Source organism: Sorghum bicolor, chromosome 10 (assembly GCF_000003195.3).
Source record: "Sorghum bicolor cultivar BTx623 chromosome 10, Sorghum_bicolor_NCBIv3, whole genome shotgun sequence".
NCBI lineage: Eukaryota > Viridiplantae > Streptophyta > Magnoliopsida > Poales > Poaceae > Sorghum > Sorghum bicolor.
In genome coordinates this window covers 51055577-51125907 of record NC_012879.2, presented here as the reverse complement: position 1 = coordinate 51125907, position 70331 = coordinate 51055577, and the positions used below count along the sequence as shown (strand labels likewise).

Here is a 70331-nt window from a genome sequence, read left to right as displayed (position 1 = left end):
AACCGACTAAACTAATCTTGGCTTATCTTGTGCAGTTTTTGTGTTCTTCACCTCTAATCACTTCCGTATCTTTCTAGACTAGTCTAGGATCCGTAGGTTGAAGCGCCCCTGGTAAACCAGGAACTCAAATGTGATACAATACTAGTCCCAGGAGGCTAGTAACACATTTATTACATCAGATAAGTTTCAGCGCAGTAGTCTCGGTAAGCGTGGAAAAGGAAGGCACGCTATAATAATAAGACACCAAAATACAACATAGGTCCAAAGGACCCAGAAACAAACGATATCACAATCGAACATCTGACGAGTCCCAATGCCACAGACTTAGTTGGGTGCAGATACGACCTTACTCGAACGCCACTTCGGGATCAAAGTCCGGATCTTCCTCTGTTTAATAAAGCAAGGGTGAGTACAAAGTACTCAGCAAATCCAACCTTACCCTACGGAAGGGGATAACAATATATATGCATATGGATAAATCAAGGATGAGGCTTAGTTTTATTTGCATAAAGCTATCTTTTTACACATGCAAGGTTTTACTTCACAAATACTGTTGTAAAAGAACTCTTTTTCCACATATGATAGTATTTCTGAAAATGGGGTTTTGATCACAATTTTAAGTGTTGTTGAACCCTTGTTCCCACAACACAATGGCAGTCAACCATTTATTTCCAAATCACACTCTCTCACATGCTTTCACTCATCCCAACCCATCTAGTTGTTGAAACCAAACCATAACCCGTCCGAGACCGCGGACACGGCTATCCAGATAGATTTACACTCTGCAGAGGTTGTACACTTTTCCCACAAGTAGGATACCATAACTTACACCGTCGTGCAAGCACAGATCCATCAAAGTCATTACCCTCCATAGCTAAGTAATGGCGCTCACCACGGGAACACTAAGGCCACATCTCATGATACCACAATAATTCACAAAGCTCTTTTCATACATTTCCACAATTTCACATACATCACTTAGTGTCCCGTTGCACACCTGCCTCCAGGTGATTGCCATACTAACTAGAGGGATTTAGACTAAGCCTTTCCCATGCAAGGCGAGTGGTTGTACGATAAATGAGTTAGGCAAGATGAATCATCAACTCAGTCCTTAATCGAGACAAGGCGGATATCTTCTCGCTTAACCCCGCAAGGTATAAGCCACAACACCAGGGCATCCCCAAAAGAGATCCCATCCGCCCCATCTCCATAGTAATCACATCTATAACTTGTTCATTAACCCTTTCACAATACCCACAATTTATTTTCACCACTCACACCTTTTACTTTTAAAATCATTATATTTGGGAAAATATAGCGATGAGTATCCAGGATGAGTAACAAGTCCGAAGCATACTAAATAATAATATTTCTATCATAGCATATTATTTGTTCCTAGGTTCGAACAAGACAAAATATCGGGTAATATCAATTCAAGGATGGCTATTCAACAGGTTTTAACTAAGCAGCAAAAATACTTCATACATATATCGTACATGCAATAGTTAAAACGGCTTCTACGGGTTGTGTTTAAAAATAGGATCAATATGCATCAAAGGGGATCGGTTGGACTTGCCTCCGTCGACGTCCTCAGCAAACTCTTGCTGACAGTCCGGGTCCTCGGCGTCAAACTCGCGGTACTCGTCTCCAACGTTCTCGTTTTCCGGCTCGTTCACTCCGTCAGCTAAAATACGCGACGAACGACACAGACAACAAGCACAGATAAATAATCATATAAATTCAAATGAGCTTCAAAAATCATGAAATTAATATGGAAGGTAGATCATGATTTTAGATAAATTTAGGAAAAAGAATTATTAAAATCAGAGTTAGCATTTGGCATTTGTGAAATGGCCGGACTTTAATCATACGAAAAAGGCTAACGATGATTAAGGAATGGATGCTTTACGAGATGATTTTTGGCTGGTAGTGCATGGTGCATGCATGTACTATTTGGAGTTAATGCTTATGGCCCACGCATGCATGGTTAGAGAGAAATTAGCAGGGGTCATTAGAGCTCTTCTGTATGTCATGGTTCTATTCGTGGAGTTCTTGGCAGTGAATCGGTACAGACAAATACAAGGAAAAATACAGGAAAATACTACAGAAAGACAGAGAAGAGCAAGGAGATGCTCATGAGCTGCTCACCTCGTCTTGCGACGACAGTTGAGCTCGGCTTGTGCGTATGGCCGTATACGGTATACGCGAAGTGAGAGTGAGTGAGCGAGTGAGTGAACGTGCTTCTCGGGTGGTGAGAGTGAGCACCCGAGGCTGGCTTTTTATAGGCCAAAGCGCTCAGCTGCGTGCCATTAAAAATGCCACTGTAGCGCATGGTCGGTGCCTAATTTGCATGCACGATGCATGCAAATAGACGGTGTCTAATCACCGTGTCCTTGCATGCAGGTGCATGCAAATGGACGGTGGCATGTCCTGCATGCATGCATGCATGAGATATATATTCGTGTAGGTGCACTGCTATGTTTTCTTGCATGTAAGCTTGCTGGTACTCGCTGTTATTTGTGCGCGAAAAATATGGATGGATTAGATGGAGATACTATAGAGGTCAAATTATTTTATAGTTTTTGAAATATATTTTGAAAATAATTTTTAATGCGAGTGATTTTTGAATGTGAATTTTTGGGATGTTACAAACCTACCCCACTTAAAAGGAATCTCGTCCTCGAGATTCGGCTGGGTTCTAAACAGGTGAGGAAACTCTTTTCTCAGGGCATCTTCTCTTTCCCATGTTGCTTCCGCTTCAGTGTGTCTACTCCACTGAACATGACAAATTCGGGTTGTGGTCGTTCGAGTTTGCTTGGTGACTGTGTCTAGGATTTTTTTATTGGCACTTCTTGATATCTTAGGTCGTCTTGTAAATCAACTGTGTCTGGAGATATTTGTTCCTCTGGTACTCTAAGACATTTGTTCAATTGGGAGACATGAAACACATTGTGTATATCTGACATTTCTTCAGGTAGCCGAATACGATAGGCTACAGCTCCAATCCTCTGTAATACTTGATATGGTCCAATATACCGAGGTGCTAGCTTGCCTCTAACTTGGAACCTACGAGTTCCTCGAATAGGAGAGACTTTGACATACACAAAATCTCCAAATACAAAACTTAACTCTTGCCTTCTTTTATCAGAATAGCTCTTTTGACGTGATTGTGCCTCTTTCAATTTTTCTCTGATTTCAGCTACACGATCTTCTACTTCTTTTATAAGGGCTGGTCCAAGCAAGGTTCGTTCTCCAACTTCTGACCACATCAATGGGGTTCTACATTTTCTTCCATACAGGGCCTCAAAAGGTGACATGCCCAAACTAGCTTGGTAACTGTTATTATAGGAGAACTCTGCATAAGTTAGGCTTTTCTCCCACTCTTTACCATACATGAGCACACATGCTCTTAGCATATCTTCTATAATCTGATTATTCTTTCAGTCTGACCATCTGTTTGAGGATGATAAGCTGAGCTAAAATCTAGCTTGGTTCCCATAGCTTCATGCAAACTTTTCCAGAACTTAGAGGCAAATTGGGTACCTCGGTCAGATACAATCCTACTTGGCACACCATGCAATTTGACTATGTTATCCACATATAACTGGGCTAACTTGTCTCCACTATATTTGGTGCGCACAGGTATGAAGTGAGCAACCTTGGTAAGGCGGTCCACTATTACCCATATTGAATCATTTCCTTTCACAGTTTTGGGTAATCCATTCACAAAATCCATGCCTATCTCATCCCATTTCCAAATAGGAATAGGCAATGGCTGGAGCAAGCCTGCTGGTTTTTGATGCTCCGCTTTAACCCTTTGGCAAACATCACATTGTGCAACAAATCGTGCCACATCAGCTTTCATGCCATTCCACCAATATCTTTCTTTTAAGTCCATGTACATCTTGGTGGCACCAGGGTGGATAGAATAAGCTGAGTTATGGGCTTCATCAAGGATTAATTTTTGAAACTTTCTCTCCTTGGGCACACAAATCCTGTTTTTATACCACAATACTCCTTTGTTATCCACTCTAAAGTATGGAGCTTTATTTTCTCCAGTTTGCTCACGAATCTTCATCAGATCCTTATCCTTATGTTGTGTCTGTTTGATTTCTTCCACAAGAGTTGGCTGCACCATCAGACTGCCACTTTGAGGTTGGCGTACTATATGCATGTTCAACTGTGCTATCTCTTCTTGTAGGTGAGTGTTCTTAGGCACCAACTGCTGACCATATGACCTTCTGCTTAGGGCATCTGCTACCACGTTAGCCTTTCCTGGGTGGTAATGAATCTCAAGGTTATAGTCCTTGATTAATTCTAACCATCTTCTTTGCCTTAGGTTCAAGTCTGACTGTGTGAAGATGTACTTCAAACTCTTGTGATCAGTGTAGATTTCACACTTGTTTCCAATGAGGTAGTGCCTCCAAATCTTGAGAGCATGTACTATCGCTGCTAACTCCAAATCATGGGTAGGGTAATTTTGCTCATGAGGTCTAAGCTGACGGGATGCATAAGCAACCACTTTTCCTCCTTGCATGAGAACAAATCCTAAACCTTGTCTTGAGGCATCACAGTATGTGATGAAATCTTGGTGAATGTCTGGCAATGTTAACACTGGTGCTGTTGTTAGTCTCTTCTTCAACTCTTGGAAACTCTTCTCACATGATTCTGTCCAAGTGAATTTCTTATCCTTCCTAAGAAGCTCTGTCATGGGTCTGGCTATCTTGGAAAATCCTTCTATAAACCTTCGATAATATCCAGCTAATCCAAGAAAACTTCTAACCTCACTCACATTGGTGGGTTGCTCCCTATGGGAGACAGCTTCGACTTTCTCAGGGTCAACTGCAACTCCTTCAGCTGTCAAGATGTGGCCTAGAAATGCAACCTTCTCAAGCCAAAATTCACACTTGCTGAATTTAGCATACAACTTGTGTCTTCTTAGCTTTTCCAACACTACTCTCAAGTGTTGCCCATGTTCTTCAGCACTCTTAGAGTAGATAAGTATGTCATCAATGAAGACTACAACAAACTTATCTAACTCTTCCATGAATACCTTATTCATGAGGTTCATGAAATAGGCAGGGGCATTGGTTAACCCAAAAGACATTACTGTAAACTCATATTGTCCATATCTGGTTACAAAGGCTGTCTTGGGGACATCACTATTCTTGATCTTGAGTTGGTGATAACCTGATCTCAAATCAATCTTAGAGAAATACTTGGCTCCTTTAAGCTGATCAAAAAGGTCATCTATCCTTGGCAGGGGATACTTATTCTTGATGGTGACTTCATTTAGGGACCTATAATCCACACACATCCTCATACTTCCATCTTTCTTCTTCACAAACAAGACTGGGGCTCCCCATGGTGAAGAACTAGGTCTAATATAACCTTTCTGCTGCAAGTCTCTTAGCTGCTCTTTCAGTTCAGCTAACTCTGCCGGAGCCATTCTGTAAGGTCTCTTGGCTATGGGGGCAGTCCCAGGGATAAGATCAATGATGAACTCTATATCCCTGTCTGGTGGCATTCCAGGTAGTTCCTCAGGGAATACATCAGGGTATTCTTGCACTATTGGTACTTCCTCTATGGTCCTTGCATCCAAGTTGAAGACCATTGGATTAAGTTTAGACCCTCGGGGTTGGCATTTCACTTTAATCCCTTCATGGTTAACTAATGATACTTTCTTAGTTGCACAACTAATAATTCCATTGTGTCTGGTTAACCAATCCATTCCAAGGATAACATCTATTCCTTTGGACTTGAGCACTACTAAGTCTGCTAAAAAAACTACCCCACTTAGAATGATCCTTACATTCGAACAACCTAGATGACATTTGATGTCAGACCCAGGTGTTCGGGTTATTAGGGGTAACTTTAGTAGTACTGTGGGTATTTGATGCTTCTCAATAAAACTTGATGATATGAATGAATGTGATGCTCCAGAATCAAATAATACTGTTGCAAGTACTGAATCGACTAAGAACTCACCAAGTACCACTCCTGAAGCAGTCTGAGCATCCTGAGCATGAATATGGTTGACACGGGCTCTACCATAGGATTGTTGAGGTTGCTTCATCATCTGGCTATTATTGTTGGTGTTGCTACTGTTGCGAGGGAAACCACGGTTGACTCCAGACACTGCAGGTCTTGGTCCATTAACAGTGTGGGACTGAGTGGATACTGCTGGTGGGTTGTTCTTGTAGGGACAGTTGGCGATGTAGTGTCCCATCTCATGGCAATTAAAGCAAGTCCTAACATTGTTTGTGACTTGACCAGTGCTGTTCTGTTGAGTCTTGCCATAAATTTGATTCTGATAGGTTGTCTTAGGCTGATATGATGACTGCATTTGGTTATTGGAGACACTAGCTGGAGAGCAAAACTGCATTGGGGCTTGAGTCCGCTGGCTTGGTTGGTTAAAGGTTTTCAGCCTTTGGGATCTAGCACCATCTTGAACCTTGCGCTCTAGAAACTTGCGCTTGTTCTCTTTCCTTTCTTTAGTCTTGGCCACATCAGTCAGAATGGTCCTGTTCATCAAAGTGTTGAAGTCTGGATAGATCTGTGGAGTCATGAGGGTTCTGAGCTCACAGGTCAATCCTTCTATGAACTTTGTCTGTTTCTTGGCATCAGTGTTGAACAATTCTGGGGCATAGCGAGACAACTCAGTGAATTGGAAGATGTATTCACTCAGAGTTTTATTTCCTTGCTTCAAGTTGCGAAATTCATCAGCCTTCAGCTTCATGATCCCATCTGGAATGTGGTACCGGCGGAATTCATCCACAAATTCTTCCCATGTGATAGTGTTTGCATTGTCCACAGCTCCACTATAGGCTTCCCACCAAGAAAGGGCAATTCCTGTCAGCTGGTAAGATGCTAGCAGAACTCTATCCCTTCCATCACAGTGGATTGTGTCCAACTTCCTTTCAATCACCTTAAGCCAATCATCTGCTTCCATGGGGTTGTCAGATCCAGTAAAGGTGGGTGGCTTAAGCCTCATAAACTCAGTCATCTTGTCTTGGACTCCGGCTCCACGGTTGTTCCTAGGGCGGTTCATGCCTTGAGCTAAGGTCTCTAGAAGACGAGTCTGAGTTGCCATGACTTGTGCTAAGTCAATTACTGGAGGAGGGGGCAAGTCATCTCCTTCATTATGGTTCCTAGTCTGACTCACTTCATCTTCATGAATACCATCAACATTTGCATTGGCTTGACTTCTATTTGGATTTTGGCTTTGTCTACTAGCTGCACGACCACTTGGTTGAGAGCGGGTAGCTGGTTTGGGAGGCATCTGTTGGTTAAGATGAGAAAGCATTAGATAAGGGTTAGATCTATTGAGTGATGTTGTTTTTTTTGTTAAGGCGTTATATTTTAAAAAGGTGCAAGTTTTAAGACTTGCTATCCCGTAAGGGAACAACATAGAGCACTCAATTATTTAGCACAACCAACAAGCATAAATATATATTTTGAATAAGAGGGTGGTTTACAACATAGTAATGGAGGAAATAAGCGTACTACAATACGGTTCATCTACTTTGGGGGGTTGAACAAAAGTGAAGCAAACTTCACTTCCCCAAGACATAAGGAGGAACTAGGTGCTACTATTCTTCAACTTCTTTCGGACAGAACGGCTTCATTCCCTTGGTGTTGAGGAGGATCACGCTTCCGGCATTTATGGTTCTTTTGGACTAAGAGGTGGGTCACTGTCTTCTTTTGGTGCCGGCTGGGTGAGGAGGGGAAATCCTTCTTCCTTACTGGGCTCCAACTCTAAAGCTTCATGAGAGTCTTCTATGGGTAGGGGAGCTGATGGCCCTTCTATGTCCATCTTTCTTTTGGTTTTTAGGGACATGATTGGAATACCTTTTAGGACTATGGGCTCTTGGTCTTCCTTTGCTAACATCCTTCTTTTGATCCTGGTGATAAGGTAGGCATCCTTCAACTCCTGAGCATGGCGGTCTTCAGCTGCCTTCAAGACTTCAGCAATGGCGGTTTCACGACTCTCGACTGCAGCTGCTTGGGCCTGAGCTTCCGCGAGCTGCACATGGAGCTTTCTAACTATGATCTCGGCTTCCTCCGCATGATGGATGCACTTCCTTAACTCTGAGGCCTGCTCATCATATTGCTTATCTAGAGCAAGTAGGTATGTGGTCATGAATACCACAGCTGGGTCATCTTCAAGTGAGTAACGTCCTTGCAAGAGCTCCATGCGGGTCCTCCAAACTGGTCGGTCTTTTTCGTCGGGTGGAAAGAACCTCATGGGTGTACGGGTGATGGGCTTCTCATAGATCTGGCATAGGTACCTCAAGGCTTTGCGGGCGACGGCTTGATATGTATCTGCAAACCGAAATCCGGTCGCAGTCATACTCCAAGCTTCAGCTATGTTAGGGAAGTCCTCACTTTTCCTAATATAGACAGTAACTTCGCACCGATCGGTCTCATGCTCTTCATATTCTCTACCTTCATATTCTAGACGATCCTTGATTCCAAGTTTCTGCATGGTAGCATACAAGAGCTTGGGAAAGCCTTCTACACTTAGACAGTAACTACTGGTCCAAACTCCTTCTGCCATCTGAGAGACATAGATGAGAGTAAATATTTTTTTTCAAATAGAGGGAAGAGGGTAAGAACTTTTGTAAAATACGTTTATTTAGTAAAATACTGGTCCAGAAAAGTCTAAGGTCGCGTCCTACAGCCAACTACGGCTGTGATACCACTTGAAGCGCCCCTGGTAAACCAGGAACTCAAATGTGATACAATACTAGTCCTAGGAGGCTAGTAACACATTTATTACATCAGATAATTTTCAGCGCAGTAGTCTCGGTAAGCGTGGAAAAGGAAGGCACGCTATAATAATAAGACACCAAAATACAACATAGGTCCAAAGGACCCAGAAACAAACGATATCACAATCGAACATCTGACGAGTCCCAATGCCACAGGCTTAGTTGGGTGCAGACACGACCTTACTCGAACGCCACTTCGGGATCGAAGTCCGGATCTTCCTCTGTTTAATAAAGCAAGGGTGAGTACAAAGTACTCAGCAAATCCAACCTTACCCTACGGAAGGGGATAACAATATATATGCATATGGATAAATCAAGGATGAGGCTTAGTTTTATTTGCATAAAGCTATCTTTTTACACATTCAAGGTTTTACTTCACAAATACTGTTGTAAAAGAACTCTTTTTCCACATATGATAGTATTTCTGAAAATGGGGTTTTGATCACAATTTTAAGTGTTGTTGAACCCTTGTTCCCACAACACAATGGCAGTCAACCATTTATTTCCAAAATCACACTCTCTCACATGCTTTCACTCATCCCAACCCATCTAGTTGTTGAAACCAAACCATAACCCGTCCGAGACCGCGGACACGGCTATCCAGATAGATTTACACTCTGCAGAGGTTGTACACTTTTCCCACAAGTAGGATACCATAACTTACACCGTCGTGCAAGCACAGATCCATCAAAGTCATTACCCTCCATAGCTAAGTAATGGCGCTCACCACGGGAACACTAAGGCCACATCTCATGATACCACAATAATTCACAAAGCTCTTTTCATACATTTCCACAATTTCACATACATCACTTAGTGTCCCGTTGCACACCTGCCTCCAGGTGATTGCCATACTAACTAGAGGGATTTAGACTAAGCCTTTCCCATGCAAGGCGAGTGGTTGTACGATAAATGAGTTAGGCAAGATGAATCATCAACTCAGTCCTTAATCGAGACAAGGCGGATATCTTCTCGCTTAACCCCGCAAGGTATAAGCCACAACACCAGGGCATCCCCAAAAGAGATCCCATCCGCCCCATCTCCATAGTAATCACATCTATAACTTGTTCATTAACCCTTTCACAATACCCACAATTTATTTTCACCACTCACACCTTTTACTTTTAAAATCATTATATTTGGGAAAATGTAGCGATGAGTATCCAGGATGAGTAACAAGTCCTAAGCATACTAAATAATAATATTTCTATCATAGCATATTATTTGTTCCTAGGTTCGAACAAGACAATTACCGGGTAATATCAATTCAAGGATGGCTATTCAACAAGTTTTAACTAAGCAGCAAAAATACTTTATACATATATCGTACATGCAATAGTTAAAACGGCTTCTACGGGTTGTGTTTAAAAATAGGATCAATATGCATCAAAGGGGATCGGTTGGACTTGCCTCCGTCGGCGTCCTCAGCAAACTCTTGCTGACAGTCCGGGTCCTCGGCGTCAAACTCGCGGTACTCGTCTCCAACGTTCTCGTTTTCCGGCTCGTTCACTCCGTCAGCTAAAATACGCGACGAACGACACAGACAACAAGCACAGATAAATAATCATATAAATTCAAATGAGCTTCAAAAATCATGAAATTAATATGGAAGGTAGATCATGATTTTAGATGAATTTAGGAAAAAGAATTATTAAAATCAGAGTTAGCATGTGGCATTTGTGAAATGGCCGGACTTTAATCATACGAAAAAGGCTAACGATAATTAAGGAATGGATGCTTTACGAGATGATTTTTGGCTGGTAGTGCATGGTGCATGCATGTACTATTTGGAGTTAATGCTTATGGCCCACGCATGCATGGTTAGAGAGAAATTAGCAGGGGTCATTAGAGCTCTTCTGTATGTCATGGTTCTATTCGTGGAGTTCTTGGCAGTGAATCGGTACAGACAAATACAAGGAAAAATACAGGAAAATACTACAGAAAGACAGAGAAGAGCAAGGAGATGCTCATGAGCTGCTCACCTCGTCTTGCGACGACAGTCGAGCTCGGCTTGTGCGTATGGCCGTATACGGTATATGCGAAGTGAGAGTGAGTGAGCGAGTGAGTGAACGTGCTTCTCGGGTGGTGAGAGTGAGCACCCGAGGCTGGCTTTTTATAGGCCAAAGCGCTCAGCTGCGTGCCATTAAAAATGCTACTGTAGCGCATGATCGGTGCCTAATTTGCATGCACGATGCATGCAAATGGACGGTGCCTAATCACCGTGTCCTTGCATGCAGGTGCATGCAAATGGACGGTGGCATGTCCTGCATGCATGCATGAGATATATATTCGTGTAGGTGCACTGCTATGTTTTCTTGCATGTAAGCTTGCTGGTACTCGCCATTATTTGTGCGCGAAAAATATAGATGGATTAGATGGAGATACTATAGAGCTCAAATTATTTTATAGTTTTTGAAATATATTTTGAAAATAATTTTTAATGCGAGTGATTTTTGAATGTGAATTTTTGGGATGTTACATAGGTCCATTATGGTCTCACTACAGGAAAGCCGAACTTTGCCGAGTGTTAAATGCTTTGCCGAGTGCTGATCTGTAGGTCTGTTATGACTATGTGATTTTGGCTTCATGGATTACTATTGAAAAATAGGCCAAATTTTTCTAAATAATTTTATTTGACTCCCATTCATCGCTCCTCTAGTCATCATTTCGGTCCTTCACCTTTCAGATGCATTCATAGGTTCTTAGACCATGCGGCGCTACTTGGGACCGCGATCGGAGATAGTGCTAGTGCCATAGTGGTGCTTCGCTTCACCCATTCGAGCTACTATCATGTGCGATTTGGGTGGTAAATATTGGATTGAAGTGGTTGAGTAAATTGCACATCTAACAATATTGCATTGAAGTGATTATTTGATGATTATAAGTGATTTTTAGGGCCCATTTGCATAGTTTCTCCACTGGCTCGTGAAGTCGTTTGGAGCTATTTATGTCAAATAAATGGGGTAAAACTAAAAGGCATCACCTATGGAGCCTCTTAAATCATGTTCTCATAAAAGGATATAATTGTGTTCTCACAAAGAATATGTGGAGGCTGTAGCAGAAAATAGTGGCTTCACCTAGCTTACCTTGTCCTGGTCGATCTAGCATGAGGTCTAGTGAGAGCATGTTTTAAAGAGCTCTACATGTAAAATTGTCGTGCTAAACGGTTTACCCAAACAGCTCTAGCTTCACCGATGTAGTTGTTCATGTAGCAAAAATAAAAATAATGACTTCACTGGTGAAGTGGAGCTCTACTGAATAGAGAACGTGAAATTGGTTGGGAGCTGAAATAATTCTAACTTCCTATAATTCACTTCTCAGAAAAAATTCCCATTTATTTTAAAGAACCATATAGAGAACAAATTTTAACCACATAAGTAGTGACTCTAAAACTCACTTCTCGCATACGAAAAACGGATATGCCACATGGTTGCAAACAGCGATGAGCGAGAACGAGCAGATGTTAAAAATATATGGTCCTATTTGGACTTTGGATGCCAGACACACCACGCCACATCTCTGCTGGGGCGTCGCCATAAACTGTGGCGTCAAAAAATAGCACCATAGTTGTGGAAATAAAACATATATAAGAACTGCTATTCTTGTTGCATACCAAACATCAATTACCAACCAAATAGCTTCTTGTGGCAGCCAAAGCTTAGAGGTGGCGAACAAAGGCGGGCAACCAAACATCCTCGTTATTGTTTTTGAAACAGAACCGGCACGAGAGTTGCCTATTGTATTAAAAAGAAAAAGTCTAGAAAAACATTGTACAACCACACACATGAAATGCATAAATCGAAACCACAACTCAAGAGCCTTTGTCTTACAAGCAGCTTACATCAAGCGTGCAAAAAAAAGTTAGAGATGTGTTTTGCTTTCTTCATTGCCTATATAAACTCGCCTCATCCTTGATTTCTAGAGAAGCGGTGTTGTCCAGATGAGGACTGAGGAGAGGGTGTTCTCAGATGTTTAGGACTGTGGGAGGAAGAACATGACGCCCAAACTGTCCACAGTGGAGATTTGGTTGATATATTTCTAGTGGACACTGGCATACTAAATAGTACTTTCGTCATTCAAAATTATAAGTTATTCCAAGAATTTTGGAGAGTTAAAGTGTTTCTAAGGTTGACTAAAATTATAGAAAGAAATACTAAAATTTGTAACATAAAAGTATACTATAAAAATATAATTTAAGGAAGAATTTAATATATGATACTTAGTTGGTATCATAATAATATTTATTTTATTATATAAATTTGGTCAAACTTAGAATAGTTTGACTCTCTAAGATTCTTAGAATAACTTACAATTTGAGATAGAAGGTAGTAGCAGTTTTTGAAAACGGGATTGGTAAAGCGTTATTACAGGCTGGTGAGTCGGTTACCAGAAACGGATCCTAATATTGTCATTTTTTGGAGCTACTTAAAAGTGCTTGTGCATGACCTGCCAAGAAGTTTCATCGCAAAAATCTCTAGATTCTCGAATTCAAAACCTCCCAGCTGATCAACTGAGCTCACACGCCAAACCTATCAATTACGCGCTTTCTCCGTAGGTGATTCCGCGTCTCTTGGACATGGTGGCTGCCCATGGCTGCCTGGCCGCGCCTAGAACAGGAGAGGCGAACAAAAAGATACCTATACATGCTTCGAGAGTAAGCAAGCTCAGTTTACTGGGGAGTGGAGGGATCATCGATGCTCCACCGGCCATCGTCTAGAAAGATTAGGGTCTGGCTTTGTCTGGTTTAATTTTAAAAAAATTTATAAAATTTTTTAGATTTTCCGTCGTATCAAATCTTGCGGCACATACATAGAGTATTAAATATAGATAAAAATAATTAATTATAAAGTTTACCTATAATTCGTAAGATGAATCTTTTGAGCCTATTTAGTCAATGATTGGACAATATTTGTTAAATAAAAAAAAACACTATGTTCATTTTGTATAAAAAAATTGGAACTAAACAAGGCCCAGTTATATAGCCTGTGCATACGCATCACTGGATTACTACGCATGCTATCAATCAACTCTAAGGCCTTGTTACTACGCATGAATAGTCCAAATACTAATCATGCATGGATTGCATGCTGTGTTCCTTGGGTGACGAAGAAGCAGGTGAGGGGGCGTCGCCGTCCGGCGGCAGAACAAATCGGCCAACGCGGTGACGGTGAGGCTGCCGGGCGTGGGTGGGGTTAATTCGTCAAAGCTGCGGATTCCTGAGCTGCTTCCGGGAAGCAGGCTCCAGCGTGCATCACAACGCGGTATACACGCGCTAGCGAATTCGAAACTGCGTTGCAATTAGTCGCTTTGTTTATGCTTGACTGTTGGCTGATATTGTGAAATAATAAAACTGTTGAATGACCGGCAGTTTTGGCTCCTCTAAACGAACAAGACGGTCCAGAGGTATTGGGGGAAATAAACCGCGGTGAGCAGGCACAGCTCGATTCCCGGAAACTGCGGTGGGAACTGGGCCTTCTTTAGTTTTACAAGAAAAGAAAAAAATTTCGCGACACCGTAGTATTTTCGTTTGTTTGTGTTAATTATTGTCTAACTATAAACTAACTAGGCTCAAAAAATTCGTCTCGTCAATTCTGACCAAACTGTGCAATTAGTTTTTATTTTCGTTTATATTTAATAATCCATGCAAGCGTCTAAAGATTCGATGTGACGGAGATTCTTGAAAAATTTTAAGTTTTTGGGTGGAAGTAAACAAGGAGGTGGAAACTCGGCTCCTTCGCTCCCACGTCTCTGCTCCCGTTTCCCTAGGCTCATCCCGGTCCCGCATCCGCCCGTGTCGGTCCAGCCACCGTGCGTGATGATAAACTATGGCTGACTATTCGCTAATTTAGGGTGCGTTTGTAGAGGTGGCCCAACAGCCCGGCTACGCCCCTCAGCTGCAACTCACATGTTTGCTACTTCTAGCCTGCTTGTGAGCCAGGCTCATCCGATGCAAAAAGCCTTCTCTCTCCTGGCTCTGGAGAAACGGCCATTCCTTTCGTTTTTCTACGGCCCGGCCACTTGCAGCACTTACACGGCTTGCGGCACTCCTCGGTGCGGATGGAATCACCTCCGCTGCTTCCCCTCACCCCGTGCGTGCCTTGGCTCCTCTGCCAAACCCGACGAGGAGCAGCAGCTCGCCGACCTCGCTGGCGCCGCCGAGCTCCGACCACGGGCGGTTCCCTGTGAGCAGCTCGAGCGCGGTGCATCCCAGGCCCAGATGTCTGACGCCGGCGTCGCCACACCGCCGCGCGGACCTCCAGAGCCATCCACGTGGGCGTCCCGCGCGGCCCGCAGGGCGTCGTCGGAGACCAGCCTCGCCGCAGCCTTGGTCATGGGCGTCGCAGCGGCCACCGAGGAGCACGTTGCGGCCCTTCACGTCCCCGTGCACGACGCCGGCCTCCTCGTGCAGGTACCGCAACGCGGCGGCCACACTAAGCAGGACGCCGTGCGTGCCGCGCTCCCCGAGGTCCCCGTGCGCTACCACCGTCGCCTCCGCGACGCTGCGGCCGAACACCAGCTCCATGTGCAGGTTCCTCGTCGTCCTCGTAATCGGATTGAATTCCTTATCTCGCTCTCCAGGCAAGCCATGGCCGCCGCCGGCGTGCTTTTCGCATCCGCTGGCGCTCTCCAGGTTGTCGGCGTCTAGACTCATGGTCTGGACACAAACGAGTATAAGTTTGCGTAACTACCCAAGCCTGGATGGTGATGCAAGTGAGACACAGAGGGTTTATACTGGTTTGGGCCTGGAATGCCCTACGTCCAGTGAGATCGGGGGTCTGTATAGCCTTGCACCCAAAAGTGCTTGTAGTGGGGGGTACAAGCAGGTTGCGAGAGAGGGCTAAGTCCCAAGTCTCGACTTTGTGGCGGATAGAGTACTGGTTGCTATTCTGCGAGCGAGTGTCGTGAACTCTCTGAACTTAGTCGTGAGCCCTGGCTCCCCTTTTATAGCCTTAAGGGGAGGCAGGGATTTACATGGTGATGAGAGATTTCCTTCTGCCGAGTGGAAGAGTAACAGTCCCGACCCTGTAGAAGCTTGCCCATCCCATCCTTGAGGCATGGCTGACAGCATGGCTGCTCCTGTGGAGGGTCACCGAGCCCTGTGGGAGTCGTGGGGGTCGGATCGGTGATGCTGCTGCTTGTCCTGTTAACAGTGGGAGAAGACAGCAAATAGTGATGCTGATTAACCTTCCCCATTCCTCTTTCACTGTGAGGCAGTACACCACAGTGAAAGAGGTAAGGTTGCATAGTGAAAGAGGTAAGGCCACAGTGGCCAGGGTGGTTGGAATAGTCGCCGCCATGCCCTGCTGTGACACAGAAGTTACTGCGTCTGTCATGTCGCGGGTACGGGCGCCGTGCGTCGGAAGCCTTGCCTTGATCTGTTTGGCGCCCGAGCCCTGGAGGGGATCGGGCGAGACGTTACTTACGCCCGAGGCCGAGGGAATCGGGCGAGGCGGTGTTCTGCGTCCGAGCCTCTATGGGATCAGGCGAGACGGAACTTACGCCCGAGCCCTGAGGGGGTCGGGCGAGACAGAACTTGCTCCCGAGGGCAGTGGGGGTCGGGCGAGACGGTGTCTGCGTCCGAGCCCTGGGGGGTCGGGCATGCCGTGTTTTGAGCTCGAGATCGAGGAAGTAGATGGCTGGGGCCCGCGTCCTGGTGATCCTGGGGGGCTTATTTTGCCTTTTGTGATTTTTTATCGCTCTGATCTGGGTATCCCTTTTCATGGTACCCAACAGTGCCCCCGAGCCTTTGAAGGGGTGAGGTCACCTCTTCAAAGGTTCTCTTCTAAGGGACAATTGTTGGCCGGGAACTTTTTTACTTTTCTCCGGAGGGTGCGCGCGAGCGCACCCGCCGGGTGTAGCCCCCGAGCCTTTTGGAGGAATGGTGTGTATTCCTTCAAAGGCTTTTACCCCTGAGTGATACGGTCGGGAGTATCTGTGGGATAGGTTGCGGCTCTTTACACGTAGAGCCTGTTCCCTTAATGCGAGGAAGCCCCCGAGCCCTTTCCCCATAAGGGTCGGTCAGGTTCTTTCTCGTCTTAGCAATTCCGTCCCTCATTCATCCTTTCATTCGGAGGAGGGGTGGGTCGCGCCGTACTACCCTCGATGGACGAGTATCGACGTTCCCCGGGAGCTGCAAGCGGGTAGATCCAAGTGGATGTCCGAGTCCCATTCGATAGGGGTCGGCTAGTGGCCTTATGGGCACATCTCAAAAATACCTGAGGGCAGTCACGGTGGATGTTGGAACCGTTCGTTAGGTTCCGAGGGCTTGGTGCCTCCCTCGATGGGATCCCACTCGCGTGACACCCGCATGGGTCTCGGATATGACTGGTAAAGATGCGCCGACCCCCTATGGGGCTCGGACCTTGGCCTCTATTGTGCTCATCTTCAATCATCCCTCGCTCAGTCATCCTGAGGCGACTGTTCGAACCTATTTTGCAGGTCAGTCTTGCAACCTCTAGAACGTAGGTGGCCGTGGCCTGGGGATTTTTAGCCCTAAAAGGCTTTTTTGGGTTTGTTTGCAGTGTCGGGGTCGGGCGAGATGGAATTCGCGCCTGACGAGAACCACCTTGCGATTTTTGCTCGGGGTTAGTAGGGGGTCGGGCGAGACGGAGTCTGTGCCCGACGGAGACCTCCCCGCGACTTTGGTCAGCGGGGGGTCGAGCGCCGCTTGCCCTGGAAGGAACCGCCCTGACATAACTTTTCAGGGCGCTCCTTTTGAGGCGCGGCGCGTGGGGACTCGAAACGGCTGTGCCGTTGTGCCCTGACCGGATGGGACGTTTTGCCTGCGAAATTAATGCGCGCGTGCGGCGGGCGTGAGGATCAGAGGGAGTTGGTGCTTCGAATTTTTCACCTGGTGGGAAGTGGGCGACGGTTGTTCTCCTTCCCGCTTGGTCTTCTGCGCAGGCGTTGTGGCCGTGGCGCGCCCCTTCTATAAAAGCGGCCGCAGGGGACTTGGTTCCTTTCCTACTGCTCCTGCGCAAGAAAGCTCCTGCCCCTGCCTCCTCTTCTGCCGCCATCTTCTCCATTTCCACCGCGCAGACGCTCTTCTCCATCTAAAGCCATGGCCGGCGTTGAGGCGTGGCCACCCTGCAACGTGACCGCCCTGGACGCCCGTGTAAAGGTCGGGATTCTCCGTCCTATCAAAGACGTCGAGTTCCCGGAGTGGATCGTCCCTTCGGCGAACGACAGGGAGCCAAACCCGCCCCCGGGCTATGTGGTTTGTTTCCTGTCGTTCTTAGACCAGGGGTTCGGAACCCCGGCCGGTCGACTGATCCGGGCTATCCTTCACTATTACGAGGTGGAGCTACACAACCTCAACCCCAACTCGGTGATGCAGGCCGCCGTCTTCGCCATGGTCTGTGAGGGGTTTCTGGGGGTTCCCCCTCATTGGAACCTCTGGCTTCACCTTTTCAAGGCAGAGATGTCAGCCCGCTATGTAGAAGGGGAGAAGTTCCCCCTACGAGTCGGTGGTTGCACGCTGCAACTCCGTTAGCAGCGGTCTTCCCAGTACATCTGGAGTGCGATGCCCTCGTCGAACTGGGGGTGGCAGAATGGGTGGTTCTACCTCCGGAACGATGGTGGGCTTCTCCCGGCGTACACTGGGAAGATGGTGACGGAAAGCCCCCAGAAGTGGGGTGTGGGGCGCTCCTACAGAGGAGCAGAAGAAGCTCGCCCTGCTTCTTGCGGGGCTTGAGAAGCTGCGGGATGCCCGAGTCACCGCGGCCACGGTGGCGACGGCGTTCCACAAGAGGAGTCTGCTCCCGCTAGCGCAGCGGCGAGCATTCATGTTCGAGATGACCCGGGACGTCCCTTGGGCCAGGACGAAGATGTTGGCCGAGCCGATATCGGCATCGGACATCGCGCCTGGGTGGAGAAGACGACGCACCCGGACATGAAGAATTCCCGGGTGGTGCCGATGCGCCCTGAAAAGGGTTATATCTCTCTGGTAAGATGTCAACTTCTGCGCTTGTTCTTTTTTCTTTCTGCCTTTTTCCTGACCGCCGTTTACTCGCAGAGGATGGGGATCGTCAGGGATTCCCTGCCCCCTGTCCTAGAGGACAAGGAGATTCGGGCCAAGAAACGGGCCCGGAATGAGGAACAGAAGAAGGCCAAGGAGGATAAGAAGGCTAAGGCGGCGCGAAAAGTGCAACGGCGGGAGATTTCCGCCAAGAACCACCGTGAAGCCGAGAAGGCGGGGGTCGCCCTGCCCCCCTCTCCCGAGACTTTAGTCTCGGAGATAGAGGGTGGGGGAGACAACGCCGACTCGCTTGACGAGCTGGCAGAGGAGGACGACATAATCCCCCCTGCTGGCGGGGGGGATTGAGATCCCAGAGGGGTCGAAGGCCCGAGGGGGTCGGAGGCCCCCGAGGGGTCCCAGGCGCCGGGGGGCGGGCAGACCGTCCCCCACATTATCGTAGATGACGAGGACAGCGCCCCTCGAGAGGGCTCACTTCCCGTGGGTCCCCAAGATGGGGAGAAGGCATCAGGGGGCAGATCCGAGGTGCCCCCTCAACCGGTAGCGCCGGAGAGCCTAGCCGAGCCCCGCCCAGAGTCCGGGACGGAGGTTAGCGCCTCGGTGGAGGCGACGCAGGCCGAGACCGCCGTTGAGGCCCCCGCGCCATCCGCTGGTGACACGGTGGTCCGGCCTTCGGCCCCTGGCGCTTCGGGAGGCCCTCAAGGAGCTCTAGGCTCCCAGAAGAAGGCTGCCCCCCGAGCGAGGTATGTACGGGATTTCTGATCCTTCTGTTGATTTTTTGTTTTTCTCTTTCTTCTGATTTGTGTTATCTTTTCAGCCGGAAGCAGAAGGCGGCACCGGTGGCGCTGGCCCCCCTGAAGGCCATGAAGAGGGGGGCGCAGTCGACTCCTGGGTCGGCTAGGCCCATGTCTCCACCCCCCTGAGCCGCGAGGACGGGGGGGCGTCAGGAAGGAGAGGGGCAGAAGACAGGGGCGCCGAGGCCCCAAAGGCCGGAGGAGACTGCCCTTGCCCTGGGGCTACGCCTCCTCCGGAGGATGCCAGTCTGGGAGGCGTGGTTTGGCCCGTGCAGATTGAGGAAGTCCGAGCCATCGTGGCGTCCAACCCGGCGCCCGAGGCTCCCACGGCGGGAGGGGAGGGCGATGCCCGATGGGGCAAGAGCCCTGTATTCTGGCCCAACCTCGATGACGCAGAGGGAGGGGCCAGATTCGTTCTGGACGACCAGTCGGAGGATTACCTCTGGCAGGGTCTGGACGCGTGCGGGCGTGCCAGCGTCGAGGCCATCAACCGAGCTTCTCAGCTCGTCAGCCGAGACATGTATAACCTGGCCTAGGTAAGGCCTCCTCCCATGTTGTGAAGTATTTTTGCTCTATTTTGCAATACTGACTCCCTGTGCGACTTCCGATTCTGTAGGCGCTTAAGGCTACATCCCTGGAGAAGTCAGTTTTTCTCCGCAGGGAAAGGGACGCCTGGTCGACCTGTGAGAACGAGAGGGCTGCTAGGGAGGCGGCTGAGGGGGAGCTCGCGAAGGAGTGCGAGATCTCTACCGAGCTTCAGCAGAAGTGCTCGGTCCTCGCAACCGAGGCTCAGGAGGCCCGGGAAAAGGTCACCCCCTAGAGAAGAGGGTCGGGGATCTTACCCAGGAATCCGAGGAGCAGAAGGCGGCGGCTGAGAGGTACAAGGGCGAGGTTGCTCGGCTTAAGGCTTTGCTCGCCGAAAAAGACCTTGCCCTGAACCAGACTCAAGCCGACCTTGCTGCTGCTCAGAGCCAGGTGGCCCGCTGGCACCGGAGCTCGGCGGAGCATGAGAAGCGAGCCGAGGGTAAGACTTGCGTCTTTTACCTTGGCCCTCTTTGTATTTTTGGGTTAGTTTTCCTGATTTCTCATTTTTTGTTCTGCTTTTCAACAGAGTTAGAGAGGAAGGTGGTCGAGGCGACTTCTGCTGCCGGGGCCCTGCAGAGGTCCCTTGATGCCGAGGTTTCGGACCGCTCGATTCTTGAAGTCGTGGTCACCTCGGCGTGCGAGGGACTCGAGGTGACGGCATCGGAGTCGTCGCTGCAGAGTCGGGTCGAAGCCCTTTACTCCCGAGCCGGGGAGAGGATGAGGGAGGCGCTCCACGCCGGGGTGAAGAAAGCCCTGGCGGTAGTGAGCTCTCACTACGCCGGCATTGACTTGCCGGTGGTTTGTGAGGGCTACGTCCTCCCCGACGATGAGACGGAGGCCCAGGAGGAGGTGCAGAGGCTTGAAGACACCGCGACTGCCCCCGGGGATGCCTTGGCCGCCTTCTTCGATGACAAGGTGGAGCTTCCCTCCCTCGGGGCGCAAGGGCCTCGGCAGCGTGAGGTCTGGTGAAGGGTCGTCGTCCTTGGGGGGCTCTTCAGTGCCCTCTTTGGAGATGAGGTCTGTGTAGTACTGATGCAGGACTGTGCACTCCTCAAGGGTGTGCTTGGTTGGTCCCTTGTGATAGGGGTACGACTTCTTCAACATCTCGTCGAAGAGACCAGGGCCAGCAGGAGCCCGCTTGGGGTTCTTGCGATCTGCCGCGGCGACTAGGTTGTCGTTCGACTGACCCTGCTTCCCTTTGCGACCCTTCTTCTTCTTCTTGGAGTCGTGTGAGCCCGAGGCCTCGGTGGCCTCGGCCTTCTGTTTCCCTTTGGCAGCGCCATCGGAGAAAATGGCACCAACTGCCTCCTCGCCCGAGGCAAAGTTGGTGGCAATGTCGAGCAGCTGGCTAGTGCTCATGGGGGTCTTGCGACCGAGCTCGTGTACCAGCTCCTTGCAGGTGGTACCGGAGATGAAGGCTCCGATGACGTCGGAGTCCGTGATGTTGGGGAGCTCGGTGCACTGCTTGGAGAATCGTCTGATAAAGTCTCGGAGGGATTCATCGGGCTTCTGCCTGCAACTCCTGAGGTCCAAGGAATTCCCAGGGCGAACATATGTGCCCTAGAAGTTCCCGGCGAAGATCTTGACCAGGTCGGCCTAGTCGTGGATCATGCGCTCAGGGAGATGCTCGAGCCATGCCCTGGCCGTATCGGCCAGATGCAATGGGAGGTTGCGGATAATGAGCAGGTCATCGTCCGCTCCACCTAGCTGACATGCTAGGCGGTAATCTGGCAGCCAGAGCTCGGGGTTGGTCTCCCCTGAGTACTTAGTGAGGTTGGCGGGCTGTCGGAATCGTGCCGGGAACTTGGCCCTGCGTATGGCCTCGCTGAAGACGCGGGGACCCAGAGGCTCTGGTGACGTGCTGCGGTCGTGGTCGGGATCGTACCTTCCGCCTCGGTGAGGTCGATAGCGTCGAGACTCAGCCTTGTCTCTATCACGCCGTCTGGCCTCGAGGGTGGCCCGAACGTCCGTGTCAGCCCCGACGCGCTCGTGGACAGATGGGGCCCTATTGCCCCCTTGCGGGTTAGGAGGCGGCGGACCCTGTACAGTCGGTGCCTTGTTAGGAGGGGGTCGGTCCTCTTGACGTCTCATGCTGTGGGACTGTGATGCAGAACTTTCCGCGTTCTGCACCACGGCCTGCTCCAGGAGACCACGTAGCCCCTGGCGCACTCTCCTTCCTTCGGGAGTCGATGGCTCGGGCATCACCCTGAGGAGGAGCACAGCGGCCATCACGTTCTGGCTGGTCGTGCTGAAGACTGGGGCATCACCCCCTTGGTCCTCGACGATACGGCGGTTGACGTCTCGAGCTCGGCGTCTAGCCTCGCCCCCGTCCCCGTGGCCGGATGGATCTCGGACCAGGGTCTCGCGGAGTTGGCGGAGGCGTGCGCGTTCTTCTTCGAGTCTGGCCTCCAGCTCATTGAGCTGCTCGAGGTCAGAGCGGTGTCCTCCTACGGGGGTTGATGCTACTCCACGGGCTCCAGGGTCGGTCCCGGGTGTAGGGTTGGGAGGTGGGGTTGCATTCTTCTGCCTAGAGGGTCCTGCACCCCCCTGAGCGTTGTGTGGCGTCCCTCCGACTTCGAGGTTAAAACACTCTCGTGATGGGTCGTAGCTGCCGTCGTCGGAGCCAGAGTAACCAAGGCAATAGTTGCTGGCCTCGAGGAAGCGCATGAAAGTCTCCGGGTCGCCACACCCAGAAAAGTCAGCGCCCGCCCACTCGTCATCGCCTGAGGTAGGGTCCACTGGGTCTGACGAGACGGGTGGTGAAGCAAGGAGATCTAGGGTGGACCTGAGATGGTGCCCTGGAAGATCCGCGTACGTACTTAATGAAGTGCTTGCGGAAGAGGCGTAAGTGGCGGCTGCGTTCCTGAGGCCAAAAGGGAGCTCAGGAGGTGTCGCTGTCTCTCCTCCATCGGTAGGTGGAGGGGGACGGGATGTTGAGATCCCTTTGTCCCCCTTGTGTGGGGGTATAAACCCCTATACCCTTACGGCTAGACTTAGGCCAGGAGGCTTGGCCCATTACGAGACAAGTTCGAGGCTTGATCCGACAGCTCGGAGTTTTGCGCAAGGAAACAAGACGTGGAGATCAAGCAGGATTCTAGTCGGTTAGAATAGGAATTGATATCGAACTATCTATGGCAATTGTAACCGACTAGGATTAGTTTCCAGATCTGTAACCCTACCCTCCGGACTATATAAGGAGGGGCAAGGGACCCCCCTAGGACACATTATTCTCAATCCAATACAATCAGACGCAGGACGTAGGTATTACGCCCACACGGCGGCCGAACCTGGATAAAAAGCTTGTCCATGTCTTGCGTCACCATTGAGTTCGTAGTTTGCGCACCGTCTACCGATAAACTACTACCGTGGGTATACCCCAAGGTAGACTGCCGACTAGCTTTCGTCGACAGTGGCGCGCCAGGTAGGGGGTGTGTGTACAACTTTTCCAGCGAACAAGATGGTCATCGTTCCAGCTTCCGCGGCCGTGCCTGAAGGCCTCACGTTCACCGTCGCCTAGATTACGTGGACAACTCGCGGCGGTGGCCCCACGGTCATGGTTTCAGAAGAAACCCAGATCCGATCTGGGATGACGGCGGCATCGGCTCCGACCATACGAACACCGCGCACCGGTCAACGTCTCCAATCTACAGCAAAAATAAAAGACAAATCAACAACTAGGAGAACTAGTACTCGGGAAGCAAAAACAGTTCGCAACATTACCTTGGGAGCTGGTCGCCCCAGCTTGAAGGCCTGCACCCGATCACTACTGCGAACGAATCTGCTGTCCGCAAAGTTGAACAGCTCGTTCAGCAGCTGTTGCACTTCCGCCTTCTCCAGGACCTCAGGGCTCATCCTAGTCGGGTCCTGGCTTCCAGCATACTCGTATGCCGAGTGCACCCTCTTCTGGCAGGGCATCACCCGACGACAGACGAAGTTGCCGACCTCCCCAAGTCCGTCTAAACGCGACCAGTCGATCAGCTTCATCAGGTCTTCTACCTGGCCGGCGAACTCTGGGCGGTCTGTCCAACTGATCCTCTTCTCAGGAATGTACCCCACGTCGCAGAACGTGGAGCTGCCCGGCTCCTCCCTGACGTAGAACCACTTCTTGTAGCATTCGGTGAGAGAAGTGTTCCACGGACAGCTGAGATACCGATTCTTCATCCCGTCGCGAAGATTGAGGTATACTCCACCTGCAATCTTGGAGCCTCCAACCGCTCCTTTCTTCCTCAAACAGAAAAGGTAACGAAAAAGATCAAAGTGCGGCTCTATTCCAACATAGGCCTCGCACAGATGGATAAAAGTGGAAATGAGAAGAATCGAGTTCGGGTGCAGATTGCAAATCCCGATCTCATAGTAAAGAAGAAGCCCCTGAAGAAAAGGATGGACGGGAATCCCAAAACCCCTCTTGAAAATATCTTTGAAAACCACTATCTCACCGGCACGGGGGTCGGGGTAGCTCTCCCCCTCTGGCGCCCTCCAGCCGCCGAGCTCTTGGCTGTGCAGTAGCCCCATGCCGACGAGGTCGTTGAGGGACCTCATGTTGCTCCGAGACTTCTTCCACTCCTTAGCCATCAGTTCGGCCCTCTTCTTGGAGTCGCTCTTCGCCATTGATGCTGCGGAAATGGATGCGAGCTGGGCGGACTGATGGAGGTTGCAGAAGGCAAGAGTGGAAAGCTTGAAGGCAATGGCAGGGTAAGCAATACGGGGGGCGAGGTCAAGCTTTTATAACCAACAACTCCACCCCTCCCACTTCCCGCATTCTTGGGAAATGGGCGGACCCAACGGCGGATGCGGCGTTTCGGTTTTCAATAATTATCGGCAGTTAATACGGCGGCCTTTTTTTTGCTTAATTAATGTTTTCCTTATCTTGAACCGCGCAAAGAGCGACTGTACAGTTACCGGGTGCACCTTTTCATGCAGCCATCTGATTGCGTCAGGAGGTCTCGTCACATCACCCATTTTCGTGATAAGATGCTTTTTCAAAATAACAGACACAAATTGGTAGATGACCAACGTCTCTGGGGACTGCACCGACCACCAAGTACCGTATGCTCGGGGACTGGTCGACCAGTCTGCTAGTTTGGAGATCTGGGGACTGCACCGACCACCGAGTACCGTATGCTCGGGGACTGGTCGACCAGTCTGCCAGTTTGGAGATCTGGGGACTGCACCGACCACCGAGTACCGTATGCTCGGGGACTGGTCGACCAGTCTGCCAGTTTGGAGATCTGGCGACGGCACCGACCACCTAGCACTGTATGCTCGGAGACTGGTCGACCAGTCTGCCAGTTTATAAATCTGGGTATGCATCAATTACCAAGCACTACATGCTCGGGGACTAGTTGATAAGTCTGGCAAACGAGCATGAGATGCTCGGGGACTGGATAATTTTAATTTTTTAGACCTTGCTACAAGGCTCATACTTCGCCTTCCAGCAAGCTCGGGGACTACATCGGTACGATGCATCTGGCGATGCATCTCAGTTTCACAATTTCTTTGAGGACTTTTCTTTTGACCCTGGCACTACGTGCCTACGTCACCTAATACCAGGCTCGGGGACTAAGTGGGCACACTTCACCTTGCGGTGAATATGCTTGCTTTTTAAAAGACTAAACTTTTCAGAAAAGTAAAGTGGGCACACTTCACCAGGAAAGAAATCTTTTTTAATTAAGAGCACCGTGCATTCTTCGAACAACCTGCTTCTTCTATGTCAATGTTGATCAACTGTCTTTTGAGTCGGTCAAAATACCGTTGCAACTGTTTGGGCGACTCTCCTGCCTATTGAAGATGTCAAAGTTTCACTGGTCGAAGAAGCTCAAGACGGCGTGTTACTTCACAATACATGGTGCTCGGGGACTAGCTGTGGGGGTATAAACCCCTATACCCTTACGGCTAGACTTGGGCCAGGAGGCTTGGCCCATTACGAGACAAGTTCGAGGCTTGATCCGACAGCTCAGAGTTTCGCGTAAGGAAATAAGACGTGGAGATCAAGCAGGATTCTAGTCGGTTAGAATAGGAATTGATATTGAATTATCTATGGCAATTGTAACCGACTAGGATTAGTTTCTAGATCTGTAACCCTGCCCTCCAGACTATATAAAGAGGGGCAAGGGACCCCCCTAGGACACATTATTCTCAATCCAATACAATCAGACGCAGGACGTAGGTATTACGCCCACACGGTGGCCGAACCTGGATAAAAAGCTTGTCCGTGTCTTGCGTCACCATTGAGTTCGTAGTTTGCGCACCGTCTACCGATAAACTACTACCGTGGTTATACCCCAAGGTAGACTGCCGACTAGCTTTCGTCGACACCTTGCAGGGAACGGGCGGGAGCCGCGCCTTCCCCTTTGGTCGGGGTGGAACAGGAGGTCGTGATGATCCCCTGTTGGTCCGTGAAGCGGAGCCTGACGCTCCGCGGGCCCTTCCTCTAGCGCGTGTCGAGCTAGAGGAACGGGCGATCTGGTGAGGAATATGCGGGGGGAGGGCCAGACGGACCCTGGCCTCAGTGGTAGGGTCAGAGATCCTGGATATCTGACGCCCCCGCCGGGCACCCCCCGCATGGTGTCCCGAGCGCCTCCCACGCACTGACTGTGGTGGGATCGGCTCGGGGCAAGACTCGACGTCACCACGTGGCGGGAGGACCATGTCATAGCCGGAGCCGAGGGACATGAACTCGAAACTCCCGAACATCATGATGGTGCCGCGGCGGAGTGGGTGAAATTCGTCTGCCATCCAGGCCTTCCCAGTAGGGACAGGTGAATGTCACGCAAAAGGCCCCTACCTGGCGCGCCAACTGTCGGCGTCTAGACTCGTGGTCTGGACACAAACGAGTATAAGTTTGCGTAACTACCCAAGCCTGGATGGTGATGCAAGTGAGACACAGAGGGTTTATACTGGTTCGGGCCTGGAATGCCCTACGTCCAGTGAGATCGGGGGTCTGTATAGCCTTGCACCCAAAAGTGCTTGTAGTGGGGGGTACAAGCAGGTTGCGAGAGAGGGCTAAGTCCCAAGTCTCGACTTTGTGGCGGATAGAGTACTGGTTGCTATTCTGCGAGCGAGGGTCGTGAACTCTCTGAACTTAGTCGTGAGCCCTGGCTCCCCTTTTATAGCCTTAAGGGGAGGCAGGGATTTACATGGTGATGAGAGATTTCCTTCTGTCGAGTGGAAGAGTAACAGTCCCGACCCTGTAGAAGCTTGCCCATCCCGTCCTTGAGGCATGTTTGACAGCATGGCTGCTCCTGTGGAGGGTCACCGAGCCCTGTGGGAGTCGTGGGGGTCGGATCGGTGATGCTGCTGCTTGTCCTGTTAACAGTGGGAGAAGACAACAAATAGTGATGCTGATTAACCTTCCCCATTCCTCTTTCACTGTGAGGCAGTACACCACAGTGAAAGAGGTAAGGTTGCATAGTGAAAGAGGTAAGGCCACAGTGGCCAGGGTGGTTGGAATAGTCGCCGCCATGCCCTGCTGTGACACAGAAGTTACTGTGTCTGTCACGTCGCGGGTACGGGCGCCGTGCGTCGAAAGCCTTGCCTTGATCTGTTTGGTGCCCGAGCCCTGGAGGGGATCGGGCGAGACGTAACTTACGCCCGAGGCCGAGGGAATCGGGCGAGGCGGTGTTCTGCGTCCGAGCCTCTATGGGGTCGGGCGAGACGGAACTTACGCCCGAGCCCTGAGGGGGTCGGGCGAGACGGAACTTGCTCCCGAGGGCAGTGGGGGTCGAGCGAGACGGTGTTTGCGTCCGAGCCCTGGGGGGTCGGGCGTGCCGTGTTTTGAGCTCGAGATCGAGGAAGTAGATGGTTGTGGCCCGCGTCCTGGTGATCCTGGGGACTTATTTTGCCTTTTGCGATTTTTTATCGCTCTGATCTGGGTATCCCTTTTTATGGTACCCAACACAGGTGCTCAATGAAATGTGAACAAGGAGGGAGGTAAATTTGTGGTGGTAAGTCTACCAAATTTCTAGTCTGAAGTAACCATAGCCACTTGAGCCATGAATCAAACACGATCTCAGTTAAGCCAGGCTTATCTGAACCAGTGACACAAACACGCGTTGTTGCACCATATTAGCCATGCTCGGATTGACCAGGGCCATGCCAGCCAGCCGTGCTAGGTGGAGCCACCTTCGCAAACACGCCCTTAGGCTTTGTTTAGTTTTTAATTTAAAAAAATTTTATACATCTCATTAAATCTTTGGATACATACATGGAGTAGTAAATATAAATATAAATAAACTAGTTTGGTTGGAAATCACGAGAGAAATCTTTTAAGTCTAGTTAGTCTATGATTAGCCTTAAGTGCTACAGTAACCTACATGTGCTAATGATGGATTAATTAAGCTTAATAAATTCATCTAGCAGTTTTCAAGCGAGCTATATAATTAGTTTTTTTATTAATATCTGAATATCCCTTCCGGCATCCTAAGAAACATCCGATGTGATAAAAAAAAATTTCGCGCAACAACTAAACAAGGCCTTATTGTGAGAAAAAATACTGCTATAGATTCATCAGAGAAGCCCAAGCAAAACTTTTCTCAAAATGTCATGGTTCTCCTGCTTTGTACTCCCTCTATTCCAAATTATAAGTCATTCCAAGAATCTTAGAGTGTCAAAATATTTTTTGAAGTTTGATCACAATTATAAAGAGAGAAATAATAAGATTTATAACATAAAATGAATATACTGTGAAAATATAATTAAGGAAGAATATAATGATATTTAGTTGGTATCATAATAATAATTATTTTATCATATAAATTTTATCAAACTTAGGATAGTTTGACTTTCCAAGATTCTTGGAATGACTTACAATTTGAGACGAAGTACAAAGCAGGAGAACCATGACATTTTTCTGTTCATTGGCTGAAAAGATATTGTTGAAAGTACTGTTTTTTAATTTATTATAAGAGAAAAATATTAGTGAATGGCTGGCAGATTTGACAAATTCAGCGGATAAATTTAAGCTTAGTAGTTCAGTGTTGTGGCCCAAGTAAGCTTGGAGGATATTAGACCTTCCGGGAACTTTCGCTAGAAGAATTTGTCTTGTGACCGTGTACCATCATTTTTGTAAACATTAGAATTCGAAACTACAGTACCCATCTGGTCAGTTGAGCTGACGTGCCAACTTTATCAATTCACGCGCTTAATTATTTCTTCTATGAACTGTATCTTTGTATGTTATTTATTTCTTCGATCAATTAATTCCCGTGTCTCGGCAGATTATATCTTTGTATGTATGTATTGTAGAAGTACGTACATACTCGTAGCAAATTAGTGGCCACCGTCCGAACAAACACCGGGCAGAAATATTTACTTTTTGTGCCGCGTCGTCTAGAACAGGATCGGAGATGGGGTTGAACTAATTAGGGGCTGTTTGTACAGCTTACAATAGCTTTATGAGCTGTTGTAAGCTGTTTTTTTTTGTCAAACACTTATTTCCAAAACAGCTTCATGGGTGAAACTGTTTTTCTCCTCCTCACAAAGATATAAATTGGGATGAAGCTGAAAAAAGTAGCTTATTGCAGCTCTTTCCCTCATTTCTCTCTCAACTATGCATGAAGTAGTTGGTAAAGTTATTTTGCCAAAAACTTTTTCCAAAACAACTCAACTTTATCTAGAAAGTCACTCATAAAGTTATTTTCTAAAAAACATCTTTACTAGTGAAGTTGAGCTATACCAAACAAGTCCTTGATAAGTGAAGAAATTGAAACCGTGGCGATGGCGTCGACGTCGACGCAGATAAAGCGAGCACGTTATGCATTGACGCTTGGGTGGTGCCGGATGCTCAACAAAACGCGTCGCAGAATTCAGTTTCTGCCACTTCCAAGCTCGATTACGGCAGTTCCAATGGTAAAAACTATGCATAATATTCAAGAAAATCACATTAGCAAAAATTATTTATAGAAACTATCTCCTCTAATGCTAGAGTCTTTGTGTAATAAATATCTCACTTTTTTTCTCAACCTTATCCTTTCCCCTCCTCTCTTCTCTACTCTCCCAACATCAGATGCAGAAAGCACGCAGGTGGGCTAGCGTTGTGCAAGCGAGCGCACTACAGCACACAAGCACGTGCGAGTGCAAGGCCAACGGAGTGCGAGCGAGTGGACTGCAGCGTGCGAACGCGGGCAAGTGCATGGACAACGCAGCTAGCATGCACAGCGTCGGAGGGCGCCGAGCACAGGACCAGCGGCTTCGGTGAGCGGACGCGGCAGCGCGGGCAAGAGGACGTATCTCTAGCGAGTGGACACGGGGGGCGAGCATGATGTGGCTCTGGCTGAGCAGACATGGCGGGCGAGCATGGTGGCTCCAGCGAGCGGACACGGACAACAAGCGCGGAAGCATATAATCTTCGCTTGGCCTCCACCTCGCGATGGAGAGCCGCGTGCAGGCGGTGTTCGTCGTGGAGCCCGGCCTCAGCCAGGGAGGACCATCGAGCATGGAAAAGGCATATGATGAGCGGTGGCGGCGGCGGCGACCTGTATGGACCTACAGGCGGCGGCGGCCTTGGCGAGCGACCTGCAGCGGCAACGAGTCCGCTCAGACCTCGGCACTTCCCTACAGCGGGGGCAGGTTGCGCGAGGATGGCGCAGCCTTCGCGGCGACGAGCACAACCTACTGCATGGTGTCGGCTTGTGCAATGAATGCGAAGGAGGTGATGGAAACCAGTAGTTTCTCCCCAACGCCGGTTTTCTAGTTTCTTGGTGCATCGTTTTAAGTGTCGACGTCGTTTCTTGAGGGAGAAACGAATTCTTCATTTTATACTCTCTCTTCTCAATAACTCATTTGCCATGTCAGCAATTTGCTGAGCTGTTCCTCTAATTAAGAAGGATAGAAATTATCATTAATGTTCTATTGGGACTGCCCTTAGTAGTAGTACATACAGAAAAAAAAAACAGCCCAAAAGAGAGTCTTGGTCTCGTGGATCGGCGCGAGCAGAGACTCCAAACTCCAAAGTCCAAGCCAACACACGATGGAGGCGAGAGACCAGGAAAATAAGGACGCAGGCAGAAGTGGAGCAGCAAGCCTAATGCCTTGTGGTAGTCAAACCAAAATCTGATCATAATAATTCAACTTTGCTCTATACATATATCGTAAAATTCAATATGATAAGAATTTTGAAAAGTTTTTTTTTGTTGTTGGTTGAACTAAACAAGGCCTGACCCGCACCGGCGTCCAGGTTACTCTGCAAATTCGCCGCCACGATGCCATGCATGCCCTGTTTTTGGCGCGACAACACTTCATCAGGGTTTGGCTACCTTTAGAGTTTAAACAGTGCTACTAGTACTCCACAGCCTTGTTTAGTTTACCCTGAAAACCAAAAAGTTTTCAAGATTCCCCGTCACATCAAATCTTGTGGCACATGCATGAAACATTAAATATAGACGAAAACAAAAACTAATTACACAGTTTAACTGTAAATCACGAAACGAATCTTTTGATCCTAGTTAGTCCATTATTGAATAATATTTGTCACAAACAAATGAAAGTTTTCACTTTTCGGAACTAAACAAGGCCCACGTTGGCTTTGGGCCAACGCCCGAGGCTCGTCAGGCGAGGTGACACGAAAAGCCCAGTACTACTCCCACCCACTTGGGCAAGCGGCAAGCCCAGTAGGCAAATAACCCGCATCATGCACGTACAGCACCAGCAGTCCAACACTACTGGTTATATATATATAAAAACAGCACTACTGGATTTTTTTAACTAAATCGACGATACCTCTCCCTGACTCGCCCTAATTTGTTGCTTGTGTTTCAGAAGAAGTACGTTACCTTTTTTGTTGATTTTGATCTTCATTTGATGAATAAGGATATACAATTATTTCCTTTTTTTCTGTTTTTTTAGCTATATAATACTCCCTTCATCCCAAATTATAGGACACGCATGACTTTTTTGACCTTAAGTTTAACCACCATCTTATTTAAAAAAATTATGCAAACATAGTCAAATTTAAGTTATTCTTGAAAATTTTTTATTAATAAATCAAGCCATGATAAAATAAGTGATATTTTATACAATTTTTTTTTTGAATAAGACGAGTGGTCAAATTTGATGTTAATAAAGTCAAATATCTTATAATTTAGGACGAGTTGAGTAGAAACAAACAACATTATATCATGTGTTTGTCGCTTGTGTTCCATACTTGTATTTTCTAGCAAATTAAGAGCTCTCACTGCCTCGATCTTCTCCACCAAGACGTCAGGCAAAGCGAGAGTCCGACCTTTTCTCTCCTTTTCTATGTTTTTGAGAGCATGTTTTAGTGAGCCGGATGCTTACTATCACTATTTTCAATCCCAAAATTATTTTTGAAGTTTTCAAAGTTTAGAGTTTCATAGAATTACCTAAGTCATATCTATTGATTTTAATTTAACGCAACTGATACTAATAATATGTGAGCTTATATAATATTATTCATCTCTACGAGATTGTGATGTCGTTGTCTATCTGATGATACCAAGTCTTGATCCATGCTCATGGGTCCACATTCGATATACAATCTTCTCCACTCGGATCGGATTCACGTGTCCGTGTCCTTAGGGCTCACTCATTGACACTAAATTAGTGAGGTTCAGTCAATTAAAAAGTTTGATCTTAGGGCAATGTATAGAAATATATCTAGTAGCATTATACTATAGTATTTGGTTACTAATATTGTCCATAGAAGCTAAGAGTTATTATTGCTACATGTTTGGATTGACTCTGGTGACATTTTATCATAGTTTCACTTAAACCTGACATACTTCTACAGCCTTTATGCAGCTCTCCGTTCGTTTGTCTTATAAGCTGTATATTTTCTACTAGCTAGCAATGTTTTTCTCTCATAATAAACCAGCAAATAGTACTTTCAGTCATAACTTTTCAGACCAGTTTCATTGCTAACTTCAACTGAAACCAGCATCTATCCATGGTGGGTTGTCTGCTTTTCTCTCAATAGAGCACAGTTCTCATGTGCTCCTGATGGTGATGGTACATTCATACGATAGAGCACAGCTGCTTCCTGATGGTGATGGTACATTCATACGGAGGACTACTTCATCCCATAAAATGATTCGCTATAAGATTTGTGCTGTTCAAATTTTCTTAAGTTTGACTAATAGAAAATATTAAAAACATTTATATCTCTAAAAAAATTTATTATAAAATATATTCAACAATCTATCTAATAATATCAACTAATTATTATTATTATTATTATTATTATTATTATTATTATTTGATTAAAATTGAAAATCTCTGACTTTTTTTGAAAAACAAGAAAGACATTTTGTTAGGGACAGGGAGTAGGTGGATTCAACAATCCACCGATGCATCCACCTTCTCCATTTGGAATCGGATCAGCTGACTTCAGTCCCACCAATGGCTGGCTACAGTCACCCAAATCGAACCGTTCATTTACATCTAACGGTTTGGCTGTATATGCTTCCATCTAGTTGCAGGCCACAGAGAGTCCAGCCCATCTAAGCCCACTAGAGCACACAGTCTCTAGTTCGTTCCCAGCAGCTGTACCAAGCCAGACGCCGCCGCCGGAGCACGCGCCCCTCGCGAGTCGCGATGCCCCGCGCGTCGCTGGAGCACTCGCCCGCCGCGCTGGATCCTCCTCCCCCATCCCGTCTCTAGCCGAAGTCGTCCCGTCCGGAGCCCCCACCCCTCGCCGGAGGACGCGGCCTCGTCGGAGCACACGCCCACCACGCCGGAGCTCCTGCGCCACGCCGTAGCCCGTGCCTCCCGCGTCGGAGCCCCCGCCTGCTGCCGGAGGACGCGCCCGCCGCGCCGAAGCCCCTGCCGACACGCAGGAGCCCCTTGCCGACCTGCTATTTATGCACCACGCCGGTGCCCCTGTCCATTCCATTCAGACATGCTGATTTTGCATCCTCTGTTTTTTATTGCAGGATGCTGATGCTTGCACTAAACGCTGATGCCTTCACTGAACAATGACGTGTTGAGTCCATGCTTGCACTGGACGCTAAAGTGGGCAAGAAGAACATGAAGATTGTAATTGATTCCCTGTTTTTTAGGCCTTGTAGGTGTTCTAGTGTGATTGCCGCTGGAACGTGGAAGTGATCAGAATGTACTAGTTTCTTTTAGGAAGCAGTGTGTGTGCCTGTATGTTTCCAGAATCGAAATGGATAAATATATGGTTCTGATTTAATGAATGAAAATTCCCATAATTGGGTTATGCATATTGGCCATCAGTTGGTTCCCATACTTGTGCCATATATATGTCAGTGAGGCCATCACAAGGCATTGTTGATTAAGTTCAGAGTCTACATAGATGTTCAAATACATATGAAGCTACACAAAATATATCCTGACCGAACATTACAATTTAACCATAAAACCAAAAACTACATAATTCCCATATGGTCTAAAAGGTCATCAATCTGTAAAGCATCACCACCAGTCCAAAAGCTATTCTCCAAAAACAAATGTCCATACTACTAGAAATCAGCAATAACATCATTTGTGATTGCCCCCTGCAAATGACATGGTTCAGAGAAACAATTGAGATAATGTATTGATGGCCATGTATAGTTTTAAAAAATGATGTTTGAGCTTCAAATATTACTATCAGTATCTGAGAGAAGCTGTTGATGGCCATGTATGGTGCAGACATTTCTTCCACGGGCAAAGAAGTAGTAGGATCAATATTTTGCATTGGGGCTGTTGCTGCTTCCTGTACTACTACTTTTTTTTCCTTTTTCTTACCTCCCTTCTTTGCAGTTTCTTGTTCCTTCAAGTAAAAGAATTTAAACAGAGCATGATCCCTTGAATGCACAGTAAAAAAGCATCAACCATATTTTGGTTTATCACATACCTTTGAACCATCTTCTTTTATCTTCCACAACCCTTTCAAAATGCTTAAGGAATCGAATGATATCAAAATCTGATTTGAAATGTCGCTTCAACTCACTATTAAAACTCTCACTCAATTGAGTACTCCTCATTCCTAATGTGTACACATTAGTCATATAACAAGCAGCCCATTGTTCTCTAAACTTATATATACTATCCAACCAAGTTTGCTTGTTGGCCTTTCTCCTCAGAGTGTTAAATGCTTCTTGAAATGTTTCTTCATCTTCGTACTCATACATGCATGCACTAAAATCTGCGAGAATACTTGGTTCTTTTGGTTCTTCCTTGTTGTCTTTTTTCTTTCTTTTTGGAGGAGTATCTGATTCTTCATCGTCACGTTCAGCGAGATGCCTAACAGCGTTCTGCATAATATGAAAAACACATAGACCATGCCAATATTCTAAAAAGACCTCCTTAACAGCCTTTCCCATTGCTGCATCTTGGTCAGTATATATTGTTTTTGGTTGCTTGCCATTATGTGCGTTTAGGAAGGTCTCAAATAGCCATTTGAAGGACTCAAATGTCTCATCATACATGAGAACGACACCAAAAACTACAGTCTGCCTAAAATGATTGAACCCAAGAAATACTCCAAAAGGCCTACTCTCCTTGTTTGTTCCAAAAGTAGTATCAAAGCTGACAACATCACCAAAATATGCATAGTCAGTGAGCATTTTAGCATCAACCCAAAAAATGTTAGCTATTTGTTCTTCTCGGTCCATTTGCAATGCATATTGGAATGATGGGTTCTCGGCAATTTTTTCTTGAAAATAACTAAGCATGCTTCCAGCTTGACCATATGCCATCTCACGTTGGCGCTTGGCCCTTAAATAGTTCTTGTGGTCTCGAAGAGTGTAGCTGAGATTATGTGAGCCACCAACTTGGATGGAAGCCAACTCATGTGCAGCTTTGGGCCCAATTCCTGCATTGTCAGCCGTCTCAATTTCAAAACCCTGTAGCTCTGAGATTTTTCTCTGGGACGCCAACAAATGTGAAGCTTGTGGCAACTGAAGGATGTGATTGTGTTCCAAAATCACATCGGTCACTTTATAATTTCCCTTCTCTCGGTCCAGTACAAGACTCATGAGAACTCCACAATCGGTTCTAGTTTCTGCTCTTGGAGACTTTATTATACGATTTCTTTTATCTTTCACTCTATGACCCTGATTTGCACAAACAAATCTGTAGGATGTAATCTTTCCATCTGACTTTCTTTTGTTTGTGTACCTTTTTCTAACCTCAAAGCCTTTTTTCCCTCCATAACTAACCCAAAACATCCAGGCCTCATTTGTGTTATTGAATTCCATGCCAACTTGAGGTAACGCATCAGGAATGAAACACTCTCTACAAATAAAAATTAATGATTATAGAAGATACTATATGTGATGCTAAGTACAAATCTTAAAAACTATAGGATCTCATGGATAAAAAGGAATAGTCATGGTGTAACACACCTTTTCTCTTCCATCTTTAATATTCAAATTTAGTTTTGATGCAGATTTTCCATCTCAATGATGCAGATCTTCCATTGAATCAAACCCTAAATAATAGAATGAATCACTAGGGAGGACAAAAGGAACCAAATCAGAGTAAAATGGAATCTGGAATCTAAGCACCTAGGTACCTAAGCACATGCGTGAGGATGCACAGCAATGAGACGATGGTCGGCCGACACTTGAGCACGCAGGACGGGATGACAAGACAATCTCCTTGTGCCTTCCCCTGGCAGCTCCCGCCAAAACATGAGCAAGTGTTGTAACCTGGCGCCAAAAAAGCCTGGAGCCGCGCCAAATAAACACCTCTGCATCGAAAGGAAAAAAAAGACACAACCAGGCCGTCTCTTCGTGGGCCGAGGACCATGCAGTAGGTCGTCTCCTTGCAGCCGTCGGGATTGGAGTGGACGGACCGATTCCAGCGACTGCAGCCAGCCATCGCTGGCACAATATGTTGCCTCCCATAAAACATTGTAATTATTTTCCATAGAAACACTAATTCATTTCGTTTAGATATGCCCGTGATATAGGATGAAAACAGATCGGATGTGGATGAATATTACTGATATCATATTTGTTTCTATATTCAGATTCAAATACGAATAATGTCAACCGATTAAATGTTATAATTTAAATATAAATATTTAGACTCAGATACGAACAGATCTAAACTAAACTAATGTAAACAAAATTTCGTACCGTTTTTGATGCTAACTATCGGCAATCAGCACTTAATTCGAGCCGACACCGTCGCAAAGGGGTTGTGCGTACCCGCACGGCCGCACCACCCCACAGTTCGTCACCGTGGTGGAGCAGTCTCCACTCGCCACAGCCCACCGCCCCCCAAGCCGTCACCTCCTCGCCCGCGGCCGCGTCGCCGGCTTGTCAACAAGCTCGTCTAGATCGGCCGCCGCATCGCGCCACGCCGCCGTCTCTGTGCTCCTCGCCGCGCAGGTCACGCCGCCAGGGAAGCAGGCAGCAGGCAGCAGGCAAGCAGGTGCCGTCTCTTCTTCCATCGCCCAGGCAGAGTCACTTGCATGCGACCTTCGTTTCCTTAGTGACTTTACTATGTACTGTAGCTGGCTAGTCTGCTACCTGTTGACGGCATCAAACGTCAGTGTGTGTGGGTTAACACCGAGCATTTCTGTTTCCGAAATGCGATTTACAGAAACCCCTGTTCTAGAAACTCATTTCGTACAAAATAACCGAAACGGAAAAAAAGTGGTTAATTTTAGGTTCCGGGTTTTGGTATTTCTATGCTTAATAAATCGGCTCCAATTTACTTCCCCCAGCTCAGGGTGGAAAGTGTCAGGCATTTAGGATACATTGAGGTTTACATTTTTATCACATTAATTATTTGGTTACATTGGATCGTTTGTTAGATTGCATGATGCTGTTGGCTACCAATATGATGTTCCCGTAGTATGCAATTTTGCATGCAGGAATAGCCTGGTTGTTGCCCTCTGATTTTGTGTTCCTTTTTTTTTTCCCCTTCATTCAATAATGAGTCATTGGTGGCACTTCTAAGAAAACCCATCTTGAATCTAGGAATATGGTGATGAAGAGCAAGAAAACTGTGTACGGATCATCATGCAAGAAGGGCAAGGTGTTTAGCAGCCTAATTGGTAGACATGGTTCTGAAATAGATCCATGTTATAGACTTTTCCTTGAACATTTAAGCAGAGATGGGAATACATATGTCGTCGATGTGCCAAAGGGCGACCATGGCTTGCCCTTTTCTGTACGGTATGAGGAGGATTGTACGTCCTATGGAAATACTAAGGGCAAAAGTAGCCCAAATTTTCCCAACCGTTCACGGCGCACAAGTTCGGGCATTTCAGATGGCAAACGACCTGATGTAAAAGTGGTCAAGGCTGCCAGCAGAAATGTGAGTTACTCCTTTTCACCAAAGAGATCATATGTGCAAAAGAAGACGACCACGACCTCATCAGTGGATGAATCTTATGAGTTATTTCTGAGCCTTGTGAAGTTCAAGGATGGTTTCATGGTTATTGAGCCAGAACCAGGTGTCACCATTGTATATGAGCGAGAAGAAGATATGCCAGCTGGATATGATGAATGGAGAACTGGCAGTTCCACAAATGAACTGCCTTTGGTGTCTCCACTTGAAAACATGGAGGAAGACTACACCATGCAAAGATATGATCATGGGGTTGCACTGGCTAACGAAATTCCTTCTGAACATGAAATGGCTGCACCTTCTTCAGAGAACATTGATGGTCAGGATATTATTTGCACAGATGAGCGTAGCCTTGTACTTTATGCTGAACCGTCTGATTTAAACGTAAGATTCTTTTGCATAATTTCTGGTTCTCATCAAATGATGCTGCCTGTTCTATAGCTACCTTTTGGCCCAGGCATGTGAAGATGAACAAGCAACACCTCTTGCTATCAGTTACGGTGGTTCATCTACATTTGATGAAAAACTCAATGCTGTTTTAAGTCAACCATATGATCAAAACGAATACGAAGAGCTTTGGAGAAAAGCCACTGACCGGAAGCCTGTGAGCAGACAAAGACACTTGCGAAGTGCATCAAAGCGCTATGTTACAGAGGCAATCGGGTTGTCATATCTCGATTATTACCCAGGTATAATTACGAAGCTTGGTAGGGGAACTTGTTGGTCCTGACTTGTTAATTGAGCACCTTTCTATCCATCTCCAGCCACTATATCCTGCTATCCGTATGAGTTGTGATAAGTAGTCTTGGTTTACGAAAGGAAAAGGCAGATTGATGTAATTTGATCAGGTGGTTGACAAGCATTTAGTAGCCAATTGTTTCATTTTCCATTGAGTTGCATTAGCCAAGTGACATATGCTTTTATCATATAACTCTTACCACATAAGGAAACTCTGGAGGCCTTCAGTCTTTCTCCCATCATATGAATCATTTGCATCCATTTGGAAATGAACTAAGTTTTTTTGTTGTTTAGTTTCATAACCACAATAACATGATATATAGCAACCACAGAGAATAAGACCTTGAACTCTTAGGTAGCTTTAGCTTCGTCCTGGTTTTATTTACCATAGTTTTTTTATGTTATACATGTAATGGAGATACCAGTTGGCTTTCTTCTAGAAACTGAGATCTAGATTTTTATATATGTGGTGCCTATATGACTCATGCATTTCGTAATGCATCATATCATGATTCTGTGGCAGTATTGAAGGCCATGCTTTCAATGTTGTGATGCAGAACTTGTATTTTATGAATTGATAATTGGCATGATATAAATTGAAGATTGCATTTTAGTAGTTCTCGAGTAAGGTGCAATTAGTTATTTCAATTCTGTGATGCTAAATTATATATATATATATATATATATATATATATATATATATATATATATATATATATGCAAGTTTCTATTTACCAATATTTCATTTTAGTACTTCTCGAGCAAGACTCATCTTTAGTTAATCATGCAGATCTAGCCGTACAAATAAACTCAGCTGACTGTGATAAGAGACTGAGCCTACTACGAAAGTTCTTCTTCTGGTTGGAGGTGATCTAAGTTTACCACCTTTTTTTAAACTTCCCAGTGCTTAAGGTCTCTGTTCGTGGAGTTGAAAATTAGTGAATCTAAAATTATTCACATGTGCTTTTCTTTTCGAGATAGCAAAATGTTGTGAAGAGATTTCACCCAATTAGTGAAAAAAAAAATACTGTTTCTTGCTGACAGCTACAGTGGTTTTAAAGCGAATCGTCCATAATATGTTGGTGGTTGTCTGCTTCATGGTGCTGTGTAAGGGAAATGCAGGGCTAGAGGGGGGACTTCAGTATTAGACTATTAGTATCCATTTCAAATTCACCTCAATTTTTCTGCAAACACAAGGAGGATATTCGTTTCTTCATTTGTTTCGTGCATCGCAATAGTGGGTAGTGCCTCATTCTTTCAGATCTCTGGTGACTGACACATGAATGCCTGGGCAGTAGGCAGTACTATGTTAAAGAAAATGTGATGTTCTCCGTGCCTTTGGACTAAAGTTAAATTTATTCCCTTTTTTTAATGCAGAACTTATGCCATGAGGGAGCGTACATGCCCTGGATCTCCAAACCTCTAGCTTGCAATCCCATTTCACCAGATGAGTATGAACCGATGCCCGCTCTCAAGACACACGGAGATGTGCCCGGGGTGAGCAGTTAGCTGAGATTTGCCTACAGCCTCCCTGCATCTCTGGTGGTACCTGAGTAACCTGACTGCTCCAGTGCTCCTTGTTTGGATGCATCGAGGCTCCTCACCTGCCGTGTGCACATGTCATACTTGTTATGACACCATTATAAAACAAAACAAAATTGTATTGGCCTATTGGGACTTTGATATGCCTGCTGCAGGTTTAGCACTCGTTGTGCAGCTCCATTTAGTGTCTTATCTGTGATTTTTGTTTAGGATTCACACTAAGCTGAGCTTGCAATCTTCAGTGTCTATGCAGTAACTGCTCCTCCTCCGAGGTTTCATGCTCTGTGGTGAATGTTTTCAGTTGTTTGAGGATTTCATTACCCTCTCAATCCTTATGGGGAGTGGTTTTATCGCCTGATCTGCACACTGAAATAAGCATGGTACTACATTGACCTCATCTGCACACAATTACATCTGGGTGAAAATAAAATGAGTTTATGCTAATGCTGGAGCAGTTTTATTTTTTTCTGGCTACATTTGTGGCAACAAATACAGCATGGATATTGCAAAAATGATACCGCTAGCATTTTATCGTTACAATAGTCCTATGGATGCAGGATTTTAACAGTAGGATATATGTATGACCCTTAGTACTACTAATCGTATGGATGCAGGCCTTCAAAATGCTCCTTCCACTCTGGTTGCGTTAATAACTTCATCAACGGAAACAAGCATCTGCACTACATCTTCCATGGTAGGTCGTCTGCTTCTATCTTCCTCCAGGCATGAAACAACTAGCATCATCATTATTCTTGCTTGCAGATAGTTGAAATCACCATTCAGTCTAGCGTCAATGAAGTCAGAGATCCATGATTGTTCAGTGCCATCCAACTGCAGATTCTCATTAAGCATCCTGACTATCCTTCCAAGGACCATCTCCACTTCCTCATCCTCATTATTTTCCATGTCTGAGACACGGGCTCCCTTTAGTAGTTCCAGTAGCACCACTCCAAAGCTGTAGACATCAACCTTTGCCGTAATTGGGAGACTAGAAACCCATTCTGGTGCTAGATAACCTCTAGTCCCTTGGATCTTTGAAACATTTATGTTGGATCCACCTCTGTTCAGGAGCTTTGCAAGGCCAAAGTCGGTGATCTTTGGCATCAAGTTCTCATCCAGCAGTATATTTTCAGGTTTCACGTCGCAATGGATGACCCACTCTGAACACTCGTGGTGAAGATACGCCAATCCTCTAGCCACCCCTAGCGCTATATCAAATCTTTGCTTCCATCCAAGTAAGATTTCCGAACTCTTTCTGTCAGATAAGAATTTATCCAATGAACCCTTCTCAAAGTATTCAGAAACCAATATCCTGTGTGGACCATCAGAACAAAATCCCCAGACTCTCACTAGGTTCATATGATAAATCCTGCTAATCACAGCCAGTTCATGCTGGAATTCTTCTTCACTTTGGTTTATTTCTGCCAATTTTTTCACAGCTACTGCCCTGTTGTCTTCCAAGACCCCTTTGTATACAATGCCAGATGCTCCCGTCCCAAGTTCATCCTTGAACTTTTTGGTCGCCGACACCAACTCTCTGTAGGTGTACCTGCGAAAATGATTAGTTACCATTTCATATCCAGGCTCAGCTGGCCATACTCCTCCCAGTACCATGCGTTCCCTCCTCAAAATAAACCATCCTAATACAACAAACATCATCTCTGCCAGAAATATTGCAGATAAGAATCCATAGAAGTACAGAAACTTTGATTCACTCTGCTGTCTCTTAAGCATATCCAGAAAATCTGCTACGAAGTACTTATCTGTTGTACTACAGTCAGGACCATACTTGGGACCAAAGGGCTGTGACTGTGGAATTGAGGCCTCCAACACTTCTACTCCCTTGGAAACCTTGATGTACATGGTACCTGTAGTACCACTGTGATGCAGGGTTACACCACCAACAAGAGCAAACTTTGGATAGCAGTCACCGATTCCTTCCCAGTATGCAAAACCCTTACAATTGCAGTCATGCAAGCATTTGTTCATGCAAAAGTCAAGAGAAACAAAACGATGGGCAGCAATATCATTCCCATTGAAACCAGTGTGGGGTAGCTTAGCAAATTTCACCTTCTGAGCATCACAACTGATGTTGGTCTTTGGTCTGCAGCCTTTGCTCCGCTCACTTGGGTCGATGACTTCAAAACCAGGGGCACACGCACAAGCAGGCACAGGCGTATACACACATATTCCGTTTTCACCACACAGGCCGCGCACTGTGCAGAGCTGAGGAAACGCCATCCATGTTACTGACCATGTTCCGTCTGCCTTATTCAGACTGTATAATCTGAGGTTGCCATCATAATCCAGTGTTAGCCTTCTTATGGCGTGACTACCCCAGTCAGCAGCCATGAAAGATGTGTTATCACTTCCGTGGAACTGCCCCAAGCTGTCCAGAACACCACTTGTGTTGATCATGAACGGTATCCTTAGCTTTTGCCAGATAGTCCCAGTGGGATCTGGCCAATAGACGAAAGAGAGATCCTTTTGATCATAGAACAGTGAAATCAGGACTTGATCATCAAAATGTAAGCTGTAGCGGCCAGGAACAAGCAATCTATTAATGGCCACGAGCTTGCTGGAAGCATTAATGGTTTGAGTGGGTAACAAGGTATCAGTAGGAGAAGTAAAGCTTTGCCACAGAATGGTGTCACCTTTGCCCTTGACGATGAGATTCCCAGTGTCCAAGAGCTGAGCTTGTTCAGCATTTGAGGAGCTCACGTTGTTGCTCCACACAATCTGCCCACCGTAGTCTCTCAGAACCATGCTCCCATCGAATTTTAACTTCACCTTTGATCCCCAGGTGTACACAGGACGAAGAGGATTTGCGCTCCAGACGATGGTTCTTTCAGACGCATTGGCGAACCAGATGGAGAAGGTGGATGCGTTGGGGGAGATGTTGTAGAAGCCACACATGAATGTGCCATCCGGTGAAAGGAGCACGTCGGAGCTGCGCTCTACGGAGAGAGAGGAGCCTGACGAGAGGACATTTAGAGCGGAGATTTGCAAAATAAGATGGATCAGAGTGAGAAGAAACACAAGTGTGGAGACTGCACCCATGGCCATTGCAGCATTTGAGTTTTCTTCAAGTGACCTGGATGGAGGACGCTCTTATAGATAGGACCCAACTTGCAATGCAGTGTCAAGCCTCCAGAAGCAATTGTGAGACTTTTCAACAGCAATGAAGTTAGTCACTAGTCGCTATACGATAAATGGTGAATGGAGCAGTGCAGTTTTTTTTTTGCTGTCTGCTATTGTAGTACATGCTTTGCCGTTACAGAACAGAGTATCTTTTTGGAATGAGAGGGACTGCACTCTTGTGACTGGTCTTATCATAATCTGTAAGCCTCCAAACAAAAATTGAAGGAAACCATAATCTGTCCTCAAATTACCTTGAGTTGTTTCTCTATGCCAATAAGATTTCAAGTTGTCTGTTAATATTTTTTTATGTCAATTTCGCGAGTATTCCCTCCTTTTCAAAGTGTTAAACATGGTTTGACCGTGTGCAGTCTCTAAGACAACACTTTTTTCTATTACTAGTATCTCTTAATCTCTAAGACATCGCTGATAGTCATATAAATGACATCATATAGAACTAATTTAAATTGAATCCAATGATTTCAATTATAGATGCTTAGACATGGGTGTGACCGTCTTAAAATGAGGAGTTGGCAGTACTGAATACATTAAAATACTCCTATTCATATGAATCTAAGATACTAACTGGCGTGACAATATTGAGGCAGCTGAGATACTGCTCTTGTTTCTTGTTCTTAGATGAGCACATTTGATGAGAAGCCCAACTCTGCGACTATTTTTTATAGCTCTGGCTCTGAGATCCACGCACGATTTATACTCTGTAGGATAAAATAAAGTGATATAAACATATCTTTTTAATCTAAAGTAGCACTAAATTGCTCAATCAATGCCTTATGTGCAACAAGGTTTGGTTTCACCACGGTTGTACATAGACATGCCACTCACACCACACACAGGAAGTTAGAAACTGACATGTTACAGAACATGAAAGTAGATGTGTAGTTGAAAACTTGAAATATGCATATACAGCATTTCAGTTGATGGGTGATTACGGTGGCGCCATGATTAGTTATACTTTTAAAAAAAAAGGTTGATAAGTTATACTTTTGAATATGCATCTATCTATCCATCGATATCCAACATAATTGAGTCTCCTAATCAAAATAATTGAGGCTAGCAAGTAGCATCAATCGATATCTATACAGCTACACACAAGTTGCATGAAGAATAAGTGTGCGAGGACGAGGGTGGCCATGCCTGGAGTCCTGGACAAAAGCCGATGACTTGCATTGCCGTAGATTTGTCTGTTGCACTTGCAGCCGTCGAGTAGCATGAGCACCTCGTGGAAGAGAGGCTTCTGCATTCTGCAGAACACCACCTCTGATGCTACAGGCACCACTGTTTCATGCCCTAGACTAAACATGCGAGCCCCATTTAGCACATCTCAGCTTCACAAGAAACAACTTTATGATCAGCTTTCTCAATAAAACTGAATTGTTTTAGAAAAATTATTTAGCAAATCAGCTTATTTGTCAACACTTTCATTTATGGTTGAGAGAGAAATGATCGAGAGAGCTGTGAAAAGCTATTTCTTCAGCTTCATCTCTCTCTATATCTTTTTTTTTGCAAGCCTCTCTCTATTTCTTTGTGAAAACATGAAAAAAAAAGAGCTTTACCCATGAGCTATTTTGAAAAAAAAATATATTTGACAACAAAAATAGCTCACAACGCTTAAGAAGCTGTTGGTAAAGCTGAGCTGTTTGGCAAAACAGCTTTACTAATAACTTTATGCATGGCTGAGAGAGATATATGAGAAAGAGACAGCCGTAAAAAGCTACATAAGAGTATAAAAAAGAACTTCATCTCATGAGCTGTTTTGGAAATAGGTATTTGATAAAAAAGAAAAAACTTATAAAGTTATTGGTAGAGCTATGCCAAATACAAGAGATAAGTTTCAGGGAGACGTGCGTGATAACCCCTTCGTCGTTATCATTAGGACAAATTTGGAGCAAATATGAGACGACTGTCTATGATCTAGTCTGGTGTGTGAGAAACGGCACACTCTTCACTCAAAGTGGTGTGGGCCATCCTTGCAGCCCAGCGTAAAAAGCTCAGAATTATCGAGCCAAAAGGCCCATCTGGCGCCGCTGCCGTGGCCCGCTCCGTTCACTGTCCACTCGTGAGCTTTGCCGCTCTGTCGTACAGCTGCCGCCACCCAGTCGCGCTTCGTACAGAGGGCGGGGCCGCCGGACGGCCGGAGCAGCTGGCCGCGCGCTGCGCCTCCCTACGGCGCATCAGTTTGGTAGAGGGTCCACTTGGACCGCACAGGTAAGAATACCAGCAGTTACATTTCCCCCCTTTGCAGGTGTACAAGGGCTCTACTTGTTAGATTGATGTGCCCTCGTAATCTCCCCAACCAAATTGGTGGCAAAGAATGTATACTATTCACCTGATCGATCATATGTTGGTTGGACACATAACATAAGACTGGTTTGTTTCCCTGGCTATTGTTTCCGATCCCACCGAGCAGCCTAACACAACAACCAGCCCCAATAGTTTATGTATATGCGATGCTTTTTCTGTCTTCTTACATCTTTGTTTGCTCATCTGTGATGCCTGAAACTTCCACTCTAGCCCAAATATGATCCGCCGATTATTTGTGCCTACCTCCAACTTGCTTGGGACAAAAAGTCACTGTTGTTGTTATTGTCATTTTAGATTTTTAAGGTTGTTAACAATTGTTAGCTGCAAAGGTTTCTGCGCTCTGATGGAACAATCTTCATAAGATTCGATTCTATTTCAGTAACAATGTTTTCCTGCTGATTTAACTTGCAAGATTACAAGAAAACTTTGCATGGATATTGCAGATGTGTTACAATTGGCGCATCTTTTCTTCTATCTGTAAGTATTTGATGACCCTCCAGTACAAAAGAACCATATGGACGCGGACTTTTAGATGACTCTTGCCATTACATTTGGGCCACTGACATCTTCTACCAAAACAAGTATCTGAACCACATTTTCCATGGTTGGTCTTCTGTCTCTATCTTCCTCCAGGCATGAAATGGCCAACCTCATCATTGTTCTTGCTTGCAAATTGTTGAATTCACCATTCAGTCTAGCGTCAACGAAGTCAGCGATCCATGATAGCTCAATATCATCTAACTGCAACTTTTCTTTGAGCAGCCTTGATACCCTTCCAAGGACCATCTCCGCTTCCACATCCTCATTATTTTCCATGTTTGAGACACGTTCTCCCAACACTAGTTCCAGTAGCACCACTCCAAAGCTGTAGACATCAACCTTTGCTGTAATCGGGAGACTAGAAACCCATTCAGGTGCTAAATAACCTCTAGTTCCTTGGATCTTTGAAACATTTATGTTAGATCCACCTCTGTTCAGGAGCTTCGCAAGGCCAAAGTCTGCAATCTTTGGCACCAAGTTCTCATCCAGCAGTATGTTTTCAGGCTTCATGTCGCAGTGGATGACCCACTCTGAACACTCATGGTGAAGATACGCCAATCCTCTAGCCACCCCTACCGCAATATCAAATCTTTGCTTCCATCCAAGTATAATTTTGGAACCCTTGCTACCAAATAAGATTTTATCCAATGAGCCATTCTCAAAACATTCAGAAACCAATATCCTGTGTGGGCCGTCAGAACAGAATCCCCAAACTCTGACTAGATTCATATGGTAAATCCTGCTAATAACACTCAGTTCATGCTGGAATTCTTCTTCACTTTGGTCTATTTCTCCTAACTTTTTCACAGCTACTGTCCTGTTGTCTTTCAAGACACCTTTGTATACAATGCCTGATGCACCCCTTCCAAGTTCATCCTTAAACTTTCTGGTCACCGACACCAACTCTCTGTATGTGTACCTGCGAAAATGATTAGTTATCATTTCATATCCAGGCTCAGCTGGCCATACTCCTCTCAATTCCCTGCACTCCCTCCTCAAAATAAACCATCCCAATACAACAAACATTAGCTCTGCCAGAAATATTGCTGATAAGAATCCATAGAAGTACAGATACTTTGATTCACTCTGATCTCTCTTAAGCATATCCAGAAAATCTGCTATGAAGTATTTGTTTGTTGTACTACAGTCAGGACCATACTTGGGACCAAAAGGTTGTGATTGCGGAATTGAGGCCTCCAACACTTCTAACCCCTTAGGAATCTTGATGTACATGGTACCAGTACTACCAAGGTTATGCAGGGTTACACCACCAAGAAGAACAGACTTTGGGTAGCAATCACCAGTTCCTTCCCAGTATGCAAAACCCTTACAGTTGCAATCATTCAAGCATTTGTTCTTACAAAAATCAAGAGAAACAGGATGATGGACAGTCATATCATACCCGAAGAAATCAGTGTGGGGTAGCTTAGCAAATTTCACCATCTGCACATCACAACTGATATTGGTCTTTGGTCTGCAGCCTTTGGTCCGCTCACTTGGGTCGATGACTTCAAAACCAGGGGCACACGCACAAGCTGGCACAGGCGTATACACACATATTCCGTTTTCACCACACAGACCGCGTACTTTGCAGAGCTGAGGAAATGCCATCCATGTGACTGACCATGATCTGTCTGCCATATTCAGACTGTATAATCTGAGGTTGCCATCATAATCCAGTGTTAGCCGCCTCATGATCCCAGGACCCCAGTCAGCAGCTGTGAAGGTTGTATTGTCACTTCCAAGGAAATGTCCCCAGGTATCAAAAGCCCCAGATGTACTGCTATTGAATGGCACTCTAAGCTTCTCCCAGATAGTCCTACTTGGATTTGGCCAATAGATAAAAGAAATATTTTTCTCGTCATCAAACAGAGAAAGAAGGTACTGATCGTCAAAATGGAAGCTGTAGTGGCCAGGAACAAGTAACCTGTTAGTAGAGACCAGCTTTGTAGGAGCAGTAATTATCTGAGTGGGTAGCAAGGTATCAGTAGGAGAATCAAAGCTTTGCCACAGGATGGCACCATCTTTGCCCGTCACAATGAAGTTCCCAGTGTCCAATAGCCGAGCTCGAACATCATGTCCAGCATCCGAAGCACTCACATTGTTGGTCCACACAATCTGGCCATTGTAATCTTTTAGAACCATGCTCCCGTCGACATCTAACTCAACTTTGGATCCCCAGGTGTACACAGGGTGGAGAGGATTCGCACTCCAGATGATGGTTCTTTTGGATGATCTGGAGAACCAGATGGAGAAGGTGGAGGCATTGGGAGAGATGCTGTAGAAGCCGCAGGTGAAAGTGCTATCTGGCGAGTGGAGCACATCAGAGCTGTGCTCTACAGAGAGAGAAGAAGCCGCTGACAGGAAATCATAGGCTGTGACAAGCGAAAGCAGATGAATCAACGTGAGGAGGAGAAGACTGGCTGAGCTCTCGTTCATGGTAGATGCTGCAGCTGTTAATGATCAATTGCGTGGAAGCAGATGAATATTGGTTAGGAGAAGCAGGCGCAGAATCAGGGTTATCTGAAAAATGGTGGGAAGTGTGCATATGATCCAGGGTGCATCTTGCAATGCATTATTATCCATGGACTCCTGCGAAGGTTAGGTTTGGAGTTTGGTATGTGCCCTCACATGGGTTGCTTTGGAAAAAGAGAAAATTTAGGATCGTGGTGATATATGTTATGGTTACACGCCTACCCATTATAGGCAGAGCTAGCTAGGTGAACATTTGTGGTCCATGAACCACCCCAAAATTAGTTCAAGGTTAAACTATAGTAGATGAGTTCTCTAAAATCATAAAAAATTGCACATGAACTGCTCTACAATTTAGCTTTACATCTAAGATGTACCACCCTTGCTTAAAGGTTTGGGTTAAAACCGGGTTTTTTGGTTTGGTTTTACTTTTGGGCTGTATTGGTTTGGATTGAAACAGGCTGAAAAGGCTGTTGGTCCAGTTTGGTTTGGGTCCTATTAAAGTGGGCTGAACTGGTTTGGCTATAAATAATAGAGTTTACAATAATTTTTATTCTATCTATTTATTTTTTTACTTTTGTTTATGGCTAAATATAAACAATAGCATGAGGTGCCGGTGAAATGGTGGGTTGGAAATCTTGCTCTAGATCCTAATACGCTGCTGCTACTCATGCGAACTTTTGCGCAAGTATTTTATGGAGGATACCTAATATGATGTAACCTCTTGTGCTTCATGGAGCAGATCAATTATTATATAAAAATTAGAGAAGAAGAAAAAGAAGCTAATCAGTTGTGTCGTTAAACTTGTTATGAGTACTTATTTTACTTGCATCAACATCTTTAGGGCATGTACAACGGGACTCTTCACTCCATCTCTACGATGAAGATTTTGCGAAAAACACCCTGACCAAGCTTGGAGACGGGGCTTGCGTCGCCTCATGAGACGATGGGGGCCGCTCGTGCTCCAAGGTCAGTCGACGGCTTCAGCACTGCTGTACGCGTCGCCTCTGGCAGTCGACGACGGATGGATTGATCTCGTGCACGCGCATATCTGATGGCTCCAAAATTGATCGATGGATCGCGGGCGCCACAGAGGGGGCCAAATATCAGAGTCACGGCCGGCGGAAGTGGAGGCACGGGCTGCGGATCGCGGGCGCCACAGAGGTGGCCAAAAAAGAATGCAATTATATATATATATATATATATATATATATATATATATATATATATATATATATATATATATATATATATATATATATATATATATATATATATATATATATATATATATATATATATATATATATATATATATATATATATATATATATATATATATATATATATATATATATATATATATATATATATATATATATATATATATATATATATATATATATATATATATATATGATTTGTATTGGTAATTTTTTAAAAAATAATTAGATTATGTTCATCTTATCTATGCTTGATCTGTTTCTATCAAATAGCCACACAATGATATACAAAAAATTATTCATAATTAATCCTAGCTACATACAAAGCATTAATAGCTTAGAAAACGATTTCTGTCTTTGGGTTGTATGGCATGTCTTTATATCTGTCTCTATGATAAATTTGATGTGCTTAGAGACGGACTCCTATTTGTGGGTTGTACATGCCATGCTCTCAGCAGGTCAACACGCCGCGTCTCCCTAGATAAGTTCGTCGAGTCTATTCTTGACCAGTGTCCGCCTAATCCCGGGCCGGTACCCACCACTAGACAACAGCAGCTCGTGACAGACAGAAAAGCGACTAATCTGGACTCCGTTGGACGTTTCTGAACTTTCCACGCAGCTTCATCAGAAACCAGCGGCTCTGCTCAAGAAAACATGGTGCAGGTGGGGTATGAGGCATTGTTCAAGTCTCAAATGTTTGTACCTTGTTTACTTTAGCCGAGGAAAAAAAAAGTGACAAAAGCTGGAATGGTTTGTAGCTTATCATGACACTCTCTGCCCCTTCCATGACTTCCGCAGTTCCACCGTCACTTGCCAGCTGCCTGCTGAACTCCACGCCGGCGTTGGTCAGTTCCTGGCTTCCTGTTGAAAAGGATGACCCACCTTTTTATTTAGCCTTATCAGCTAAATCTGCCGGTCATTCAACGGTATTTTTCTCTCACAATAAATCAGTTTGCATTGGCGCGGCGTGGTGACTGACCTCATACAATGATGTCCCATTAGAAAGCATTGCAAAAGTCTAGTGTACAACGATGTCGAATTGTCGACACATAAAAGTGAAACCATCTTGACGGCCTGGGCAACATTCGACAGTGAGCTGATGTAGGCTGAACGACCATGTTGCTTCAGATCCGAGTCAAACAGCAATGAAAAATCTCACCCAACAAAGCATCACAATGCACAGACACAACGGAACATCAGGTCCATTTCCTGCATATTTTCCTCGTCTCTTCTCTTTTTCTTTTTCCTTTTTTTGAGCCACATCTTATGTTCTTCTGGGCAAAACAGAAGATATTTCGAGACAATTCTATTGCAGCTTCTCTTCTCTTTTGTCTCTGAATCATACAAAATGGAGGTACAAGAGGGGAAAAAAAGGAAAACCCAATGCCATGTACTTTCAACATCCTCTATGTTCTGAGAAGCGGCAACAAAATCTCCACACCAAAGAATGAGGGGGGGTACAAAGCGGCTAGAGGGAACACATTTTCTAAGGAGATCTACAGGCGCAGGCGCTGCGGTAGAGAAGTTAAAAGAAGCCAACATGCTTATTACAAAAAGTAGTCTGGGGTCTTGCGCGTCATGTCTGGCTCGATTTGCCGCGGAGCTGGGTCGAATTGGAGGAAGTTCTGATCCATGTTCTCACCAATTTCAAGGATGGCAGCCATGTTCCCACATCGGTAGCAGTAGTTAGGCGCGCTGAACACAGTCACAACGTTCTTATCCTGCATCACACAATACAAAAAAACTCAAGATTCTATTCAATTTAGTAAGCAGTGGTTTGCCTAGCCTGTGATGGAAGGAGAAACACACAATTCAGATAATATGTAAGAGAAAACGGATGTGCCTAGTCTGCTTGGATTAGCCTGTATCTAGGCTAGTGCAATGCAGTCAACCTGTGTTTGGTTGCCCAAAGACTATTATGCGGCCCTTGCACAGCAGATTTGGTGGTACTAAGAAATGCAGCACAAATCAATGGACATACAAAAATAATATTGCTGCCTTCCCTACCTCTATTGAAAACATGAAACCTTTACTCGAGCATAGAGACAACTATCTACAACAGAATGTAAGCAACCAAACACACTGTCTTGGGTTGCATTGCATAAGCTGTAATGCAGACTAAGAAGGCTAATGCAAGCAACCAATCACACCCTAACATATTGCATAGGTTGTGCTGGATTGGGTTGTGCCGCGTAAAGCCTAATGCATGTTAAGACTAGTGCAAGCAACCAATCAAACGCTTAATGAATTGTTCCTTATCACTTTTCTGATACATGGGATAAATCATTGTTTCTGAGCAAGCTATATCTTATGTAATGGAGTGATCTATGTCTTCTCATAAATAAACACTTCATCAATCTTTTCTTTCGGGGAATAATTGTCCTCCGTTAGTGAATAAATTATGCTTAGAAACCATGCAATCTAACTGCTAAAACTTTGGCCACTAAGATGGTGTATGGTGATGTTAAGTCATGTAAATGGAAATGGAATCAAATGACACTGTAATCAGAGCTGGAATGGGTGATTGCGATCTTTGTTTGGTTTTTAATGTAAACGGTATCACATGTGAAGAGTTGATGTACCTACAACCGCATGAATGCAACTGGACTAGTCAAACCCAACTTATGCACCTTAGGATTGGAGATTGGGAAAGAGTGATTTAGTGCATGTTTGGTAGAGCTCCTCCTGCTCCAGATTCTCTGTGGAAGCTAATTCTCTGAGAGAAGTGATTCTCTGACTGGGAATGTTTTTATATGATAAACTATATGCTTATATTGAGTTTAGTGAGACTGTGGAGTGAATCAGGAAAAAAAAAACTACTTTTTTCAGCTCCTATCCCCATAGCTCATTTCAGAGAATCAATTCACAGAATCAGCATTGAATAACTTCTCGGTAAAAACTATTTGGCAGAGCTCCTAGATTTATCCAGGAAGCTGCTCTGGGAGCCCTGCCAAACAAGCCCTTAAGATCATGCAGCAGCCAGCTACCCATGGGAAATTGCTAGTGACAGCCCCACCTCAGCGGCTACCCTTGCCTCTGCATTTGACATCACTTTGCTGATGTGCTTCAGCCCAGAATCTCAAGCAGCCTACAATGTGCCTGCATCTCATCTATACAACTGCAAGCAGAGTTTTAACTCTTCTAGCAAGAACAGCAGCCATCACCATAGGGAAGGCAGAGCAAGCCATAGGACAGGTGCAGGGCCCTGGAGTTGAATCCAACTTCTGAACCTTCAGGCATACCAAAGGGACCACCAGGGAATAGGAGGGTCTAGTGGTGATTTCGCTTCCAAATGGATGGCATATTAGTATATTACTGTATTAGGATCAAAGTTCCTTATATATAGCAACAGAAATTCTTATTGATAATTAGTATCCTCAGAAACTTCTGCAGGAATGGGTTCACATACTTAATAAAAATGCCATAGCAGTTTGGTAAACAGAACTCTGATTTTTTTTAAAAAAAAACAATGGGTAGAATCAAACATGCTGGATACTAACCTGGCACCAATTGAACCCTTCCATTACAAGTTGATGAGCCCTTGAAATAAGACTTAGCCCATTTGTATGGTTGAATTGTTGTGCAATATCTTGGCCAAATGTGTATCCAGCACCCCTTGGTGAAATTCCCCACCCACATCGGTCATCCGGGTCAGACCACAAAAGATCACACATAGGTCCTTCATGGGGAACCTACAGCCATTTTAAATAACAGAGAAAACATTAATCAAGGAAAAAAAGGCATAATCAACAAAATATTATATACAAGAACTATGACATTTATACCTTAAAGCCTAATTGAGAGATCATGTGTAAATCATTTAAGAACATCAGTGTCAATCAAGAAACTGAAAGCTGAAATATTGTAGGCTTCTACAGCCATGCAACCAAACAAAGCCCCCTCTTGGCCTCTTCTCTACCTAGCCTGGCTATCCCTAGCTGGTCCAAAATCTAAGCCAGGCAACCAAACAGCCCTTAAATCTCTTTCTGGATGCAACTAAGCTAGGAAGTAAAGTATCATGCAAAGTTGGAAACTGGATCCAATCGCTCCTGTTTTTCCTTGCAGAGTATCATCAGGTCAGAATAGGAAGCCCCCAACTGCAACAAGGTGAACAGATAATTCTGAAATCTGGACTCATAGTTTCTAAGGTTCTTCTCACAATCAGACATGAATGTGTTCTGGTCCATGCAGATGCAAAACAAAAGATTCAATCTCACAAGTTAACCAATAAGACATAAGGGGATTCTGCATGCACTCTGCTTCCTTACTAACCTACTACCTAACAGATATATTTATAAACGGAACTATCTATGTCTTGACAACCAGACCTGTTATGTCTATGCAGACTTCAGCAAACAATGTAGATATCTCAAAAGAAATGGGATCCTTAACCCCAATTCAGTGATTCACAAGAAACATGTGCACAGAATAGTCTACAGCTCAAAATTTGGCGTGTATAAATTATCCATAATTAGTAACTAGTTCACAGAAATGATGGAAAATTTGTTGCCAACCTCTTGTATGCGATCAAGAGCACGGATATTATCCAATGTATCCAGTGATGGAGACAGACCACCATGTAGGCAGAAGATCTGCAAAATGGATTTTTCAGCTTGTCAGGTACAGAACAGAATCACAAATTCATACCAATGTACTACAACATAAGTACATAACCATAGAACAAACCTGGTTTTCTATAAGAGCTGTGAGAGGCAAATAATCAAACAAGTCTGTAAAGTACTTCCACACATTTGCATTTCCATATTTCCGCAAGCATTCATCATAGAAGCCATACCTGTATCCAAACATTTGATGTAAAGAGCACCCTAGCACTTTGGGTGCGTTTGTACAGTTGCATATCACAATGTAGACCAATGCAACAAAACAGTTGAGCCAATGTATGCCTCATGGCAAAAGTGTGTTGTATTGTTGTTTATTGTAAGTAAACTTCAGAGTTCTGTCTGCTTTATATACACTGAGGTAATAATGGTTTCAGTAGTAAGCATGTGATACCATGACCCAAACCCAAAACATCGTTTCCCAGCATCGATACTTGATTAGTCCATTAAACATCCCACAGAGAAACTAGATTGTGTCTATAAGACGTGCTGACACACTCTCCTTCCACAAAGAGGTCAACAAATTAATATCAAATAATTGTTAAATAAACTAACCAGAACATTATGCAGTTGATTTGGTTGTTGAAACTGTGGAACAGAAAATCTATATTGGGTTTTATTTATTTTTCCAAAGAAATCTAAATGCGCTAGCAGAATAATTCAATTCACATTTTTTTAAAATCTTGATACTGGTTTGAAGATTTAAGCAGGGGCGAAGCTACGTAGTAGCTTGCGGGTGCCCAGGCACCCACAAAAATTTGAAAAACCACTACTAGGAACACATTTTCACCATTGTTGTGGATTAAATTTTCAAACCTATAAGAGAGAGGCACCCCCATCCAATTCGTTCTAGCTTCGCCCCTGGATTTAAGGACTGACAGGCATGCGAACAGGGGCGTGGGTTGGAAGGATACATAAGAATGTGTACGAGAGAGATCCTTCACCTTATGTGGGGAATGTTGTCAAGGGTTTAAGCCTAGGTCTGATAAACATGCACTATATCCTACAGTTAGGAAACAAGACCCAGTGATCTGCAGCTGCAGGTTCGGAATTCTATATCCTGTCAGTTATCCACATTTGAATCTACTGTAGTCTAGAAAATTTTTCCATCTCAAATCAACATTCACTCATCTAAATTGTGGATAGAGGCAGAGTGCAAGCTATGTTAAAATCCAATTCTGAAGAATCAAGATAGAGAGAAAGAAGCTTGTGTAGCCAACTTCAGTATCAGCTTATTACTTTCTGAAGCTGAATCTAGATTACGGAGCTCATTAGACCCCTTTCTGCTATAACAAAACCAATAAGATGCTCAAGAAAATAATACAAAATTTTGATTTGATTTCACAGCAGTTACTCACATATGTAGTCCAGTTATTATGTCTGATGCCGTTGAAGGATTTAACACGGAAGTAATGTATAGTTTATCTTAGACACACATCGTTAATGGAAATTGAAGTAAACAAGGCTGAAATGCTTAGTAAACAAGGCATAAATGCTTTAGGAACCTGAGTATTGCGAAGAAGTAACGATATGACTGGGAAACAGAGAACAATTTCCCTAATTCACTTGACAACAGAACTCTTTAAATTTTAAGTCCGTTGTCGAATTCACTAATACCCATTTCGAATTTACTCCCTCCGTTCCAAATTGTAAGACATGTTGACTTTTCTAGATACATAGTTTTTGCTATGCACACAGATATACACTATATCTACATAGCTGCAATTGCCCTTATGGGCACATAACAGTTCGAGTTAATAAGTTTGTTTACGTTTTTAGTTTAACTTCTGTCTTGTGGACCATCCGGTTTAGCTGGTTCGGCAAGCTTCTGGGTAACGTCTGCCAGTTGGTCGAACCCTCTGTGTTCAGACCAATCTGGTTCAGTAATTTCGTTGCTTACAAGTAATGAAATTTGGTTCGTCCGTGGTGGGAAAAAATATAGATAGTGAAAGCAATGTATCTAGAAAAGTCAGAACATCTAAAAATTTGGAACAGAGGTAGTAATAATTTAAGGGAAAATTACTTAAATAATGCTCTCATGTTTTCAGTGACTGCGATAAAAAAAATTCTTATACTGAAATTAGTAATTTCTGTACTGCTGTAGAGTTCAGCTGAAGGAATAGGAACTCACACTTGAGTTATTTGTCTGCTCTCATGATTTCCTCTCAATATTGTGATTCTGTCTCTATAACGTACTTTTAAAGCCACTAACAACGACACCGTCTCCACTGAGTAGTAGCCACGGTCTGCAGAAAAAACCCATAGTCAACTCAACAGTGGTATGGAAACAAATAAAATTATCAAAAGCAATATAAAGTTTAGATATAAAGACAGGAAGCTTCCCTAGTACCTTGACAGGTTAACTGGAAAGATAACATTTCCTGAAACACGTCTAACATTGCACAGAACTAGGATGCAACACATAAAAAATTACAGGAAAGCTTAATTGAATCACGTCCTGTTTGTGTGTATGCCCATATGCTCATGCTAGTGAGTAGTGACCTAGGTCCATAGAAATTGCAGACATAACAAGCATGTTTTGAAGACAAGGCTCTTGTGAATTCATCATAGCTATTCAAGAATGCTTTACGTGTACAATCAGTGTGAGCAACAGTGTAGTGTACAATCAGTAGTGAACACACATCTCTTTCGAAAAGAAAAAAAAAGTAGAGAACACACATCTATGCCATAAAATTAAAAAGATCCACGCTTTGAACTTCTTATACACAGTAACCAGAAACTCTCTAATTGCTAATCTGCAGAAGTTTTTTAAGTCACTTAACAGATACCAAATGGACTAATCCATAACATGATAACGCTTGAAAGATATTTTTTTTATCTATGAAGCAACAGTGAGTAAGCCAAAATCAGCTTGAACAATCCATGTAGCATCAATAACCCCATCCATTTATCCATAATCAGCTTGAGCAACTCAGTTCCGAAGCACGATCTATTGAAATTAATACTCCCAACTAATAACAGTCTCCAGAGAACCAGATCGAACCACCATGCAAATCAACAGATCGACCGGAGCCAAGAACGAGTGGTGAGGAACTAGGATAGGCAGGGCGGACTGACCGACGTAGTCGCCCATAAAGAGGTAGTTGGTGTCGGGCGCGTTGCCGCCGATGCGGAAGAGCTCGATGAGGTCGTAGAACTGGCCGTGGATGTCGCCGCAGACAGTGACGGGGCAGCGCACGGGCTGCACGTTCCACTCCTCCATGAGGATCGCCTTGGCCTGCTCGCATAGCGCCTTGACCTCCGCCTCCGGCAGGAACTTGCAATCCCGCAGCTGCGAGATCTGACGGTCCAGATCCGCGTGCGACGGCATCGCCGCTGCCACTCCGCTCTGGCGCTCTGCCTCAAACCTCCCCTTCCCTCCGCCTTACCGAGTTCCCTCCGCCGCCGCCGCCGCCCCAGCCAGCACAGCCGGCGAGGAGGGGGAGGAGGAGCGCGGGACCCAGCAAGCCCGCCGGCGAGGAGGGGCGCCGGGGCGCGGGGGGTGGACGGGATCGAAGAGGACGGAGGTGGGGGTCGAGGAGGAAACTAGGTAAGAGTGCTATGCCTCCATCTGCCCTCTCGCTTCGCGGTGTTTGTTCACGGATGGGAGGAGCTTTTCTTTTTAATTAATTTTTGTTTTCCTCGCTGTCTTGGTATTTGTTTTCGATTTGGCTTTCGGCTTTTTTTTTTTTTTGGTTTGGTGATTTAGTCCCTGGTCAGAGTAGTTTTATGTATTGTTTTATGAAAGAAAAGGCAAGGCGGCGTACTTTCCAGGTGGGGGATTAGAATGTTTCGTGGTGGGAATGTCTGGTGCGTTCTTCTATGATTGTTTGAATTTGGACGAATTCATTTAACCTACCTCCTATTTAGGGTTACTAGTATTTTTGAAAACCCTAAAGTTTTGACCTGAATTATTATTTTAAGAAAAGTTGGGATACTTTTGCTTTTCTGCAATAATGCATCCCTAAGTTCCACGTAACACCCTTTAGCTATACCAAAATTATTTAATCGACCATCTAAAAAATCAGTGTGTTCTTATTTCTACTACCCAAATAGTCATATGTTTGGTTAGATGACACTAGAACAAGGTGAGATATCTCTCTAATTTCGGCACATAAAGGATGAGACGATCTCTAAGAGGAGATAAACCTCTCAAATGATAGGTATCTCTCAAGTCTTAATGTCATTGGGCACACGTGCTTAGCTATGACACTCTGCTAGCTAAGTTTGCTTCATCCATGTGGGCATATGGTCCACTTGCTCCGCTAGTCAGACTTGCGTCACTTCCGTGGATGTCGGGCAAACATGTCCATCCAAGCTCGCTCTATCCCCTCCCCCAACGACCCTTGCTTCATGTCACACCCCAAAATTTAGTTTAGGTTTTAAATAGAAAACGCTAAATAAAATAATAAACTATTGTTTTTTTAGATAAATGCAACAAACACCCATTAACTTATGCAGGGATTTTGGTTAGGTCCATTCATTGCATGTCCATATCTCTTGTTTAGCCTTTGGATTGAACTTCGGCGACCATAAATTGTTTAATTGGTTACCGCAGGTCAATAATATTTGTTTATCTCTTACATTTGACATGGCATGTGGAGTCAGCAACTAGCATGGTATAAAAATTGGAGTCTCATATTTATCCCCTGTCTGTGTTGCCACCTGTCCACCCCTCAACACATGGCATCTGTGCCTTCTTTGCTTCAACTTATCACCACCATTATTCTCAATCACTGAGCTCTCACTACCACGCCTAGCATTTATGCCTCTACTCTATCTCTGCTCTAGTGCTCGCCACCATCATTACCGTTCACCAAGCTTCCACTACTGTCATTGTTCCTCGCCTTGTGCTTCATCTCAGCTTTTCTAGCCCTTTCGCTCGTTGGACACATGCAAAACCGTGTCAGATCTCCTAGCTATCATACTACAATTGTCATGGTCAAGCTCACGGGCGCCACTGTTACCGTTAGTGTAGGTCATCACTGCTTCAACTATTGTGCGATTGAGCCCATTGTTGTCCCTTCGTCCCCTCACACGCGCATTCTGGTCAAGCATGAGTAGAGACCCAATCTGTCCTTCGAAGTACGTTCGGCTTTGAGCCAACGTGAAGCGCTCCACTTACCCAACCTGCAGTAGGTCAAATGTCTCGGCTCAGTGCCAACACGTCGCTTGATGCCCTACCCCTATCGAAGGGTTTGGTAGTAGGAGTCATTGGCTCAAGATGCACATTGTGACTTCGAAGCGTTCTGCATGGCCAGGCTAAATACCGCTAGTGAGTCTGTCATGCTGAAAGGTCCTAATATGACTAGAGGGGGGGTGAATAGCCTATTTAAAAATTCTACAAACTCACTAGAGCAAGAGATTAGTAAATAACAAAGCGAAGCTTTTTGCTCTAGCTCTAATAGGGTGATTTCAAGCCACCTATCCAACAATTCTAGTTGATATGAACACTGGGCACACAAGAGCTATGACACTACACGCTACACTAGAGAACTATGCTACACAAGACAAAGTAAGCAACTAGACTAATTACACTACTTTGCGGTAAGTAAATGAAGATGATGAGATATTTATACCACTGTGTGGGAGATGAACCAATCACCAATATATGAACAATTAATCACCGGGAGAATGTCAATCAAACACAATTAAGACACCGATTTTTTCTCCCGAGGTTCACGTGCTTGCCGGCACGCTACGTCCCCGTTGTGTCGACCGACACTTGGTGGTTCGGCGGCTAAGAGGTGTAGCACGAACCTCATCCTCACTAGGACACCGCAAGAACCGACCCACAAGTGAGGTAACTCATTGACACGAGCAATCCACTAGAGTGGCTTTTGGCATTCCGCTGGGGAATAAGCCCAAGAACCCCTCACAAATATCACCTTAATTAGGGGTGGACACAATCACCAAATCCCCTCACTAATCAACAAATCCACAACCGTCTAGGTGACGGCAATCACCAAAAGTAATAATAAATCTACAATTGCAATCACCACCTAGTGCCACAAGAATGAAATCACAAAAGCACAACACTAGGGTTTCCCCAAATCCTCTCACCAATGAGCACCAAGCTATGGAGATGGAGAGGAGAGGAAGGAGATGCTCTTGAAGCTCTCAGATCTGTCACTTGAGCTCAATCTCTCACTTGAATGGAGCACAAATCTTAGAGAGTGAGAGAGGAGGAAGGGAGAGCTTTCTCTACTCTTTAGAAGAGCCACCGGAAGTCAAAAAATGTGTTCTATTCGAGTTGCCCCGTCAGAAACGAAGGAAACGAGTACTTATAGTGTGGCACCGGAAGTTCCAGTGCCTGGGACCAGAACTTCCGGTCCAAGCATATCTGACCGTTGGAGACTCGATCCAAGCAGATCTGACCATTGGAGACTAAGCAGATCTGACCGTTGTGGAGGCTCGGACCCACCGGAACTTCCACCAAAACTTCCGGTCAAAGATCGGAAATGAATCCTAACACGTGACGACATGCGCAAAGGTTCCTATGCGGACTTCCGTTCATGGACCGGAACTTCTGGTCATGGACCGGAACTTCCGGTCAAACGCCGGAAGTGTTTTCTCAAACGCGAACGCACCTCTCAGTCTCTCACAGCCCAACCGGAACTTCCTCCACCGAAACTTCCACCGGAACTTCCGGTCCTATATTCTCAGCACCATCTCAAAACTTGTTAGGATGCTAACTTCTAGCTCCGAACTCCGAATTCAATGATCTTGGACATTTCGGAAAGCTTACTCAGAGGGCTATACAATCCATATGGATACTTAATCCAAGTCAAAATAGATCAAAGCAGCATTTCAATCTAAAAGTCATCCTAATGTCCGGAGAACATCGAAAAGCCTCTCCCTTCTCTAAGTTGATCAAAATCAACTCCAACACCTTCTCCTTTGCAAATGTGCCAACACCACCAAGTGTACACCACCATGTGCATGTGTGTTAGCATTTCACAATTATTTTTATAGGCTTGCTCATGCAACTCACCACGTCACTAAGCACTAGGTATATCCGTATATGCAAATGAGACTCACACTTAGTGGCACTAGATAACCATTACAATTAAAGATTTCCCCTCTTTATAGTACGATTATCTATCCTAAATCCACTCACATCCGCTAGGTGTCTTGAGTGGTAAAATAAAATGGCCCTAATAAAAATACCTTTGCCTTGAGCTTATTTTATTTTTCTCTTTCTTTTTTTCCAAGTTGGAGTACTTGAATATCATCTTTTGGTCACCTCTATCACCGTGACCATCATCTAGCTCCATCACTTGGTGTGTACCAACCTATCCTTATATTTCACTCATGACAAATATTAATACACATAGATTTCATCAATTATCTAAAATCAAACTGGGATTTTCACATGCCATGCCAATCGCTCTCTTATTCCCTTGGTCTAGAGGCGGTCGCATGTCGGCTGGCTTTTGAATCTCTGATGTCGTGGGATATAGGAGCCCCTGGACCTGTCCACAGCTCTTTAACCAGGGGGTAATATTGGAAAAATAAAAATTTATTCTGGTTCTCATAAAACTAAGCGGTTCATCGATTTTCTAGGAGTTGTTTTTATATAAACAACTATTTTCATTGATTTTCTAGGAGCTGTTTTTGTGTACCCTACTTTTGGCTTTTAGCCTTTTTCAAATGAGTAAAATAGAGAGAGATTTTACAACCATTTCGAAACCGACAAAGAGAGAATAAAATTTGTAGTTATTTTAGAACATGTTTGGATCTATTAGTACAAAAAATAGGTAGCTAATAGTTGCTACTAATTTAGATCCTCCAGTTGGATAGTGAGTTAAAGGTGTATATGAACTTTACTCCCTTCGTTCATTTATCTTCTTAATCTAAGCAAAAATAAATTCAAAAATCTCCTTCATATTAGCTTGGGACTTGCCTATATTTATTTCCCTTTGCTGCTCATTAGTTACAACTTGCCTATTTTTATTGCCTATCTGTCGTTTATTGGTTGTTCCTTGCTTGTGACTTCTCATGTGCACAAAACCTGAAATAATTAAATGTAAAGCGAGTGCTTTTACTCTGCTCTTTGGTCATTGTGCCAAAGGCTAAAACTGTGAAGATAAATGAACGGAGAGAGTATTGGCATATACTAGCAACTCTAAACCTACTAGCAGTCCTCCGTCTAATAATTAAGAAATTTATTAGCATGACTCTTTGGATCTACTAATACTAATGCCTTGTTTAGTTCACCTAAAAAACCAAGGTACATGTATGGAGCATTAAATATAGATGCAAAAAAAAACTAATTGCACAGTTTGTCTGTAAATCACGAGACGAATTTTTTAAGGCTAATTACTCCATAATTGGACAATGTTTGTCAAATAAAAACAAAAGTGCTAAAGTGTCAAAATTCAAAAATATTTTGGATCTAAAGTGCCATAATATTAGCTTTGCTATAATATAATGTGGATCCAAACAATGCCTTAACCAAACAATTTATAATTTTTTAGCAGCATAAATTAGATCACGATAGTTTTTTATAGAATAACAGTAGCTTTTTCGTAACTCGTATTTTTTTTTGTTGAACCTAACAAACTCTATAGGACATCTGCAATGGTATAAGGTAGTTACTAACTCTAAATCAACTTATTTAATAATGCAAACTTTTATAGTTAACTAGGTAGCGTGTCCGTGTGTTGCTACGGGATAGCTAACATTTTTTATTTAAAATACATAGATCGCACAATAAGATAATAATATTATAATAAAACTTAAATACCAACTATAAAGTTACATTTAACTTAAAGAAACAAAGTTTGTAAAATCAAACACGGTCACGGAGAGCACGACGTTATAGGATCACAAATTCTACTTTATAGACCTTTCCGTGATACGATTAAGATAATGTTTAATATCGGTAGGCAGAAATCTTCGATATCCATTTCTTTCGTGCGCTAGTAAATCCACAAATAAGTTCCGCCGCATCTCTGTGCCATCCTATCACACATTTGAGTATATATATGTAAATTTTATTGTGTGTCGCATGGGTAATACTACGTTTTTGTGAAAAAACTTTCACAAAATCTTAGACAAAGTGTTATACTCACGGTATAAATGTGCGTGCCTTGTGGTCTATTCCATGTAGACATATACTGTAGGATGAGAAATCCACTTAAGTACCTGTATCAAGATTCACGATCAGCAAGATATAGAAATAGTTAAATCACAGGTATTTGTTATTGTAAGCGACGGTGATTTTGAGTTAGTTACCCATCTATGTCCTTTGTAATGTTTTCTGCCCGTTTAAATTTCCATTTGAAAACATCCTCATCCCATCTAGGAATATGTTTATTTACTGCGGCCGTGTAGTTGTAGCTAAATTCAAGAGTGTATTTGGCATACATAAGCGCTGGTGTGTCTTTACACCACTCTTCAACAGGTCTAGGGTCAATCATGATAAGCATTTTTTTCGCTGATCGAAAACATAAAGGATATATTTTCGAAAGGATAGCCATGGCAAAAGAAACTGCAAACACAGTAACGATTAGAATAGTATATAGGAAACCATCAATAAAATATATAATATAGCATTTAACTTGTCTTGTGTTGAAGTTGGACTTCATACAAAATTATACTTACGCAAAATCTCAGGTCCATGTGATGCTTCCTAATATTATTATATTTTTTTCATTATATTGTACTCTCGAGACGCTTGAAAACGAACACCTAATTCGAAACACTTCTGAGAGATGTCTCGATTGCTCATTAACAACTCTTGTAGATCCTAGACACTTAGAGCAATCATAGAGGGATAAAAACCTTTGACCCAAGGCTTCCTTCAAAAGCATTAGAGATTGATGATTATTTCCGTCATATAAGAGAGCACACTATCATTAGTAAATAAAGTAATTAAAATAAGCATGTAGCTTACTTCAACATTGCTTCATCATGAATTGCCATTACGTCATCACATAGTAACTCAGTAATTTTTTATACACGCAATTAGACTAAACACATAATTAATATTAAAGATACATGTAGAAGACATTTAAATATAGAGGCTAACTGATAAATAAAGGAACACATGTATCTTTCATCTATTACTGAATACAAGCTAACTTATCATGATAGAACTTGAGACTTGGAAAGGTAACAAATGTTTTACTCAGAAAAAGATGGAGTGTGAATATCAAAATAAGCACACTGCGCACTGCACACTATCAGTTTAGAAACAAACTAATTCCGCCTGCGTGCTTGCAGTAGTCGCATTAAGGCTCAGTATTTGCAGGTGTTGTCCTAAATAACATTTCAATCATCTTGACTGTCCTAAATACGCTGAAAATAACCTAAATCTTTATTAAGATATGTCTATAATTCATGGCTTATAAATTAGTGTTATATAGATAAATTAGGCATAGCATTAAAAGTAACCCATAAAGTTTATGAAATTAACATAGTCATAAAGAACATGACGTCCCATAGACACAACTGGGCTGTTGGCCTAAGCCAGCAAATCACATGGCAGGGGTTGGGATTATTGCATTCGGACTATGACGCAAGCACGTTCAGTTGTCAAGCAATATTACAAAGAAGTAAATGTTTTTCGTTAACAAGGACATTTATACATACATCACTCTCTCTATCTGACAAAACCAAAAGCTTCCTGATGTTGTGATGATCATATGAGAAGTGCTAGTGCAAACTGAGGTTGAACTCGGCTTTTTCCATTGCAGTGATGTTTAATTGAAATGTGGTCTTTGAAACAATTACACACCTGTGGGCGGTGGAAGCGCCACAACCATACCAACTATTGCGGCGTTCTTGCTCCTAGCAGTATAACCCCTGCAACAGGTAAATAATATGGAAAGGGATCCATCAATAAAAAATCTAGAAAGCTGAAAAACACATAATTTGAATCATGAACAAATTCTATATAATATTGCAAAGAATAATTAAATAGAGTATATTTCTATACCTACTGTTCTGCCATCTGCTGGCCAAAGCTCCAGCATGCACAAGATCAATAAAGGCATGATTTACGAACAATTAAAATGTAATAATCCCTGGAGAAAAATCAAAACAATCATGGAGAGTGTTTAAGTTATAACATAAAATCAAAACAATCTCAGGAGAAAACTCGATCTTAATATATGTCACCTGCAGTTATCCTATTTATAGGCCCTATATATATAAACAAATTATTAATATTTAAGGTTAAAGTAATATTAATTATCATAAACAAAAATTATATTTGAAATGTCTTTAGACTATTATCTAATCTCTACATTGACCCACTGATCATTATTAAGATGAATAGAGGCCTCAATAAAAAAATAAAAGCTAGAAAAGCAACCTTATCCACCCCTTTCTGATCCCAACCACACTCACTCTATCTCACACTCTCACTCTGCCTCCCCTCCGATGAGGCTTCCGTCCACCGTTGCCGGCATCTCAGGAGAAAACTCGATCTTAATATATGTCACCTGCAGTTGTCCTATTTATAGGCCCTATATATATCTTGATGTTCAGGACAAGGTTTCAGGTTTGTAAACTGGCCTCAACTGAATAGCAACCAGTTGGCACCAATCACAGCCTCTACTTGTCTAGCAATTGGGCAGGTACCATCAGATGGATTGTCCATAGCAACATCAAACTAACTCATCTTGAGAGAGAGATGGAGCCAAAAATTCTAAAAACTTGAGAACAAAACATGTGAATGGCAAATGCATGACGACACTTATGGTCGAACCAGCAGGAGGCAAACAGCCAGTTCAAGTTCGCAAGTAGAAATAAACTCGTGGTCCTAATTAGCTTCAAACTTCAATGTCTATCAAGAACTAAACCCGGGCCGTTCTCAACGCTGTATCATTCATGCATATCTGCAATTGTGATAGATTTCCATGTCAGATTACTTGCTGCAATCTCTGTCATTTGTGAAGAAAAATGGCTGTATTTGGATGAAGGAAGACTGGGTAGTAAACCAAAACTTACTTCAATGCGCACGACGGAGCTTGATGTTCAGGACAGGGCTCGCGCGGACAGGAACGAACGCGGACAGCGCTCGAGGACGGAGCTGTCGAGGACAGCGCGCGGACGGAGCTCGAGGACGGCGCGCGACGGCCGGTCTCGCGTGGACACGCAGCAGACGGTGATCGGCGCGCAGCGGCCGGTCTCGCGGCGTACGGCGGCCGGTCCTGCACGGACGGACGTCGGTCTCGCGGCGGCCTGTCTTCGCGGCGTACGGCGGCTTCTCGGTGGACCGCGACCGGCTCGCGGCGTACAGCGGCCGGTCTCGCGGACGGCGAGCAGCGGCCGGTCTTCGCGGCGGACGGCGGCTCTGGTCTCTGGTCGCGCCGGGCGAGCAGTCTTCGCGGCGGACGGCGGCTGACCGGCTGCTCCGGTCTCTGCTCGCGCCAGTCGATCTCACGAGGCGGACGGCGGCTCGGATTCGACTCTGCTGCGCTTGGCGGAAGGTGTTGCCTACGGCGTCTCCGGTCTCTGTTCACGGTGGAAAGGGGGAGGGGATCGGAGGTCTCTGCTCAAGGTCAAGATAGGAATGTGGGAGGGGATCGGGGAGGGATGCCGGTTTTCAGGCTATTCCAAGTTTGGATGTTGGGGAGGCGCCGCGGACGCAGGACGGGCAGACGGACGAAACCAAATGCCGCACCAAGAAAAAGTCCATGTTTTTATTTGTAGGAGAAGGAGATAGGAGATGACATAGCTTTACATGACACTTATACGATTTTAGAATGCATAGGATTTTAGCATCGTGCCGAGGTCTGCCACCACCTAGCTCTCGACACCGCTGCTAAGCATAATAATTGAAACCATGTAGACACATGTAGGGCCTGTTTAGTACAGCTCACAACAGCTTCATGAGCTGTTTTTTTTTGTCAAACACTTATTTTCAAAACAGCTTCATGAGTGAAGCTGTTTTTCCCCTCCTCTCACAAAGACATAAGTTGGGATGAAGCTGGAAAAAAGCAGCTTATTGCAGCTTCTCCCTCATTTCTCTCTCTCAACTATACATGAAGTAGTTGGTGAAGCTATTTTGCCAAACACTTTCTCCAAAACAGCTCAGCTTCATCTAGTAAATCACTTATGAAGTTATTTTCTTAAAAAACAGCTTTACTAGTGAAGTTGAGCTGTGCCAAACAATTCCGTAGACACACTCAACTCTCCAATAGGCGACGATGTTGCACGCATGGCCAGGTGCTGCACCGTAATATATTATTAGCCAACTCCCATGCGCCTCCATGTCGACGCGGTCATGGTGTTGGGCCATGTTTAGATGCGAAATGGTTTTAGATTTCGCTACTGTAACACTTTCGTTTGTTTGTAGTAAATATTGTTTAATCATGGACTAACTAGGATCAAAAGATTCGTCTCGTGATTTACAGACAAACAGTGTAATTAGTTTTTATTTTCGTTTATATTTAATATTTTATACATGTGCCACAAGATTCGATGTGACAGAAAATTTTGAAAACTTTTTGGCTTTAGGTGGGAACTAAACAAGGCCTTGATGCTGGGCCACTTCGCATGCGCGCGCCTCCCCACATCGACGCCGAAGAAATGGTTCCCGTGGGAAATCGAAGAATGATGGACTGGAAGCTCGAAGCTGAGTTAGGTCTGGTCGTTGCAGAGCTGCACGGTGGCCACTCGCCGTCTACACGCTGCGGGAGCTTGGTCGTATTTGGTGATGGCGGTCAGCCTCGTTTTTTTTAGGAACAGGAGGGGCGTTGGCCCCTACTGAAATTTTTTAAGCAAAAGCAGAAAGCAATTCCAATCGCAGATTACAGATAAAAAGCCTTGTTGCCGTCCGGAGCTGCGTTGCTATTTACTGTATAGCAGCATGAATGCATGATGCCGCATTGCCGCCTCATATGTCAAGCATTATCACACGCATTTAGACCTTGTTTAGTTCTCAAAATTTTTCAATATTCCTCACAACATCGAATTTTTGGACATATGCATGGAATATTAAATATAAATAAAAGAAATACCTAATTATACAGTTTATCTGTAATTTGAGACGAATCTTTTGAGCCTAGTTAATCTATAATTGGATAATATTTGACAAATACAAACGAAAAAACTACAGTAGCCAAAACCAAAAAAATTTTCCCAACTAAACAAGGCCAACACGAAGCAATGATGTCAGTTTTCTCTCATTTAGTAATTAAACTCCCCCACTTATAGCATGATGCATGATGTCTCCTCAGACAATCAGTAATCAAACTCTATGACTAATTAACTATAAGTAAGTAATTAAATTGAATAATCAACCACATATTTGTAGCTTCATCTACTCCCCCACTTATAGCGGCTTCATCTGCATTGGCACTCTAAGGCCTTGTTTAATTCCCAAAAATTACCTACAAAATTTCAAGATTATCTGTCACATTGAATCTTACGGCACATGCATGAAGTATTAAGTATAGATGAAAACAAAAACTAATTATACAGTTTGCCTGTAATTTGCGAGACGAATCTTTTAAGCGTAGTTACTTCATAATTGGATAATATTTATCAAATACAAACGAAAGTGCTACAGTAGACGAAACCAATAATTTTTGCCAAAGCCTTGTTTACTTCCACCCAAAACCTAAAATTTTTCAAGTTTCCCTGACACATCGAATCTTTAGACGCATGCATGGAGTATTAAATATAGACGAAAATAAAAACTAATTGCATAGTTTGGTCGGAATTGACGAGATAAATCTTTTGAGTCTCATTAGTCCATGGTTGGACAATAATTATCACAAACAAACGAAAGTGCTACAGTGTCGCGAAATTTTTCTGTTTAGGAACTAAGGCCTTGTTTAGTTCCCAAAAATTTTGCAAAATTTTTTAGATTTTCGGTCACATCGAATCTTTAGACGTACGCATGGAGTATTAAATATAGATAAAAATAAAAACTAATTGCACAGTTTAGTCGGAATTGACGAGACGAATCTTTTGAGCCTAGTTAGTCCATGATTGAACAATATTTGTCAAATACAAACGAAATTGCTACGGTGCTCATTTTGCCAAAAAATTTGGAAGCCTTGTTTAGTTGGCAAAATTTTTCGTTTTTGGTACTGTAGCATTTCGTTTTTATTTGACAAACATTGTCCAATCACGGAGTAACTAGGCTCAAAAGATTCATCTCACAAATTACAGGTAAACTGTGCAATTAGTTTTTATTTTCGTTTATATTTAATGCTCCATGCATGCGACCAAAGATTCGATGTGACGGGGAATTCAGATTCCTCGTCACATCGAAACTTTAGACATATGCATGGAGTAATAAATATAGGCGAAAATAAAATCTAATTGTACAGTTTGATCGGAATTAACGAGATGAATCTTTTGAGCCTAGTTAGTCC

General features: G+C 44.6%; 7 protein-coding genes across 11 annotated transcripts; 1 reads left to right on the top strand and 6 right to left on the bottom strand.

Annotated features, from left to right (window-relative positions):
* LOC8079313 lies at positions 14857-15426 on the bottom strand. Its single transcript, XM_002437152.2, has one exon. It carries the CDS (start codon positions 15424-15426, stop codon positions 14857-14859), a length of 570 nt encoding a protein of 189 aa, XP_002437197.2.
* LOC8065035 (protein FAR1-RELATED SEQUENCE 5) lies at positions 34565-36911 on the bottom strand. Its single transcript, XM_002437151.2, has 5 exons — positions 36810-36911; positions 35134-35986; positions 34942-34973; positions 34693-34857; positions 34565-34600 (listed from the first exon to the last, which is right to left on the bottom strand). The coding sequence occupies exons 1-5, from the start codon at positions 36909-36911 to the stop codon at positions 34565-34567; spliced, it is 1188 nt and encodes a 395-aa protein (XP_002437196.2).
* Positions 37227-44111, top strand: LOC8079312. The gene is made up of 6 exons (XM_021450418.1): positions 37227-37469; positions 38021-38777; positions 38851-39082; positions 39922-39998; positions 40509-41367; positions 43477-44111. The coding sequence occupies exons 2-5, from the start codon at positions 38025-38027 to the stop codon at positions 40638-40640; spliced, it is 1194 nt and encodes a 397-aa protein (XP_021306093.1). The 5' UTR covers positions 37227-37469; positions 38021-38024; the 3' UTR covers positions 40641-41367; positions 43477-44111.
* On the bottom strand, positions 41049-43805 carry LOC8079311 (putative receptor protein kinase ZmPK1). Of its 2 annotated transcripts, XM_021450417.1 has the most exons (2): positions 43730-43805; positions 41049-43648 (listed from the first exon to the last, which is right to left on the bottom strand). In XM_021450417.1, exons 1-2 carry the CDS (start codon positions 43737-43739, stop codon positions 41292-41294), a joined length of 2367 nt encoding a protein of 788 aa, XP_021306092.1. In that variant the 5' UTR covers positions 43740-43805; the 3' UTR covers positions 41049-41291. The 2 variants fall into 2 exon arrangements, with proteins under 2 accessions (XP_021306092.1, XP_002437195.1); XM_002437150.2 differs by having other exon boundaries at positions 41049-43773.
* LOC8079310 (putative receptor protein kinase ZmPK1) lies at positions 45875-49802 on the bottom strand. The gene has a single exon (XM_002437149.2). The coding sequence runs from the start codon at positions 49113-49115 to the stop codon at positions 46665-46667; it is 2451 nt and encodes an 816-aa protein (XP_002437194.1). The 5' UTR covers positions 49116-49802; the 3' UTR covers positions 45875-46664.
* On the bottom strand, positions 51636-58611 carry LOC8065034 (serine/threonine-protein phosphatase PP2A-1 catalytic subunit). The gene is made up of 6 exons (XM_002437148.2): positions 58069-58611; positions 57122-57236; positions 55058-55166; positions 54886-54963; positions 53872-54063; positions 51636-52092 (listed from the first exon to the last, which is right to left on the bottom strand). The coding sequence occupies exons 1-6, from the start codon at positions 58319-58321 to the stop codon at positions 51919-51921; spliced, it is 921 nt and encodes a 306-aa protein (XP_002437193.1). The 5' UTR covers positions 58322-58611; the 3' UTR covers positions 51636-51918.
* On the bottom strand, positions 63707-66833 carry LOC110431432. 4 transcript variants are annotated; one of them, XR_002448918.1, is made up of 6 exons: positions 65936-66833; positions 65735-65802; positions 64600-64796; positions 64231-64486; positions 64068-64140; positions 63707-63957 (listed from the first exon to the last, which is right to left on the bottom strand). XR_002448918.1 is itself a non-coding variant. In XM_021450559.1 (6 exons), the coding sequence occupies exons 3-6, from the start codon at positions 65760-65762 to the stop codon at positions 63829-63831; spliced, it is 486 nt and encodes a 161-aa protein (XP_021306234.1). In that variant the 5' UTR covers positions 65763-65802; positions 65936-66023; positions 66314-66833; the 3' UTR covers positions 63707-63828. The 4 variants fall into 4 exon arrangements, 2 of the variants coding, with proteins under 2 accessions (XP_021306234.1, XP_021306233.1); XM_021450559.1 differs by lacking the exon at positions 64600-64796 and having other exon boundaries at positions 65936-66023; positions 66314-66833; XM_021450558.1 differs by lacking the exon at positions 64600-64796.

Bases quoted from the DNA above. Each gene is read 5' to 3' on its own strand.
- LOC8065035 (XM_002437151.2), bottom strand. From the start codon at position 36,911: ATGGCTGGCTGCAGTCGCTGGAATCGGTCCGTCCACTCCAATCCCGAC. The intron at 35,987-36,809 runs GTTGTGTCTTTT...CACATCCTTCAG, and splicing joins GCCCACGAAGAGACGGCCTG to TTGCCACAAGCTTCACATTT. The intron at 34,601-34,692 runs GTAATATTTGAA...TGTCATTTGCAG, and splicing joins GCTTCTCTCAGATACTGATA to GGGGCAATCACAAATGATGT.
- LOC8079311 (XM_002437150.2), bottom strand. From the start codon at position 43,739: ATGGCCATGGGTGCAGTCTCCACACTTGTGTTTCTTCTCACTCTGATC.
- LOC8079310 (XM_002437149.2), bottom strand. From the start codon at position 49,115: ATGAACGAGAGCTCAGCCAGTCTTCTCCTCCTCACGTTGATTCATCTG.
- LOC110431432 (XM_021450558.1), bottom strand. From the start codon at position 65,762: ATGGTTGTGGCGCTTCCACCGCCCACAG. The intron at 64,141-64,230 runs GTAACTAACTCA...ATCTTGATACAG, and splicing joins ATTACAAAGGACATAGATGG to GTACTTAAGTGGATTTCTCA. The intron at 63,958-64,067 runs GTGAGTATAACA...AATGTGTGATAG, and splicing joins AAGGCACGCACATTTATACC to GATGGCACAGAGATGCGGCG.
- LOC8079313 (XM_002437152.2), bottom strand. From the start codon at position 15,426: ATGAGTCTAGACGCCGACAACCTGGAGAGCGCCAGCGGATGCGAAAAG.
- LOC8065034 (XM_002437148.2), bottom strand. From the start codon at position 58,321: ATGCCGTCGCACGCGGATCTGGACCGTCAGATCTCGCAGCTGCGGGAT. The intron at 55,167-57,121 runs GTGAGTTCCTAT...GTTTGGATACAG, and splicing joins AGCAGACAAATAACTCAAGT to GTATGGCTTCTATGATGAAT. The intron at 54,964-55,057 runs GTTTGTTCTATG...TCCATTTTGCAG, and splicing joins CAGCTCTTATAGAAAACCAG to ATCTTCTGCCTACATGGTGG.
- LOC8079312 (XM_021450418.1), top strand. From the start codon at position 38,025: ATGGTGATGAAGAGCAAGAAAACTGTGTACGGATCATCATGCAAGAAG. The intron at 39,083-39,921 runs GTATAATTACGA...TTAATCATGCAG, and splicing joins ATATCTCGATTATTACCCAG to ATCTAGCCGTACAAATAAAC. The intron at 39,999-40,508 runs GTGATCTAAGTT...TTTTTAATGCAG, and splicing joins AGTTCTTCTTCTGGTTGGAG to AACTTATGCCATGAGGGAGC.